The sequence below is a fragment of the Electrona antarctica genome, assembly GCF_951216825.1.
Source record: "Electrona antarctica genome assembly, chromosome: 7".
In the NCBI taxonomy this organism is placed as follows: Eukaryota; Metazoa; Chordata; class Actinopteri; order Myctophiformes; family Myctophidae; genus Electrona; species Electrona antarctica.
Genome location: NC_136812.1, coordinates 24,843,028 through 24,914,909, shown reverse-complemented (window position 1 = coordinate 24,914,909; position 71,882 = coordinate 24,843,028). Strand labels below are relative to the sequence as shown.

General features: G+C 42.4%; 4 protein-coding genes across 8 annotated transcripts in view; 3 read left to right on the top strand and 1 right to left on the bottom strand.

Annotated features, from left to right (window-relative positions):
• Window positions 1-4,785, bottom strand: part of kifap3a (kinesin-associated protein 3a) — a 35,967-nt gene extending 31,182 nt beyond the window's left edge. The window contains exons 1-4 of the mRNA XM_079505781.1: window positions 4,644-4,785; window positions 3,467-3,598; window positions 1,165-1,310; window positions 375-433 (exon numbers count right to left, since the gene is read on the bottom strand). Of these exons, the coding sequence (XP_079361907.1) occupies window positions 375-433; window positions 1,165-1,310; window positions 3,467-3,598; window positions 4,644-4,693 (387 nt within the window). The 5' untranslated portion in view covers window positions 4,694-4,785. The remainder of the gene's footprint in view (window positions 1-374; window positions 434-1,164; window positions 1,311-3,466; window positions 3,599-4,643) is intronic.
• A 436-nt stretch (window positions 4,786-5,221) lies between these two features.
• On the top strand, window positions 5,222-23,719 carry ntmt2 (N-terminal Xaa-Pro-Lys N-methyltransferase). 3 transcript variants are annotated; one of them, XM_079505009.1, is made up of 5 exons: window positions 5,222-5,348; window positions 13,507-14,057; window positions 17,364-17,533; window positions 20,776-21,031; window positions 22,202-23,719. In XM_079505009.1, exons 2-5 carry the CDS (start codon window positions 13,826-13,828, stop codon window positions 22,486-22,488), a joined length of 945 nt encoding a protein of 314 aa, XP_079361135.1. In that variant the 5' UTR covers window positions 5,222-5,348; window positions 13,507-13,825; the 3' UTR covers window positions 22,489-23,719. The 3 variants fall into 3 exon arrangements, with proteins under 3 accessions (XP_079361135.1, XP_079361134.1, XP_079361136.1); XM_079505008.1 differs by having other exon boundaries at window positions 17,364-17,536; XM_079505010.1 differs by having other exon boundaries at window positions 5,240-5,348; window positions 13,910-14,057; window positions 17,364-17,536.
• Window positions 23,720-46,864: 23,145 nt separating this feature from the next.
• On the top strand, window positions 46,865-51,628 carry gorab (golgin, rab6-interacting). 2 transcript variants are annotated; one of them, XM_079505703.1, is made up of 5 exons: window positions 46,865-47,105; window positions 47,380-47,558; window positions 47,920-48,021; window positions 48,169-48,309; window positions 50,232-51,628. In XM_079505703.1, the coding sequence occupies exons 1-5, from the start codon at window positions 47,103-47,105 to the stop codon at window positions 50,686-50,688; spliced, it is 882 nt and encodes a 293-aa protein (XP_079361829.1). In that variant the 5' UTR covers window positions 46,865-47,102; the 3' UTR covers window positions 50,689-51,628. The 2 variants fall into 2 exon arrangements, with proteins under 2 accessions (XP_079361829.1, XP_079361828.1); XM_079505702.1 differs by having other exon boundaries at window positions 47,237-47,558.
• Window positions 51,629-57,179: 5,551 nt separating this feature from the next.
• Window positions 57,180-70,018, top strand: prrx1b (paired related homeobox 1b). Of its 2 annotated transcripts, XM_079506404.1 has the most exons (5): window positions 57,180-57,945; window positions 61,736-61,911; window positions 66,324-66,505; window positions 67,869-67,916; window positions 68,897-68,996. In XM_079506404.1, exons 1-4 carry the CDS (start codon window positions 57,699-57,701, stop codon window positions 67,885-67,887), a joined length of 624 nt encoding a protein of 207 aa, XP_079362530.1. In that variant the 5' UTR covers window positions 57,180-57,698; the 3' UTR covers window positions 67,888-67,916; window positions 68,897-68,996. The 2 variants fall into 2 exon arrangements, with proteins under 2 accessions (XP_079362530.1, XP_079362529.1); XM_079506403.1 differs by lacking the exon at window positions 67,869-67,916 and having other exon boundaries at window positions 68,897-70,018.
• Window positions 70,019-71,882: the final 1,864 nt, after the last annotated feature.

The window sequence follows — 71,882 nt, the reverse complement described above, 5'->3', positions numbered from 1 at the left end:
GTACATTTAAAAACTGTGTACATTGGTGACTATAACTATAATCTAACTGATCTTGAGGCCTACAAAAACGGGGGGGGGGGGAACAATTTTTTCTTATCAACTATAGTCAACTAGTAGGCTACCAACAAGGTCGACTAGTTGAATAGTCGACTAGTTGCTTAAAGCCCTAATGCCACATCATGATATTATGATATCCAAAATCCCTGACAATATCTACAGTAGTCTCATGATATCACAATATAATATTTATATATTGCCCAGCCCTATGTACAGTACTGCACTGTACTGTAAGCAGTCATAACGTGTACACATGTACTGTTACTGTATATGACGCACACACACATCCATTGATTTGATCTTGCTCTAGTACCTACCTCCATTCCTGCATATGTTGTGAGGTCTCTAGATGAGATCTGTTGCTTCTCTTGCTTGTCTATGAAAAGCACACATTTAAAAGGCATTAAAGTTAACAATACTATCTCCATAGCAATTAATTGTCAACAAACAGTCAAATCAGTCAGAACCTGTATTTATGCGAGGAGTGCATTAACCAATTCGATGCTCGAGGGGTACTACCCGGAAGACTTCATGAGCAACTTCCATTGAAATTAATAGTGGGAGGCGGGGCTGTCGCTCCAGGTCCGCTCTCTATCCTTTATAACTCTATGGTCTACTCTAGGGCATTCACTTCTAGTCATTTTTACTAGTTGACTAGTTGCCTAGTCGACTAGTTGTTTAACTACCTATTATGTAAAAAAAAAAAAAAAAAAAAAAAAAAAGAGAGAGAGGAAAAAAAAACATTTAAAAACTGTGTACATTGGTGACTATAACTATAATCTACCTGATTTTGAGGCCTACAAAATCGGGGGGGAAAAAACTAGTCAACTAGTACCAACAAGGTCGACTAGTGGATTTACTAGTCGACTAGTAAACTAGTCGACTAGTTGCTTAATGCCCTAGTCTACTCTATACAATATTTTGCCCTCTATACACAAACAGTCTTTGCTTACAGTTGCTGACCTACAAGTTCACATGTGTTGCGTTGCAAAGCGCTGTGAACTTGTGGATCTGCTATTTTCATTGAATGTCGTAACTGCAATGTTTTCTGTCAAAGGGCATAATACTGAAGTGCATCAGTAGTATTTTAAGCGTTGTAAACATTACCATGTGTGTGTTTGCGGTTCTGCAGGTAGAACAGAAGCTGCTCCACCTCAGGGAGTTTAGATGGGTGGATGAGCCTACATTCCTCCACCACCTTCCGGGCCAGTGAGGCTACATCCGTGCTGGCATGTAAGCTTTTCAGCCGAATGCTGAGAACAGTGTGCAGAAACAAAATAACAATAATAAAAATATTTGTACAAGGCAACATATCATCATCATCCATGCAGTACAGATGAACCAGAACCAACAACAATAGCCTATGCGCGTGACATCATCATTCATCATACCCGGAAGTTACGCATGAACGCCTACTGAGTGGCAAACTAGAAAAAGTGCTCTTCTGGGCACAGGTCTTCACTAGGAGGATAGGAGTGTGTGTGATGTTTGGCAAAATGCACTTAAGTAATATAAACATGTTTTTGTGTTGGTTTGTTTTTTGCAACAATTTTCTTCATTTTGTTGAGGAAATGCAGATCCAGATCACTCATATAGCATCTCTGAGGATAGAATTCTGGATGAGCAGGACATTTGCAGCATTTTGTACGAAACGGGCCACTCCTGAAAACTTGGGAAGGCAATTTTAGCCAATCAGTGTAAAATCAGAGAAATCCAACAGACTCGTCGTGATCACATGACTACAGAGATCATGTGTACCGATTTGCGTGAGATTTGGATGAAATCTGTGCGAATAGTATAAACAAATGTGTTTTGCAGAAATCGGCCTCATGGTGGTGCTATAACTGGGAGATGTGGAAAATGCAGGGGAGATGTTTTACCATGGCCTCTAGGGAGTGTGCATACAAAGTTGTACACATATCAATGCAGTTATACTGTAGGTAAAAACAGGAATTGCCCTGTTATAGCACCACCGTTAGGCTGATTTTGAAAAACAATTGTGGCATGTCATCCTCGGCCTAGTGGAAATGTACGTGTATAATTTCACGGAAATTGCACATTGTGTTTGTGATGTGACATTTTGTTCGAAACGGACCAATCATGCAAGCTTTGGAAGCCAATCTTAGCCAATCAGGATGGAATATGGGAAATGGTGCAGAGCCATGTTGATCACATGTCTATGGAGATAGTGTATACCGAATTGCGTAATGTATGGATAAAATGTGTACGAGTAATGTACAGAAATGTGTTTTGTCTAAATCGGATTCATGGTGGCGCTATAACAGGCCATTGTGGAAAATGTGGGGCAGAGGTTTGTCGTTGGCATCCAGGGAGTGTGTGTGCAAAATTTGGCATCGACCGGATTAACGGTGCCAGAGATTAGCAGGTAACGGACGGACGGACACACGGACGGACGGACGGAGTGCAAAACATACTCTCTCCCATGCCTTCGGCCTGGTGGAGACAAAACGACTTTCTGGCCTTGACAGCCCATACATCCAAACAGAAAAGTCCTTTCTGATTGCATTGAATGATAATGTGTGTGTGTGTGTGTGTGTGTGTGTGTGTGTGTGTGTGTGTGTGTGTGTGTGTGTGTGTGTGTGTGTGTGTGTGTGTGTGTGTGTGTGTGTGTGTGTGGTGTGTGTGTGTGTGTTCATGGCTGTCATGTTGGATACAGCAGTAAATCAAGTTGCGCAGCAGGTGCTCCGAGGCTTTGATTAGACAGCGGTCTGTTATAGAGCGGAGCGATTGACCAATCAGAATCAAGCATTCAACCAAGCCGTGTAATAATGTAAAATAATAATTGCTATAATACAGTACATCTATAAATGCACCAAGTCGTGTGTGTGTACGTCTGTAATCCACGTAACTCGAGAACCATTCGCCCCACCAACTTCAAATTTGACACACACGTTCCACACCACCACAGGGAGTGCTGTGCCCGGTGTCGAGTCTGTTAGATAGCCAGTTGTCCAGAACCAGCACAAAAGCCTCTGCCTGGGCTCTGGACCTGATCACCCTCTATATCTCCATATATGGAGCTGGCCTGTTCGTATTTGGGTATGCCTGACACAGAACTCCATATATAGGAATAAAGGGACACAGAGAGACAGATACATAAATCTCCATACAGTATATGGGCATAAAAGGGACAGATGGGCGGAACGGGTACTCTGACACGGGTATTGCATAGCCAGGTGGGGCATGGATCTCCAACTACCATCGTTACCGACTCTGTGCTCTACAGCCGGGCACCAGTCTAGCAATAATAGTAATAATGTATAATAATCTGCTATACAGTACATAATGTACGTAATAACTGTCTGGTATAGCAATACGGCCAGACTTTAATTTGCAACAATATCTTTTGTATATTTATAAATATTTGTATATATATATTTTCACAAACATTTTCTGACACTCCTTGCGCTCTCCGATCATGGGATCCCCCAGTTCTCCCAGGATAGTTGCTTCCACCTCATAGTGAACGACCAGAGCTCTCTCTGTCGGGTGGACGTCCAGGCTGCCTCCCTTCACCTTCCTGTAGATTAGTTCAGTCAGACATTATATTAAAATAATACAGCATATGTGTGACGCCCACTGTTGTGTGGTCACAACAAGTGGTGTATTTCATAGAGTAAAAAACGAACTTGTGATTGTGAACTTGTGAACTGATGTAGAGTGCTATAGGGATTAGCTTTAAGACTCTTTCCAGTTGTATGGTTGGGTTTAACTGGGTCCAGCATTAAAACAATTCATTCATACTATAACGGTTTAGTATATTATTTTGGTGCAGTCTCAAGGAAGCATAAGTCCTTTTGGTATAGTAGTGTGATTATACAAAAAAGTATTATTGTATTTAATTTATTGTTGTCGTGTGCCTATAAGATTAACCAGCATTAATCAGCAGGGTTTTATTAAGAAAGCTGTAGCAACTCATAATGTAATAACATTATGAGTTGCTACAAAGCTATTCCAAAGACATGTGTTAATGTGTATATTTGAGAAGGAGTAAACTAAGATGCATTGCATTGACAGGTTGGTGTTTATTGTTGTCATTAGGATGTGTGGGATTGTGAAAGATGGACATTCTAAAGAAATTTCATTTCTACATTACTATCAAATGGAAAATGTACATAATCATAGCAGGGCTGCAGAAATGTGTTTAATAAACTGATGTATTATTGTTTACAGAGAACTGAAAGAAAGCAACCATGCGTCTGAATGGTTACACATGGGTCACCTCATTGGGACCTGTTAGCTACAGTCGGTATACCGATTCATTAATGAAGATACTTTTCTGAACTGTGCTTTGCTCAAACTGTGCTTACTCTGTCTACAAACTGGTAATAACATTACATTGAACGGATGAGATGACCAGTCAGTGCCACACTGCTACAGTGGTGGATCCTCGCCTCGCCTGCCTCTGACTGAGACATAGCCTATCATGATTCAGCCCGTTCATTTCAATGGCCTGCTGCCAACAGCTGGGAACATTATCACATCAACAACAGCATCTCTCGACTCTCATCACAAACACCCGTCATTATTAGCCTACAGCTTTACACAACAACAGCGATCATTACCTTTTCAGATAGCGCGCCTCTTCCGCCTGTAATTTCTCCATATTAGACATGTAATAAAGCGCACATTGATGTTTTTAATGTCATCAAGACGCTGGATGTGCGGTACGTATAGCGGATCGTTTCTACTGTGCTGTTGCAGGGTTGCCAGGGCTGCGAGGATGACAGGATCCCAGCATGCAATATCAGCAAACAAACGGACAGGGGGAGACCTACTGCCATCTGTGGGCGTGGAGGTAAGAATATTGTCTAAATTAAAGCGTTATTGTGCCTTATCTTTATTTTAACTGCTACAGTATTCATTTGTGTATTTCAGGGCTAGGCAACTGGCACAGGGGGAGGGTGATCACTGGCACACTGACTGTAGCTCTGTCCCTGAGATGGGTATTTTGTAATATTTTATTTATTGCTTACCTTTCTGAAAATATGAATATTGTGAATGTATTTTAGTTTTTGGGTAACAAACTGTATTTTATTTGTATTTATTTTGTATGGTGTATAGCGCCATCTACAGTTCTGTGCTTTCATGAGACCCTAATGATCATCATTACAATCACCTGTTGGTTTTGGTCATGCCTTGTCTTGTCAAGTTGTCAGAACACAAACAGAGGCTGAGCTCTTCTGCCTCTCAACAAAATACAAAATCTAAGTTAAAAAGGAACAAAAACATCACTACTCCTAAAAGATTCTGTGCAGACGGCGTACACGGTATGTTTCCTGTAATTTTGTTTGTACGGTACAGTTATTGTCATTGCACTGTGTATTTGTGTTTATGTGGACATTTTAAAATGACAGCTTGACTGACAACAAGGACTTTCATGAATCATGACATATCAATTAATTGTTTTGAAAAAATATTATTTGTTTTGTGTTGCAGTTTTTCACATTGTCTGTCTAGTCTTGGGTATAAATAATAATTGGGCCCTTGTGATATCAGTTGGATGGTCTTATTCTGCCTCAGATGAAGACAGTTTAGGAGCGATTACACTGTCTGACTGACAGGTGTGAGAGTATAAGTTAAATTAAGTCCATTCACATCCTGCAAACTGAACTGTCTGAGGAGGGAGTCTGGGAGATAGGTAGCTCCTTTCGGAACCCTACGTTAAAGTTTCTGACATTTTGATGACTTTACGTAGGGTTCCTTATCATCGACTTCAAGCGACATGGGATGCAATCTGATTTACCCTGACTTACCCCTGTGCTGCGGTGTGGGTGTCACGCTGACATATTCCAAAAGAAGCATATGAACGCTATAGGAGACAACGAACCTTCTGACCCCCCCCGCGAACGGCTCAGAAGCCGTTAAGTATTTTTAATGTTTGTACGACCGTTTTGGCAGCTCTGAAATTCTCTCTTGTTGACATCCCATTGTACCGCCTCCAGCATCTCGGTTGGCTAGCTGCGCCTCCCTACGCGCCTCGTAGGCGCAGCTAGCCAACCGAGATGTCAACAAGGAGGGACCGAAGAGAGAATTTCAGAGCTGCCAAAACGGTCGTACAAACATTAAAAATACTTAACGGCTTCTGAGCCGTTCGCGGGGGGGGTCAGAAGGTTCGTTGTCTCCTATAGCGTTCATATGCTTCTTTTGGAATATGTCAGCGTGACACCCACACCGCAGCACAGGGGTAAATCAGGGTAAATCAGATTGCATCCCATGTCGCTTGAAGCCGGTGATTACTGAGCACTGTACTATCCAAAAATAATTTGCAGTTACACATAAAGCGTTAATTGGTTCAGATTTTTGGATTTATAAAGCTGTATAGGAAATTGTTGCCACTTCCACCACAGGCAATCAATGAATACCTTTAACCACTATATTAAAGGCACATATTTGCAACCACAATTTTAATGGCAAGTATATTTCAGCTTTAAGTCTAAAAATCTGAACTAACCCTTTAAGCAGGAAACCTGCAGGTTAAAATCCAGGGTAGAAGAGGAAAGTTCCATGCGGGCCTATAGTGCTGCTTTAAGTTATCAGACACGCCTGGATGTTATTGTAATGTGAATGTACTAGATGGTGTGCTGGTGGAGAGGGAGATCATCTGGATGTTATTGTAATGTGAATGTACTAGATGGTGTGCTGGTGGAGAGGGAGATCATCTGAAGTGGTAATATAAACATCTTCCGGAATTCCTTTCACAGTGTGAAGTCTGTGAACTGTAGTGAACTCGTACACAAATTCTGAACATTCGCCTGAAAAAGGTCTGATAAGAGTCTATTATATAATAGAGCTGTTTAATATACTTTTTTTGTTTGTTTTGTTTTTGGGTTTTTTACAAAGCAGATATTGCCAGACAACTGTTCAGCCTCTTTTAGCTTGCTGTGGTGCCACAGATTATTATGATGGATGTCCTGACTGCAAGGGTTAGTCACAGAGGTCATGAGGTTGTGTCAGTCAGTGCTGTCAGGGCCGTGTTACTATTGGAGTCTGGAAATGAATATGTTAACTGGGGTCTTCAGTTCACCTATTTGCATTGCATTACGCAAAGGATTGCAGGATTCAATTTCCTGTTTACACCTACTCTGATGGCAAATTACATAACTAAGTTTGATTACATAAATGTAGACTCGGTCTGTAATTTCAGCAGCTTGGATTTTCAGTAACTTTCCTTTTTTAACTTTAATAAAGTGTTCCATGTTATGTTCATATGGGTTGAATGTTAATGCTGCACTATTTAACTTTACTCTTCTTTGAACCCGGTTTTTCAGTGTAGAACTTGAATGTCTGAGCATATTTTAATGATCTAGTTATCAAAATGTATGTATTCGTCACACTGATTAAAGGGAAGAGTTGAATTTCCACTCTTTATGTATGTTATCGTCTCGTGTGGCCAGACTGTTGCCTCCCACAATTTTCGGACATTCGGATATTGTGGAATATAGTTGTCTGGCCACGCGAGACATCCTAAAAACACATATGTACCACTCTTAGAAGGAAATAAGGAGTATAAATGCAATAATAATAGTAATAGAATATGCTTAGTAGAGGTGCTGGGTTCAAAAGCAGATCTCCTAGATGCGCACTTCAGAAGCAGAGGCTATCCATATGAATGGCTAAAAAAGGCACGTGACAGATTTAGTGACTGTACACAGGAGGAAGTCCTACAATCAAAACTGGATGCCCCCTCAAGTAACGGTCCAACGGTTGCATTGTGCAATATTCAGCCCTTTGTAAGGAATTTGAGCGTGCTATAAAAACATTGGTACATCCTCAGCAGCGACCCCAAATTGGCAAGTACTTTTAAAGAAATGCCCAGGGTTGTTTACAAATGTCCTCCTAATATCAGACAAACTGTTGTTAAATCAGATCTCACTCCTATTTTGCCAGAATCCTCTTTTTTTTTTTACTCAAATCCCATTGGCAATTATAAATGCGGCCGTTGCACACAATGCAACTTCACCACAAAGAGCCACACCTTTACGCACTCACGGGTAAATACTTACATGGCACTATAACATGCACAACCAAAAATGTTATATCTGCTAAAATGCCCATGCGGTCTAGGATATGTTGGCAAGACCAACAGGGCGCTAAAGACACGCATTTCCAAGCATAGAAGCAGCATTCGCAACCAAGATCCTTAGAGCCCTGTTGCAATGCACTTCTTGTCTGCTACTGTGGCCACTCTCAGATATCAGCCTGGGACATGTGAAATGTCCCAGGCTGAGATCTGAATAGATTGCTGCTACAGCGTGAATCCTTTTGGATTTACACCTTAAACACGTCCCCAAAAGGAATGAACGGGACTTTCCCATCAGCCACGTTTTATTATTTATTTATTGTAACTATGATTTATCTTTGAATTATTGCCTAAGTAATAATACCTAATTATTTGAATCACTGTTTTATATAGATTCTAATAATTTCCATTTATGCTTATTCCACTGTTGTGGATTTGAAAAATGTGAAACACTGTATTTAATTGATTTGATGACCATGTTGTGTTGGTTCCACGCATTGACTTAAATGAGTGGATCACTCACATCTCGAGTTGGCTCGAAACGTTGTCAATAAAGTATAATGTTTGGAGCAGATGAGTGTGCAGGTTCTTTTCTCTCTTTTTCTGAGAACATAATTGGCTCACATGTTTTGATTACATTGCCTGTGCATGAGTTTGGCCCTGCTCCTGCAGAAACCATATAAGAGTACATCAGATGAAACATGGCTGTTTATCTTCTTGACCACATCATCACAGAGTGTGATTCCCAGCTGTCTAGTGCCAGGAAGGTGTAAGAGCAGACATCTTCATTGGAAATGACTAATCCTGATCTGCTATTACCAGCGATGACTGAACAGGAGTCATAGGAAGAAAGAAATGCCAAGCTTTCTCAAGAAGTGTGAACAATTGATGTGACTACAGTATGACAGGCCCCTAGTGGTTGTGGCCCTAAGCAACTCCTTATGCCAGCTAGTGGTTGGCCCTGAGTTAGTGTACATACCGTGGTGTATACAGGGCTAATTGGATAGCATTTTGGGACACTAAATCCTGTGTGTGTGTGTGTGTGTTGTGTGTAGCTGACTATCATCACCTATCATCGACACTGACCTCATCAAACCCTGGATAGTCATACATGGTTTGACATATCTGCATATATGGAGCCGGCCAGCAACACTACATCCGACGGTTTTGACCTCACTGAAACCAGATTAATAGTTTAACTCCTGCTTCTCAACTGTGCCGTATTAAGAAACTGTTGTTTCAGCGTGACCTCACCCTTTATTTTATTTATTTTTTAAGATTTGTTTTTGGCTTTTCTGCCTTTATTGACAGCCACAAGTATCAAGTGAAGATGGACAGGAAAGAGGGGGAGAGAGAAGGGGAGAGACATGCAGCAAATGTCATGAACGGTACTCGAACACGCGACAAGCTGTCAGGCCAAAGCCTATATGTGGCATGCGCCTGGACCACTTGGCCAGCGGGTGCCCCGACCTCACCCTTTAGGGCCACTTTAATGCCAAATTAAATCTACTTTTAACATGCGACAGTACCCTGATTTTGCCACTTTAGGCTCAAATGATTTAAAACAATTAATGATTTCAATTAAATTAGCCATTATTGTCTCAGAGGAGAAATTTGTCTTGGGCACCAAGCAAGAGACAGCGACATACATACATACATACATACATACATACAGTTCATAGTACACAAAATAATTATCCTAACCACAGTGTGCCAATATATCAAGAGGTTCAAGTATTACAGTATTGCACTCTCCCTTCATAAGGTCGTCCCCTTTTCCCCCCAATAGTTAGTTATCTGTTATTGAGTGCTTTGATTGACAGTGGAACAAAGGAGAATTTATATCTGTTGAGCTTACAGTATGGTGACCTGTACCGTCTGCCAGACGGCAGCAACTCATATTCTTTATGGAGCAGAGATTAAAATAGGGTGCATTTTGCATCCCAAAACGCAGTTTATAGTTATGGGACGCAATAAAACAACGACTTCTGCATCCACGGGATGCACTACAGTACTACTGTACTGTCTTCTTCTGTTTTCTGCATGAATATAACCACATTATAACCATATGAAATGGGAGTTAAATGCTGCAATTTGTAAAAATGGCAAAATATGACTCCTAATGTTGTTGAAGTGGGACTCATCTAAAAGACCATCCCTGCATCCCGGGACTCATTACATTAAAAACCTATTTACATCACTGATGGAGGATGTGGTTTTTAGAATTTGTGTTGTCTTTAATTATCAGTCAACCTGTACACAACCATTTATTTTGATCCAACTGGCATTCAAAAGTTGAAAACTATGTTCTGAACATTTGTATATTCAATGTGGTGTTGCACCTTGGTGTTCCCTTTCTGGAGGGTTTAAAACTATGTTCTGAACATTTGTATATTCAATGTGGGGTTGCACCTTGGTGTTCCCTTTCTGGAGGGTTTAAAACTATGTTCTGAACATGTGTATATTCAATGTGGGGTTGCACCTTGGTGTTCCCTTTCTGGAGGGTTTAAAACTATGTTCTGAACATTTGTATATTCAATGTGGGGTTGCACCTTGGGGTTCCCTTTCTGGAGGGTTTAAAAAATTACAAGCAGACTGGACAACGTCTTGTTTAGTGGGTCACACAAATCAATCATCTTTGTGTTACTGTTGAGTGTTCTCTCGTGTTTTATGTATGCTCCAGCGTACAACGGTGTTGCATGCCATAAATAGGTCAGCTATTTTTGGCCCTATATACTTAAAATGCGGTGTTGCCCCATTGTACAGTGTGCCACCCCCACGGTGGACCACCCCCAGTCACAACAGGTGTGACTCATCACCCTAAAAGTGAACTACAGTAAACAATACACATGCCATTGAAAACATTTTTTAAATGTTGTATGTTTGTATCAACATTTTAGTGTTTTACCGGTATATAAAATTGGTACCACTGGAAGAATTTGTTTTGCACTGTGATAATTTACTTATACATGTAGCTACTTTATACATGACCCTTTACACCACTTGAGCAAACTTCTACCATAGTCCAGCAGCCAGGGGCGTGGAGTGGGAAATTTGATATATATATATAGTTTTTTTATTGGCCTAAAACTATTGTCTATATACATTCATGAATCCACCTGCTGACCGGCTGTCATCATTGAGCAATTACTTTTATAGGGGGTTATATGTGACCATACCATTAACAACCACTTGCCCAATCTGCCCAAATGTGCTGACCTCATCACATTTGCATCACATTTGTGATGACGGCTATGTTTTTTGTACAAAACTAATGCTTGGAATGGATTCAGAATCATAAACTCCCTACACATGCTACTTAAAGCATAATGAAAAATTTGCCTTATATAGGTTGTTAATAGAGCGTCGCAGTCCCGCCCCCTACCATGGACCAGGAAATGAATCCCAATGCATTTTTCCCATAGACATTTCAGAAAGTATTTATTTAAAGACGGTTACGCCACGGACAAAGCCAACTCGAGTCGTGACAACTCATGACAACACAAACAATATTTTGGACCAAACAAATAATTACAAAGAAGAAAAACAACAAAAAAAGTGCTGTAACCTGCCGTTTGCTTCTTCTTTCTAATTATTTTTTTGGCCCCAAAAATTGTGTTTGTTGTCATGATTTGTCACGACTCGAGTTTGCTTTGTCCGCGGCGTAAACGTCTTTAAATAAATACTTTCTGAAATGTCTATGAGGAAAATGAACGGAGAATCATTTCCTGGTCCATGGTAGAGGGCGGGACTGCGACGCTCTATAGTATGGTCACATACCATTATATAGGCTGGTATGGTCACATATATCCCCCTATAAAGGAAATTGCGGACTACAAGATGGACATCCTGTGAGTGCAGCCCACAAGCAGCACTTGTGAGCTTCAGACAGCAGGGTTGCAGCACAACATAGGGAGACCACCTCCCTCCAACCACTATGCTAGTTACATTGTATTTAATGTATTAACATGCTATCGCCTACCATACAGATTGGTTAAAATAGCGTTTTATTCAGTAAAATAAGTTTCAGCTTTAAATGTCTTGGATCAATAGCTTCGCCAGTGGCAGATAGCTGATGTGAGTCCTAGAAAAATGTTTTTAAACTTGACCATGTATCAATTCCACCTAAGTCTTGTACAGGTAAGCGTTACGGAGGTAAATTCTGTAAAAAGAGTAGAGATTTACCACTTAAACCCAATTTTATAATTTGTCCTACTCCTACCATGGTGTCACAAAATATTTGTCAATAGGCTACAAGCTCACAGTGAATGTGTCTTGACGCGACACGTTGTGTGTTTGTAAATCCATCTTAAATACCCAATGTCCCAAAACATCGGGTCAAAAATGGTTTAAAAAAGCTAATTTGCAGGTTGAAAAGCTATTTCAACCTGCAAATTGTGAAATTTGACTCCAGAGAGTATCTGCTTGTGTAAGCACCATACAGTTCACCAAGTGATGTGTGACGTCACCGCTCTAAATTTACACCATGACTTGTTGAGAATACAATTTCAGTTGAGCGACAGAAATATAAGTCTTTGTGGTGATTGATTGAAAGAGAACTGACACTACATGCTCACGAGTTATATCTGAGGTCTGTCGTCCAGAAGTTAGTATCTTTGTTACAGAAATGCGAGTCTCGTGCATGCCATCTTCATTCTTCTGCTTAAAAAAGATTCTCCAACCCAAAGAGGTCAAGGCGATCATGCCTGGTATGTACAGTATGACCATGAACTGACAGATGAACAAAACGAACTGAATGAACTAGACCAAAAACTAAAAGCCGTGTGCAAATGTTAAACCAGTATTTATGGGTCAAATGTAAACACAATCAATCATTGTTGGAGAATAATGTGTGATATGCATTTTGCTGTGGACCCATATAGACAAGATTTGGTGCCAGGGACGCCCATACAATAATATAATGAAAATAATAAATAAAATAGGTATGTGTTTAAACTGTTTGCTGGGGGGACCCCCGCCTAGAATGACCCCTCGCTTTGAGATCCAGTGTTCTTATATATTCATTATCACAGTCGTTGCTAAGGCTAATCTGTCTTGGGTACTTATTCTGCCTAGTAACAGTAGAAACTAAACCTTAAGTTATGTTGAGCGAGCTTGCATGGGCATCCTTACTATAGATTCCTTGGAATGCATATCTTGCCTATAGAGAACAGCATGGCTGTAGCAGTATGTATACAAACATGATATCATGATGATGTTAATTATAGCAACGCTGTTTACGTAAATGCTGGAGGTCAGATGTATGGTTCTTACTGTATACGCTGCTGGTATTTGTGCATGGCCTAAAGCTCAGATGCCACACTGCATGCCTTTGTCTTAAAGGAGCTGACTAGTCACCCTTTCAATTGATTTTTTTTTACTCTCTCTCTTTCTGACTACCAAAGGCTACCTCAACCTACTATACTGGTTGAGGGGTGAAAAGCTTCCTCTCTTTCACCCCTCCCCAAGTCAACATCCCTGGCAGTGGCAGGTGATGTGAAAATGGGACCTTCTCAGCACCACCCAAAGTAAAGAATCTTTGCCTGATCGCCTTTCGTCAAGACTGCCAGTGACTTCTGAACAGGACACAGATAGCAACAGCTGGTGCAATAGGGTCCCACACAGACACACCGTCTGCTGCATGCTGTGGCTGAGTCACACACACTCTTAGTGTGGATAACTTCAGCTACTAAGCCAAAGGAGCCGCAAGGCCATATAGTCAATATGGAAGCTGCAGAGGTTTCAAATCCAGACAATAGCTCTGTGGAGTCTGAATACGTTGAAAAACCAGCCAACCTTTTGTTACAGGCTCAGCAAGCTCACCAAGTCATGAAAGACCGCTGGAAAGGGGCCGACGCTGAGATGGGTAAACACAGCATGTCCTTCCATCTGCAACACACGCTGAGGAATGAGTTCTTTGCCAGCTACCTTTACCTCTTGGAGAAGACTCCCATTGGTAAGAAGATGCATGGGCCAGTGTTTCACTTTATAATGTAAAAAAATCAAATTGTGGGGGTCAGTGGAAGCACTAGAATAACTGCATGGAAAGTTGTAGGATGTGTTGTCTTACAGTACCTGCTGTAAAGAAAGGCAAATCCACACAACAAGGAATGTTGTGTGGTAGCACACAGGCTAGATATTTTTGTTATTGTTGTTACCAATGGCAGTGGGAAATGCAACTCCATGATCATCATACATGTAGTCGAGTAGACTATCAGTATAGGTCCTGCCGCGTAAATATATTATGTCAATCATGTGTAGTGTAAATGTTACAGTATGTTTAATGTATAAGTATTGGAATTCTGCTAAATTAAGCTGCTTTAATGCAGCTAATTGTGTATCTATTGTGAAAATGAACTGTGCCTTGACATGCAGTAGATGGATACATAACAAGTGTAATGCTTAATCATGGTGTCGTCCACAGTATTGACTTGTGCTTTCGTTTGAAATGTACCCATTCTACTGTGAAATAAACATTTCAATGAATCAATCAATCACATCTCTGCAGGAAATAAATTATACTGAATGTTGATGGTGCATAGACTGATATCTTGATCACATATGACTCCAGAGATTATGTATACTGGTTAAATTTTTTGGACAACATTTGCAGGGGTTGTTTCAAAAGTGTGTTTTGAAGAAAACGCAAAATGAGAGAAAATCTTGTCTGGAAGTGGGCTATTATAGCACCACCATCTGGCCGGTTTGAAAAATGTGGGGTGGTGGTTCGTCCTTGGCCTACTGGGAGTGTGCGCTGTGCGTACAGAGTTTGACAGGTATCGGATGCGTGGCGCTGCACTCATGGTTTGTGTGACTTCATGCAAAACGGATCTCTCCCGCAAACTTTGAACCTGAATCATGGGAACATTTTGTATTTTGTACGACCTACAGTTTAAGAGTTATCTGCCAAACGGTGTATTGTCCTGTTAGAGCGCCACCATGAGGCCGATTGATGAATTTGGGGTGGAGATTCTACCTTGGCCTACTACAATGTGCATGCAAAGTGTCATGTTGATTGATCCAGCAATGCCAGAGTTTAGTTGCTCACAGAGACACTAGCTGATACATGTGACAACACACACACATGGACGGATATGAGCAAAAATACTGTATATGGTATAGTCTCCAATCTTCAGAGGTCCGGCCTGGTGAAGAGCAATCACTTTCGGACCATATAGATAGGTGTACTTGACATTGCCTATTTCACTTACAGTATTATGTAGAATTCAATTAATCTTTTATGTCTTCATGAGTGTTCAACCAGACATTGATGTAACCATTATGTTACTGGCAGATATAACACACATTGCAACTATACCCCTACAAACTGTTCAGATTTTTTTAACTTAAAGGACAACTTTAGTTTTTTTCAACCAAGGTTCATGTTTTAGGTTTTTATTAGAAAGTAAAAGATGAGTGTTAATTTCTTTTCATTTGCTGCTTGCTTTCGTTTTAGGGATTTTAGCTGTTTTTGACAGGGGGGCGGGGGCATTCGAGCATGGGGCTAAATATGTATTCTTTTACAAAATTTTATAGCGATTTTTTTTTTATTATTTACTATAGTCCTACTAGATCCCAAGAAATTGCATCTGGCCACAAAACATCAAGGGATCTACTGAATGTGTCAAACTGACATATTGAGCCTATGACAGTGTGGCTTCCCCCCAGTAGGCTACCTTCACATTCAGTAGATCCTGTGATCTTTTGTGGCAGGACTATAGTAAATAATAAAAAAAGAAATCGCTGTATGAAATACTTGTCATTAATATAGTGGTTGCAACTGTATTAATTGATTGCCCGAGTCCCGTGGTGGGAGTTCTGCTCTGGTTTTGGTTAAATATTAAGTAGTTCCGGTCATTTTGTGGGGGGAACAGGGGGCCACGCATTAAAAGTAAATTAATTCACGTAATTTGTATTGTTGACCTATTTCTAAAATATTAGTGCAACTTTCGTTCATTTCTTACCCCTCTATCACACAGAACTATGTTTTTTGTGTCCATATCACTACGCCCAAAAAATAGTTCCATGTGATAGAGGGGTCAAAGTTGAACGAAAGTTGTGCAAATATTTATATAGGTCATATAGGTCAACAATACAAATTACGTTAGTTTTGTGAATTAATTTACTTCTACTGCGTGGCCCCAGTGCTCTCCACAAAATGACTGGAACTACTTAATATTGACCAAAACCAGAACAGAACATCCACCACGGGACTCGGGCAATCAATTAATACAGTTGCAACCACTATATTAAACTAGTATTTCATAAAGTTTAAGTTAAAAAAATCTGAACTATCCCTTTAATGAACAATAGGAGCAAACAATATTTGTTAGAGTTTATTCTTTAATTGGACATCACAAAGTAATCTTGTTCAAACAGAAGGTCAGAAGTCAATCTCGCCAACCCATGCAGCTTCGAGAGGTTAAAGGGATAGTGTCATCATCACATCTTTGGCAAAGAAGTGCCAGACACACACTCTCACACGTTTCCCTGCTTCGTGGTCTTTCTCTGCGCTTCTATATTTAGCAAGGCTCTCCCTCTGAGAGCCCTGCTATGAGGTCACACGACTGCAGTCCCTCTAGTGCCTATCTTGTATCAAAATCTACTCTCTGTGCCAAAAGACACCTTGAGATATTTCATGATGAGGGGGCTGAAATGGAAAATGCTTTAATACTTGATTGCCTGGAGGCGTCAAAATCCCCTTCTTGTATTTTTGCCTTGTCCATTATGTTTATAGAGCTGAGGAGCCATGGTTAAAATGAATGCATTCCGTCATGGATTCTGCCACTGCACATCCTTGACGAGCAAACACATGTTCCCTGTGACACCCTGTCTCCTTACACACACACACACTTCATAAGAGTATGGATCATAGCATCTTGTCAACTTCACAATAAATATAACCTTTTCTCTGCAGTGACCTAAACAGGAATGGTCAACAGTGAGGATGAATATCACTAGCTGCCTTCCGTCATAACAGCTGATCAGAGGGTTAGAATGACAAAATACTCCCTTATCTGCAAGTTGATATGTCATTATCATTCTACATCTCTGATGAGATGGTAAACACTGATCATAACTTCATAACTATGGCACCCCAGTGCCATAAAATAATATGAATGTTGTTCAAGGCCTGGGGAAGGTTATTTTCAACATGCACAGATGATTCATTACTGTTACCCTACACCCCCACAATCATGTTCTGTATACATTTGTCTCCTCTTCTTCCTAACAATTAAACTGTCTGTCTTTCTGCCAACAGTCAAGCTGTTTCCAGTCACCTGCGAGTACATCAAGGGTGAGAAACAGTTCTACTACCGCGCTCAGAAGTTCTACGAGGATGTGCCTGCCTCAGAGGAGGGCATGATGGGAGATTTTGTGGAGATCTCCCACGTTGATCTGGAAGGGTCCAGGCAGTTTCTGAGCAGGTTTGTGGTGAGTTTAAAGCAGGGGTAACATTCCTAAAAGAATGTTTTCAATGCATCAAAGCACTAAAATACAATAAGAGAGTGTCTCCCTCTTTCCTCATGCACACGTGCTGCTGTGGCATTTCACTACTCTACTGTATATCCATATCAATGTCCACTGTATCATTCAACACAAAGATCAAATATCATCTGCATGGAGGCCTCAATATAGCTCTGCCAGTAGCATGTCTGCAGGGTTATATAGAGAAGGTTAGTGTTGTAGGTCATAGATGCAAAATGAAGAAAAAGCTCTTTCCTAAACAAATTGGAACTGAAACACTATAACACTTAAACCTAAATGGGCACTCGCTCCTGATTGGCTGAAATTGGCAACCCACCTGAAAATGTATTTTCTGTCTTATTAAAGAGCTGGAGATATGGGGAGACCCCCTGAACAAACACTCTATAGCAATGATTACTATCAGAATAGTGCTAAACCTTTTAACCAAAAAGATATCACTTACACTTAAGTAATTTTGATCATGTTCACCACAACGTGGGTATTATTAACATAACATTCTGTATCCATTTATTATAGCAATAAGACATAAGAGATACCTGTTGGAAATGTAGCCAATTACCGCTCGTAATTCCAATGGCGCATTAGTCCAACAATGTGGTGTGCGGTTAGGGTTAAATGACGCTGACCATACTTGTGGGGGGATTTCTAGGGGGATATAGTTCCAATGAGTAATAATCTTGTATTCTGTGGAATACGGAGACACCCATGCATTCTCTGTGATTAAGCGAGCATGAGCGCACATTATTTTATATAAAAAACATTCAGTAATGTACGTCATAGCTAACTACAACAGTTTTATAACGTGTGTGTGCGGCGTCGTGCATCTGTGTGTGGTGGCGGTGCATATGCTTGTGTGTGAATGTAGGTTACTGGGCATTATGGGAATCATGCCAATTCAGAATGTGTTTTGGCCTAGACAGCAGGTTATTTATAGGGTCACTCACTTCTATGAGACACCTAATTATAAGCTACTAGCATCTGGATGTTAAAAGGAAAGGAAATGCATGTTGTTGTGCTGTGTCTGGTGCGAAGCCTAGCCTCTAATGCTAATGTAAACACAAGCAGACCAAATTTAAAACTGTTCCAATGACAAAATATCGGGAGTATCGTGTTCACAATCCACATGCCCAGTGCCTGGAGATTGGCACCTCTCTGTCCTGAAATACTGTTGCATCTGTCCATCATTGTGACCTTGACACAAGTTGACAGCTTCAGACACTAATTAGAACCATACATGCACGCTCGTTGCAGCACACATGTTACAACAGAGAACCTTGCAAGGCCTTCTGTAATCCCATTCCAGTCAAGGGGTTTCTAGTTTGTGGATATTCGTCCCAGTCATCAGCATATCATCTGACATGTCAAACAACAACATACAATCTTGATGAGATGATCCTTTGAAATGGTACACAGTGTTGCACTACAAGGTTTGAGTTGTCTCCCCAGGCACAGGTCCACCTGTTTTCTAGAGACATCATGTCCTCATCGTGTGTGTGTGTGTGTGTGTGTGTGTGTGTGTGTGTGTGTGTGTGTGTGTGTGTGTGCGTGTCTGTGTCCGCTGCTGGGGTATGTGTATACGATGTATTAATTCTTTCTCTGCCGCTAGCTGTTAGCATAAATTAAGTTAGCCTATGCCACCATCCGCGTTCACTTTAAGAGAAGGAGTTTGACACGGATCATGTGTGGCATTGCGGCAAAGTAAAAACATGCATATTGTTGGATGCATGCACTTGCATATAGTAAACATTGTGTGGGTGAAATGCCTGCATGTCATGGTAGGATTGCGTTAATTAAAATCTATACTCGGCGTCGGCGTATATGTGTTGATAATGTGTTTTTAGATGAGGTGTTGTAATACTGGAGCTGTTGGCCTATAGACCAGATTAACACAGTGTGGCGCCCTTCAATGACTACACTTTATGTAACCTCGCATCACTATAGGCTGTAAGGCCGGTATTTATTTAAAAACTGAGCGGTGTGATCTGGTTTAGAAAAAGGTGTGGTGTGTTCCGGTTGGCATTGCATTGTTTTTGTTCCCCACATAATGTAAATCAATTATTTTAGTCTCGCTAGTCAAGCTACGAGTTAGCAAACAATTATTATACCAAAATACCAAACTAAGAAGAAATATTAAAAGGGGCATTCCCCTAGTTCAATTTTTTGACTGCGGTTTAAAGACCATAGATTTACAAACGTATAGCTTAAGGACAGGCTCACCACACACAGTGTCCCAAACCGGGTAATGCGACAAAACGAGAGTCCACATACGATCTGCCCCACTCGACCAATCACTTTCCGGATTGCCATCACAAACGAGTACTGTATACAGTACACTACAACATAGCTAGACTATGCTGTATTGTGGGCTAGTTGCACACCATAGTCTTGCAGACATTATGTGTATGTGTGCGTTTGTGGTTGTATGAGTGGGCGCAGTGGTGCATGTGGATACGCTGAAGTGCAGTACAGTATACCAAAAACATGCAGAGAATCCACAAATCATGAAATCCTTCTTCATCAGAAAGTAGTCAACTACATATCGTGTTCTACAAACTTCACCATGGCTGCCTTCTATTGGTTCCTAGCTCCTTAACCTGACATCTCCATTAAAAATGAGCACGGTGGGGAGATTTAGAGTGCATCCAGGTTAAACTGAAGTACATGCGCACGGCGCAATATGGCAGTAATTCACCCAAACCAGGAAGCCACCTCTAACAAGCATAGAGTTCCTCAGGGCCCCATCTTTCATACAATCACACAATGGGGCCCCTGACCCCCCCCCCCCCCCCCCCCCCCTTACTCCAGGGGGGATGAAGTGAAGTCAGAATACAAAATGAAGAGGGAGTAAAAGCAATGTGATTCAAGTTATGCATCTTTTTGTTCTCTCATGTTAAAGTTCACGGTTCCTTGCCCTGAGGTAGTGTAGGCGTGCCTGTTGGTGCTCTGCTCTTTGAACTACGGGAGGTCAGACATCTGGCAAGATAGAAAATAAAGAATCAGGCCTTTTGATAACTTACAGTTATTGTAATAACATGCAGCATGAAAATTGACATTTCAATGTACTTTTCATGTGGGCACCATATACGTGTACACATGGTATATGGTATTTATCCTTGGAAATGTTTTATCTCCAGCACTTTTGAATGTGTAACATACAGCCCCCTTCTGTTCCTGGACTCCTATAGGCTCCTATTGGTAAGGCAGGCACACACTGCGCCCTGGACTGCGGCTGTGGCATCGGCCGCGTGTCAAAAGGTGTCCTCCTGCCTGTGTTCGAGAAAATGGAGATGGCGGACATGATGGAGCACTTCCTGCTCCATGCACACGAGGAGTACCTCGGCGATGACGCCGACCGCATCGAGAGCTACTACTGCTACAGTCTGCAGGAGTGGACGCCGCCTAAAAAGAGATACGACGTCATTTGGATTCAGTGGGTCGCATGTAAGTCTGTGAAGCATTTGTTATGTCAAGTACAGCGTCTTCGTGTGCACATTTTTCATTGTGCCGATGACGTGCATTTGAACCTCTGAGAAAGAGAGCACAATAAGTGTACACACGTGTGCCTGAGTGCCTGAGGGGGCGACTGTGGCTCAAGAGGTAGAGCAAGAAGTCGTCCAATGATCCATGGGTCGGCGGTTCGAATCCCGGCTCCTCTGTCTACATGTCGAAGTGTCCTTGGGCAAGACACTGAACCCCAAATTGCTCCCGATGTGCTGGTTGGTACCTTGCATGGCTTCCGCCGCAATCGGTGTATGAATGTGTGTGTGAATGGGTGAATGTAATGCACATTGCACAATCTATGTAAAGCACCTTATAAATATGCACTATATAAATGCACCATTTACCATTATTTATGAGTGCATTTTAGATACAGTATACTGTACATCTTTCCAATGTTTACATATAATTTCAGCTCAGAGGTGGTCTTTTTCTATGAGGGCATATATTTATATACAGGTGAGTGTGGAACTACGGAACTATACATTGCAGCTATATGATATAGCTTCAAGCCTACTGAACCTCAGAGTTGCTGCCAGCAGTCGATGCCAATGTGAAAGGGTGGAAGACTGGAAGTCCTGACTTACTGCCCGAACCCACATGTCTTATTTTAGACGATACTAGCATTTATTTCTCCTTTTCCTGAAATGAATGAGTGCTCAGAGGCAGGATATTCCAGGTAGTGCCTTTCTTGCCTCATTTGACTTCATCCTAACCCTCCGCCTCCATCCCCTCTCTTCATTTCCTCCTCCTCTCCTCTCAGACAGTCACATGCCCCTCATTTCACAGAGTGAACCCTGTCACACTTTCACCAAGCAAAAGAAAACCTGGGCATACAGTACTTTATTAAAAAGGCACATACTGTGTATCACCATGACATATTTTACAAAGCCTGCTGCTACAGTTCAGATCTGATTATTAGTTATAATATAACTATGAATTATTATAACTATTATTATTGTGAATAATAATTCACAAGTTGTGAAGGTTTTCTTGTTGGGGTTTATGTGCTATAGCTAGATTGTGATTTCCTTTAGTTACATTGTGATTTTGTTTTTAATTCATTTTTAATTTGTTTGGCTAGTTGGTCATGCTTTGACCCTGTCTCCCCAGGCCACCTAACTGATAAGGACCTGATGAACTTCCTGTTCCGCTGCAAGAAGAGCCTGCGTCCCAACGGTGTCATCATCCTTAAGGACAACATGGCCCGACAGGGCTGCAAACTGGACTCTGTTGATAGCAGCATCATCCGTCACCTGGACATCATGCGGAGCATCATCGCCAAGGCCGGCCTGGAGGTGCTGGCCGTCGAGAGGCAGTTGGGCTTACCGGAAGTCATGGTTCCCGTCTGGATGATCGCCATGGTGCCGGTGCCGGAGAAGGAGAAGGAGAAGAAGTGAAGGAGATCATCAAGTCAGGAGTTATAGGATATTGCACTGTAGAAATATAATAGTAGGTCATCATTGGCTCCAACTGAAGGCAATTAAAAGGGAAATTCACACTAAAACAGATTTTACATTTTATACCGTTAAAGCCTAAGATGCCATACCGTACCATACCATATGATATCATGCCATATTATGTTATTACTATTAGAGTGGGCAGCATACTTCTTGCGGAAACAAGAGACATGATTGCGGAGAAAACGAACACACGGATTCCCTCGCCGAATATTTCTTTCTTGCGAAAACCACATTGAGTATAAAACGATTTTGTCCGCAGAGAACTTCTTCGGTATCGGCATGCCAAAAAAGATTTGACTTCTTTTGAAGTATACTGCCCAGATTATTGATGTCAGAGAACAGACAAAGCCTGGACTGCCTGAGTTATTTCTTTTTTCTTTTTTACTCTGAGAGGCCATTGTTCATGGTTTCAGAATAGTACTGAAGTGTACCATTCTGGCTTAAGTACGATTTCCTCTTTAAACTAAATATTTTCTTTTAGTTTTTAAGTAAAACCAAAATGTTTTACTGTGAATAACAGATCATTTATAATTTATGTATATTTTTGTATTCTCATTACATAACAAATCCTTCTGTGCATTTAATTTCATATAAATCAATAAGAATCATGTTAGATGCACGTAAAACCTTGTTACTTATATTGCTGACTTTGTTTTTTGGAGGGGGTGTACACACTATTTTGTGTGTGTAGCCTCGGGTACTTTATGTGTACTTTGCATGTATTATTTTTGCATTCATTGAGTGACTGTTATAACAGAAATAGTTAATTTACAAGCTCACGTCAAGCTTGTGCTATTTTCATTAGGTGACATTGGCGCACAACTAAGTATAAATCGAGCTTCGCTTCTAGTTGGTCAGCTGTACATAATCATGTTTTACATAAGCACAGTATGTATTATATCTTTGCCTGTAAAATTGCAAATTCATAGACATAGTCCTTTTTATATTATCTGTACTTAATGTGTGGTACAGTTTTAGATGACAAGATTTTAATCAGCTGATACGCAAAGATGTCGTATAGGCTATGTTGCAGTATTTCTCAACTGTAGAAACTCCCGATATTTTTTTGTAAACCAGAAAGGCTTTGGAGCACGAGTCGTTGGAACAATGACAGTACAATTTGGTGGATGATATATTTGATTTAATTAAATTCAACTGAAGAAGTCTCTCTTAACTGGTGACATTGTCTTTCAATTTCAAGGCTTGGCTCACAACGAATGAGGCTCTACAAAATGTCTTGCCAACTCAGCAAGCATATGGATCTAGTTTTATGATTTTTGAAATGTTCTTTCATAGATGATGTTTCTCATCTTGTGTTCCAAACAAAGGCTAATAGGATTTAAGATGGGTAATCACCATTGGCCATTATAATCAAGGCAGGAACATAAATACTGACCACTTTTCTCCAAATATTCCTACAGTTCGGCCCATCCACATCCCTGACGACTACTACACTGCAATCGTCCACAGAGAGAACTAAAAAACATAAGATAATTGAGATCCTCTCAAATGGTTATGATAATTGTCCTAAGTATTATTATTTTCTTCAAACTAACAGTAGAAGCAGCACATTGTTTAGGTTAATGACTTTCAGCTGGGCCCCTGAGGTGGATGGGAGGTGATTATTTCCTGGTTTTGACAGACAGTGCCTGCTTTCATATCTGCCTTGGCTCCAGTTCAGGCCTGTCAGATGTTGTCTGCATAAAACACATCCAGGAGTCGCCTCAAATATTCAGCATTTGCGTGCGTAAGCGCTCGACGGGAATGGTGGGCCCGGACCCTAGGAGAGTGGAGCGCAGTTGTTCCTCCCTGAGCTTTTATGAAAGGATAGTTTGTCAATGAGTGGCCTCTGAAAAAGTACAAAATCATCAAAGTGCTGAAGGCACGATGGCGTGAGATGATCTCTGCGGCACGTTGCTCTCGTCAGAATGAGTCTTTTGAGATGTGAATGGACCATACACATTTTCCACATCCCGTATGAATTAAAGATCAAAATGGCCCAAACTTAAACTTGTAGGTATTTTTTTCTCCTTTGGTAAATAGCAGCCAAATGTGCTGTCACCTTTTCAGGAGTGGTTAGCGTCGCTGACAGTCAAGGCTATCATTTCTAATACTTCTCAATGTCCTCCACAGCGGCCCAGCAGCAGTTTGAATATATTAGCTGAACTAACACTAATTTGTCCAGTCACGTCAGCAGTGCAGAGCTATGGGCCTGGCTCCAGACACGGTATATCTTACACAGCCAGCACAGACAGGAGAAAGACTGTGAACACTGGACGACATAGTGACCAACAACATGTTCAGGGCAGACTTTGTAACCCAAACACACAAAGCCCTGCTGGAAATGATTGAAGTCACAGCCAGAGAACCAGTTGTGGAGGAAAATAGTGAAATGGGTAATGGCAGGGAATTGCTTTTCTTCAGGAAATCTTAAGAAAGCTCATTGTAATGATGGTGCACGGGGCTCACGGCAGAATGTTAGTAAGCCTAGAGCCTCTATCATCATCATCATCATCATCTTCATGTGAAGCAACAAGTGGGTCGTTTTCCAGACCAGGGCCCATGAGGCCAGACAGCCTGGGCTTTGATCCTGAATAGAGTAAGCCTTTGTGGGATGTATAGTTAAGAGAAACCTCAGTCATTCTCTGGAGCCAGGATGGTTTCAACCAGAGAGAGAGAAAGAGAAGTTAGCCTGCCCTCCTATCCCTGGGAGAATTCAGACAAGAGGAATGTGCTTTCTATTCATCCACAGTTCTCATAGTAAATCATGTCGCAGAAAAGAAGAAGGAAAAAAAAACTGGGCCTGATGATTTTGGGGCTGCTGGCTCTTCCTCAAGTTGACAAAGCACCCCCGTTCAGGCTATTAACGCCCACAGCCTGTCGTCTTGTGTCTGAGGGTGGTTTCATCTCACTCGCAGCTCTCCACGGGGCTGGAAAGGGCAGGGATTGGTTACCCAAACTTTTTATAGCCCCCCTGGACATTTGATATGTCATTCTGCACCGTGGGCTGCGAGCCTGTATCAGGTGCTGCTGACTTTAGAGGGTTTTAACCCCCAAGTGACACAAACGATGACAAATGACAGCATCCTGAATGACTCAAAGCCCACCGTCTCTAGTGCAGTATATGCCCTGAATTTACCTCGACCTCTTTGCATTTGACAAGATGAAGCGGAAGCAAATAATCAATGGAATGCAACACTCTTCCTGAAATGTTTGACCTTGCTGGTGAGTACATTTATGGAAAGTATTGCTCACAACAAAACAAGGGAATTACTTCCCATCTGGTGTGAATGGGCTAGAGAGCTACGTGCTCTCTCTCTGTGTGTGTGTGTGTGTGTGTGTGTGTGTGTGTGTGTGTGTGTGTGTGTGTGTGTGTGTGTGTGTGTGTGTGTGTGTGTACATGCGTTGTTGAGTGATTCACCATGACTATGGTGGAGTCACGGAGAGCCAGTGTGTTCTTGGCTATACTATATGTGCAAAACCATAGTGAGTATATACTTACAGTATACAGTACTGGCAGGCCTAACCTCCCGTCTCCAATATGTGATCCATATAGTGTGCATGCATGTATGTGTGTGGGCATGTTAAATAAATAAGAACATCAACCCCCAAAAAGTCACACATCTTTTTCAGCATCAATAGAGCTCTTTTTTCTCAAATTCAGCATTCGTTCTGTGCAACAAATTTGGTACACATGTGACCGTACGTTCACATGCTTTCATGTGTATGCACGTAAACAAATGTGTTTATGCCTTACCCAAGAATAAACAAAATGCAGACTTTCACCCCACCCAGCATATTACAGGCACAGCTGGAAGCCAAGAACTTGAGCAATGCTATGTGGTATTTAGCACTGTGTGTGCGTGAGTGTGCTGTGTGGTGGGAATAAATTACACGTGCAAGTGCAGCAATTGATTTGCCCTAATTTGGTATCACAAACACCTAATTTCATGAGGCTGTGTGAGGTTTGACGTTGAAGCCAGATTTGTACTTAGTCCCCCTTGTGTGTCCTTCTGGTAGTCTGTTGTCAGAGAACATGTGGAGGTTCCTTCTCGGGCCCTCTCAGTGCTCTCGCTGCCCCTGGAAGTGCCATGCCTCATGCTGGATTCAATTCCATAACCTTTCAGATCACAGCATAATGAGTCAAAATGGCTCACACATGCACATTATGCCCCAACGAATCATTTTTCCACCGAGCCAATTTACTCCCATGATTAAATCTTTTTTTCCACCATGACTCAGTGAGGGGAGCCAGCGCGCGTGTGTGTGTGTGTGTGTGTGTGTGTGTGTGTGTGTGTGTGTGTGTGTGTGTGTGTGTGTGTGTGTGTGCGTGCGTGCGTGCGTGCGTGCGTGCGTGCGTGCGTGCGTGCGTGTGCTATGCGTACAGCACGCTTGTTTGCAAATTGAGTGTACTGTGCATGTATATGGTCGGGGTGGAGCAATTGCACGTGCATATGTGTGTGTGTGTGTGTGTGTGTGTGTGTGTGTGTGTGTGTGTGTGTGTGTGTGTGTGTGTGTGTGTGTGTGTGTGTGTGTGTGTGTGTGTGTGTGTGTGTGCGTGCGTGCACATGTGAGTGTGTGTTTAGCCTGGTTCTGAGCGGCGTTCCAGGCGTGTGTTCTGATGTATTCATGAGAAAGAGGCCAGAATAACAGGCCCTGATGCTGGAGCCATTAGCTGCTCTAGTAAATCTCCCGGGACCTGAGAAAGACGGGACTTTAACGCCAGGTATTTCCTGTCTCTTGATCTTGGGAGGCAGAGCTCATTTCTGCCGGTGGGGGTTCAGCCTTCATAATAAGTTGCGGTTTGATGCCAACAGTTTATTATTGTGACTGGGTGTGTGTGTGTGTGTGTGTGTGTGTGTGTGTGTGTGTGTGTGTGTGTGTGTGTGTGTGTGTGTGTGTGTGTGTGTGTGTGTGTGTGTGTGTGTGTGTGTGTGTGTGTGTGTGTGTGTGTGTGTGTGTGTTGGGTTTGTGGTGAGGTGGTGCATGGGGCACCCTATGTAAAACTATGAGTATGTTTACCGGTATACAGTATACTAGTACAGTATATAGTAACAGTATTAACTATATGAACAAGCAGTTGTAAAACACAATTGCCTCCAGCCAGTAGTGTGAGGTGAGAGAGAGAGAGAGAGAGAGAGAGAGAGAGAGAGAGGGTTTTCTGGATGGAGAGACAGTGTCAGCTAAATACACGCTCAATGTTCAGCCTAATTTATTCGGTGTCACAGGATGAAAATAACTGTTTTTCAGGCCAATAATGTGGCGTGCGCTGCAGTATGTTCTCCCCTCCCTCCCCCCTCCTCCCCCCTCCCTCTCCCCTCCTCCCCCTCCCTCCCCCTCCCTCTCCCCTCCTCCCCCCTCCCTCCCCTCCTCCCCCCTCCCTCCCCCCTCCCTCCTCCCCCCTCCCTCCCCCCGCCCCCCTCCCCCCTCCACCCCCCCCCTCCCCCCTCCTCCCCCCTCCCTCTCCCCTCCCTCCCCCTCCCTCTCCCCTCCTCCCCCCTCCCTCCCCTCCTCCCCCCTCCCTCCCCCCTCCCTCCTCCCCCCTCCCTCCCCCCGCCCCCCTCCCCCCTCCTCCCCCCTCCCTCCCCCCGCCTCCCACACAGGGCGACGGTCAAACTGTCTGTATAAGCATCTCGGGTTTGTGTTGTGTGTTTTTCCCCCTCGCTCTCCTGCTTTTAAGCCAATCAGAGCTCTTTAAGCTCAAGCAGGGAGTTTGCATTTTGAGGAAAACAGGATGTGAGCTTTTAAGACCACACTAAAGGAGTTTATGATGGAGGGGACATTGTTCAGACATGTTCCTAGCCGAGTATACAAGGGGAACATTGAAACACCCCAGTGGGTAAGATGTGAGGGGGAAAATTTATTGGACTCACATGGGCGACATTTTTTTTGTCAAACCTAATAGTAATTTGCCCCTCATTTAGGCCAACTGCTTTTAGGCAGGAGGATAGTTAGGAGTAATTTAGGTACGCCATGGTAGGCAGGACACAGCATTCAGGGTTACGGCTATCACTGCAGAGTAATACAGAGTAAGACCTATTAAAAGGCCTCTCTTGGTAGGTAATAGAATAGAATAGAATAGAATAGAATAGAATATGCAGCCCAAGCCATGGTCTTGATCAGAGCAGTAGTGAGGACCAAATAATGAAGATACTGTTGAAAAGTGCTCCTAATAGTTTATTATTTCATTTGGATATAGAGGGTATGTGCATGCATCAAGTGAGTGGCAAAGTTAGTTTAACGTTGTTTAAAGTGGTTAAATGTAATCAGATAGGACTTTTCTGTTTGGATGTATGTGTCAAGGCCAGAAAGTAGGTTTGCCATTCAGTAGGCGTTCCCACATAACTTCCGGGTACGATGATGATGTCACCCTATATTGCCGACTCGTCTGTGCAGTCCTTTGTGAAACGTGGGCCTGTAAAGCATTTTGAGACTGTGATTAAGGGCTAAACGAATAAATGTGACTTGACTTAATCTGTTGGTATGGTTTTGCTTGAGGCAGCTGTGAAACAATTCCTTGTAAAAATAATAATAATAATATTCTTCAAGCACTGTGTTAACATCTTGACCACCCAGGCCTTCTTAGAAAGCAGTTTGAAATAGATGTGCTATAACCCCTATAGCACATGCCCTGTAACCAAAGCCTGCACAGCTGGGCCAGCATGGTACATCGTACATGGTAAGCCTATATCTGTGCATGCAAAGCCGTCTCAGTCACACTTACAATCTCAATCACCACAGTATTTATGGTGTGAGGAAATTCTCTGTCATGTGTACAGAAGCCAAGACTAAAACTTGAACCCGATGTAAGCCATATTGCAAGTAATCCTGACCGGCACACATAAGGGCTGTGGCGGCCCAGCCCATAGCCCAAACTGTGTGAAATCCACCACTCACCCATCATTCTCTTTTGCTCTCTGATGCTTTTCAGCTAGGGGGAGCCAAGCAGCGGGGCAATCCTGCTAATTTGAAGCAAGTCGAGCGATTTTATGAACTAAGCCATGAAATATGACTTTAATAATGGTTGCAAATGGCGGAGCAGGGGCGTCTGGAATGGCATGGGAGGGAGAGCAATACAGCAGGAAGAAAGTGTGGAAAATGAAGAAGTCAAATTCCAACACTGCAGGGCCCCACTGCTGCTGCAGCAGCACCACACCACTGTGGCCTCCGCCGCCACCTTGGCAAAGCCTGTTAATGAAATGTGAAAATAGTTGTGGGGACGGCGGCCATGGGCACAACGAAATCCAGCTCCATAAACTGACGATTAAATCTCTGTCCCTGTGGCGAGCGCCTAATTCCATAAAGACGCTCCGTGATGCTTTGGCTGCTGCGGGGTGAGGCATCAACCACGTCGGAGAGGAGCAGACGGAGAGACAACCGCGTCTGACGAGAGCTTTAACGGGTGCCACAGTACAGTTTAACAGGGCACCGTGGCACCATGGCAGGGCCCACCCTCACTTAAGACCCCTGTTGCCCTAGCCCTGCGGTTGGAGTTTTCAATATTTAAAACACGACCACATTGTTTTGAGTTTGGATTCTTTTATTTTATTGTCTCAACCTATATTTAGAAAGCCTTAATGAGACAGAAAATGCTAACTAAATTGCAGTTACGGTTGTGCCGAGACGTGTTTAAATCAAAGATATTTGTGATGTTGAGGACTGGGTAACGCAAGCGACTCATCAAACTGGTATTAAAGAGATAGCTGACTGCCAACATAAGAAGCACATGTTGGGAAAGTCCCCCTTTCAGTGTAGCCTCATGAGCCCTCTTCCTGTGGACAGGCCTGCTGTCTGTGTACACAAACACACAATGCCTGCCACATTTGGTCCTAGATTGAAAACATGCACGCTGCACACATTTCCCAATGAGAAATGAGAATTTAATGACTGTACCACCACCGGCCGCTTGAATCGACAGCGCGATCCTGGGAAAGAGTTAAGGGATGTTGTTCATTGTCACATGACATTAGGAGTACCGACGAGAACCTGATAGGCCTCTTTCTTCCCTCCTCTTCTCCCCTCTTCTTCCAAACCGCCTCCTCCCTCCATTCAGCCCCTTAAACTCCCCCCCAAAGCCCCAATCACACATCTTGCCTGCAGATGTGGTGAAACCACAAACACTTCAAAGTGCCTCCCCTCAGACCAGCAGCGTACCCTGACGCCAACTGTAAATGTCCTGGACACAGTGCACGGAAAATATTAAACCCCCCCTCACTTGCAACGAACGGCCATCCTGGGCAGGCAGGCAGGCGGCTACTCAGGCAGGCAGGAACAGCAGACATCTAAAAAGGCCCCTAAAATGCTTAATGACTCATCATTCTGCTGTGCAACAACATGAGGAGAGTCATCTCCGCTGTCTGTCCGCCTGTCTGCCAGAGAGGCAGGCCAAGCTGCATCTACAGCTGCTGCTGTTGCTGCTGCTGCGGCTGCCGGACACATGTGCAGAAGACCACTCACATGTCACATGATTACCTGGCCTGGGAGAGTCACTGGGTTAACAACTCCTTGTCCAAAGGAATGAGAATAGGAACAGAATGACGAAGAGGTTGGAGAATGACTAGTGATGATGATGAATGAAGAGTGAACAGAGAAGAATGAAGAATGAACAGAGAAGAATGAAGAGTGAACAGAGGAGAATGAAGAGTGAACAGAGGAGAATGAAGAGTGAACAGAGGAGAATGAAGAGTGAACTATGGATAATGAAGAGTGAACAGAGGAGAATGAAGAGTGAACAGAGGAGAAAGAAGAGTGAACTATGGATAATGAAGAGTGAACAGAGGAGAATGAAAAGTGAACTATGGAGAATGAAGAGTGAACTATGGAGAATGAAGAGTGAACAGAGGAGAATGAAGAGTGAACAGAGGAGAATGAAGAGTGAACTATGGAGAATGAAGAGTGAACTATGGAGAATGAAGAGTGAACTATGGAGAATGAAGAGTGAACTATGGAGAATGAAGAGTGAACAGAGGAGAATGAAGAGTGAACAGAGGAGAATGAAGAGTGAACAGAGGAGAATGAAGAGTGAACTATGGAGAATGAAGAGTGAACTATGGAGAATGAAGAGTGAACAGAGGAGAATGAAGAGTGAACAGAGGAGAATGAAGAGTGAACTATGGAGAATGAAGAGTGAACAGAGGAGAATGAAGAGTGAACAGAGGAGAATGAAGAGTGAACTATGGAGAATGAAGAGTGAACAGAGGAGAATGAAGAGTGAACAGAGGAGAATGAAGAGTGAACTATGGAGAATGAAGAGTGAACTATGGAGATTGAAAAGTGAATAGTGAAGAATGAAAAGTGAATAGTGAAGAATGAAGAGTGAATAGAGGAGAATGAAGAGTGAACTATGGAGAATGAAGAGTGAATAGTGGAGATTGAAAAGTGGAGATTGAAGAGTGAATAGAGGATGGAAAGACACATGAATTGTGTCTCTTTCTGGTGGCAATATATGTATACTATGTGATTGTATTTGGAAAGGAGGTCTCAATGTCTCTCCTATACAGCTCCTCCCATGAGGTTAAATAATTATATATTAGGCCCATGGGTCCACGGCCCCTAAACACAGAAAAGCAAAAGCAAGATGCTTTGTGCATGTGTGTGTGTGTGTGTGTGTGTGTGTGTGTGTGTGTGTGTGTGTGTGTGTGTGTGTGTGTGTGTGTGTGTGTGTGTGTGTGTGTGTGTGTGTGTTCAACACACTGTGTTGCATTGCATGTGTATGCATGCAACGTATTGCATGCATCCAATACAACAACAAGGACAAAATATGCTGGCTTGTGTATATGAGTATGTATTCCCGTAAGTGCTATTTGTACGTGCGTGGTGGCCCCCGACTGTGCAGCTCATTGCTGTTTCTCATGGAAGATGAAATGTGCTGCTTTCTCTCCCACAGGGGCCGCTGGGAAGCTGGGGGAAAAACGAAAGAGAACGCGCAAGAGAGGAACATGGCAACGTCTCCTCTGATTCCACATCCCAGGGAACTTTGACCTCCAGCAGAGAAACCAAAATAAAAAATCCCCCCTCTCACCGCCAAGCCAGCACAACAGGAAGATGGGGTCGGCGAGGAGAGATGGAAGGAGAACAATGAGCCTCTCTCTTCCCCTCCAGATGGGTGCGTTTCTTTGACAGCTCAAAGCTTTTGTTCCGTGAAAATAAGGGGGCATTACTGCACTTTACAAGGTTGCCAGACATTGTATAATCCCTCGTAGATGCTGTTTCTCTCATAGATGATCCTCTGTATTGAGGTTTAATATAACAGGGTACGATCCTTCACCCCTGGGGAGATGTGGTGAGGGAAATATCTCCCCTCAGTGTGATGCATTATTACCAGTCCAAGCACACATATTTTATTCTCACGCATTGCACCCACTGGGACAAGCATGCAAACACATGTACACACAAGCATCCATACAGAGAACAACTGGTTCACCTTGGGTGGACTGCGCGCGATGGGTGGATGCGAGCGTGTATGCGTGTTTCAATGTGTTCAACGCATATTACAGTGTGTGGTATGCATGTCTGTGACTGCGTGTGCATGTGTCCTTTTATCTACAAAAGTGTGTGTGTGTGTGTGTGTGTGTGTGCGTGCGTGCGTGCGTGCGTGCGTGCGTGCGTGCGTGCGTGCGTGCGTGCGTGCGTGCGTGCGTGGCATTCCTCTAGGACTTGGATGGATGAGGTGTGATGCTGGTATTATCCCCCCGCGACTGAGGACCAGCCAAGGGAGCAGGGCAGGGACCCTCATGTCTCCCTCTCACACCATTCCTCATGCTGACTGACTGAGCGGAGGAGGCAAACGGTGACTTAACCTCATTACGACTACAAAAATAGAACAAAAAAAGGGCCATGATTTGTTTTCAATTACAGTCTCATTCAACTCTCCCCACTCAATCTACAATTTATTCTTATTGGATAAGAAATGTCCGCCTCTGCAATCGTAAATGTTTTATGGTACAAATGTGAATCAAATTTGACTTGATTATGGGCCCGGCCGTGTGTGTGTGTGTGTGTGTATGTGTGCGTGCGTGCTTGCGTGTGTGCGTGCGTGTGTTTGCATGCGCAACAGAGAGACTGAGACCTTGAACACTGCTAAGCCAATAGATCCTCCATTTATAAATCAAAGTGGATGCACATGTTCTTGTTTTCCTCGTCCTCATAAAGCATATCACACGTTTGACTCCGGGAGGATGCTGTAATCTCCGTGCAAGTCATTCTTCCTGTGACGGCTTAATGTTTGTATGTCTGTTTTCACTAAGCTAAATGCTTGTAATAATGTGCCTGCTGCAGGGCCAGGGGTTAGTGAAGTTGTTGTAGAAAGGCTGGTGGTGGATGGGAGGGAGGGGGAGGCTCATTTCTCTGCACCATAATTCAGGCCATGCACACACACACACACACACACACACACACACACACACACACACACACACACACACACACACACACACACACACACACACACACACACACACACACACACACACACACACACACACACACGGACACACACACATGCACACACACACACACAGTAACAGACGTGAATGTTAACAGGTGTCGTAGTAGTTAGGTCTAATCATTATTTCAATCACTGAAGACCTTGTGCGTGCCTATTGACCTAGTGTCTGTGTATGTTAAACAAAGTGCCTGCATGTGCGTGTGTGCGTGTGCGTGTGCGTGTGTGCATGTGTGCGTATTTGGGAAATTATTTAATGTGGTGTGGTGTGCTTGCACACACACACACACACACACACACACACACACACACACACACACACACACACACACACTTTCTCTCTCTCTCTCTCTCTGTCACCTTCTCTCTCCCTCCCTCTCATGCACGCACAGCAGGTCATCGGCCATATCTATTTCCAACACTCCAAGCAGGCATTAGATTTTCAACAGAATGACAGTATGTGTAATGACAGCATTAAAGCTTGTTCTGCATATATAGAGTTTCAAGGAAAATGAAGACAGATGCCTATACACGTCCTTCACTGGCCTTACACGTCAACAGAAATAAGGCAAAAAACACATTCCTGGTGGCTGCGCTAGCCATGTCTGTGTGTGTGTTCTGCCTCAGCACTCCAAGGGCCTAAATAACAGGCGATGGTGGATGCCTGACTCTGCACCGAGGTTCCTTGCCATCGTCAGTCGGTAATGTGAGTAATGAGCTTTGTCAGACGCTGGCGGATGACTGACGTTTTCCACCGCAGACGAACCTCCCTTAGTGCTGACGGCTACATGCTAACGACAGCTCCATGCAAATGGTAGCATATCTGACATGGCCCCTGAAGAGGAAGGTGATGAGATGATTGGCTGTGATAGGTGTGATACACCCACTTTCTCAGCTCATGGTCAGGGCCTGTTGGAATATCGATATGGTACTGTTATGGTTTACTGTATGTTTATAGCATGATTACAGTGGGAAGGGCCATGCACCATACCTTGAAGCCTGAATGCGCTGTGAATTTTTGTAATTGATCATTTGAATTGGGTTGTGCACACACAGCCCTGAAGGTGATGATGATCGAGCTGCAGTATACTACAACCTACTTTCCCAGGCCAATATTCGTATGATGAAATCAACACCTCAATTTGATGCTTGAAAAATAAAAGCTTTTGGCTTTGAATTTCTGTAACGGTTTTGAAAGGCTGAAATTAATATCCGACGGAGATGCGAGTACAAATCCATACCCACAGAGATTCTCCGTGGGCATGAATTTGTACTCGCATTAAAGTGAAGAAGAATACAGCATCCATTTTGTGACACTAGCTGCCATGTATGCAAGTATTGAAGTAAAATGAAACATAACATAGGCCTACTGGGTGATAACAAGGGAATATTGGTTAAATTATGGTTGAATATTTAACCCCAAAATGTAGTGTACAGGGATTTTTTTCTGTGTGTTTGTGTGCGTTGAATATGGTCATTAATTTTCTGTTGACTATGCTCATAGGGGGGGCAGCATTTCAAAAAGAATGTTTGGTGGAGGTTTGTCAAAGAGACTCTTTTAAGGCCAATACTTAACCAGAATCAGAACTTGTTAAACCACTGAGTAGTTTGACCGAAGAACTTTGTGAAGGGGAAGAAAGGAAGTTTGGTCTAAGCTCTGAATCCATTCAGAGCTTTTGGACAAAGGGGAACCTGTGGCATCCTGATTCTTGACATAAAGGTTGGGTGAGGAATAGTTCTATATTTTTTTGCTTTTCATTCATTGCCTTTTTATTTCATACATTCATGGATTACTTGATTTTCAGAAAATATAGAAGATAGAAGAGTGATTATTTTGTACAAGTTTAAATCAGATAAAGAACATTGTTATAAATTAATTTCAAAGGCAATTCAATTGGTAGGTGGATGGATGAATGGACAGAGAGACGGACGGAATAATAGTAGGCCTACATATCATCCATATGTGACTTATAATCGCAGCCCACCAAAAATAGGAGTTGGACTAAACAAAAGAAATCAGTGCACATGTTCGTCATGTCGTATATGTTCATATGTTGACCTTTTATCATAGTTCCTCAATGATAACCAACAATTTCATGTGTAGTTGGTGTCTTCCAGTCTTTGAGTATACCATAGTTTGAATGTGTGAAGGGACAATTAACCTTAGCCTCCCTATTCTGGACTATTTCGATTCCACGGAAATAGTTGAATATTTGAACGGAAATAACAACTTGTCTTTCACTTATATGACTTTCTTTTCCTTGTTTCTTTTCTCTTTTTTTCTCTTTTTTTATTCTCCACGATTAAAACATTGGGAGCTTTTACACAAAATAATTTCACCCACTTTTTGACACCTATAAACTTCTGATGTGACAATAAACTGGTTGTTCCCGAGTGGAGGCTGAAGACAAAAGGTGTTTCACATTCTGTGAAAATAGCAGATCTACAACGCATTAAATTGTGACGCATTGTAGGGATGAAGTAGACATGGGGGACCGCAGTCAATCAAGTAAATAGGGTTTAAGTGGTCAAATGCCATCTTGGCAAATAGTTTTATCGAAAGGACCTTCCATAGTAACAATTAACAATTTTCAAATGTTATTGTTTGATTCCGTCAGTGTTTTCATTTCTCACTGCACTTTAGATTGTATACATGTTATTGTGTCTTTATTCTGTTGCTGATTTAAATCAATAACTACAACTGATATGGGTTGCTGTAAACGTGGTTGTTTGAGATTATAGAAGACAGCTAAAATTGCTCAGCATTTTCTGGGATCCAAATTACAAATTTTATCCCTCACCACACTGTGTTCTAGCCTGATGAAAACATATATTATTATTTCTATGCTCGTCATGTGGTGAGCCATCAGACATGCGCCCATTAGTCCGTTATTGTTGGGTATGATCCACAAGAAACTCTGACACGAAAACAGTTTAACAGAGACTTATCCACACCCCATGAGATTTTGTCTCTTAAACTAATTAAGTTTCAGCCTGAGTGACAACTCGGGCGTTGTGCATCTAGAAAATTAAATAGGCTAGTGTAAATGTTTTCCTATTTGTTTTTATGGTGAGTGATTGTTTCCTTCATTGGGCTGATTGAGTGGAAATATAAAGGGAACAAGCCAAACAAACAAAAACAGCATTAAAGTGCTGTGTTTTAAAGAACACACCCTCCGTGTTCCTGACACATTAAGGAAACCTTGCGGCGACTCGTAAAATAAAACATCTTTTTCTCTTGGTCATAAAATAAAACAACTTTGGCTCCCTTTGCCAAAAAAGATGAAACACACACACACACACACACACACACACACACACACACACACACACACACACACACACACACACACACACACACACACACATAGGCAGCACTTTTTCCCCTGTTTTTCTCTAAAAAGAATGATTGTAAATGTGTAATTAGATTAATAAAATAGTCCTGGATTGTAAATCATTGCCCCTGTGGAAGCCTGATTGTATTGTGCGTGCGTGTTATGTATGTGCGTACTATATGATTTAGAATATTACAAAAATGGTAACAAAGGCTGAATGTTTCCTAAACCTCAGGGTATGGCTCTGAGAGCATTACCTCTCGACGTGATTACTTAGCTAGCAGGGGTTGGGGTGGGGTGTTGCTGTATTCAGGCTATGGTGTATTGTGCGGTGCCAGATTCTGCTGTAATAAAGGCATTAAAAGCTCCTCATTAAACTATTTTGGGCACAGGGGTTGGTGTGGTGGGGTATGAGGGGTTTGGAGGGGGCATAAACATTAAGATGCTGCTGCCAATGGTTCTGTGCCAGGGCACCTCTATGTCGCTGGTGCCTACAGGGATGTAATTGTTAACACATGTCTATTAATCTGACTTTAGGAGACCTGTACAGTCAATGGATTAGAGAGGGAGAGTAGGGAAAGACTGAAAGAATTACCTTGTAGATTGTAATTTTCAAATACATTTGTAAAACCAAGGGTTGATGTACAGTGTGACCCTATATACTTAACTACCTTGCATTTATAGTGTTTAACACCCTGAGAGTAAGAACAATAGGCATTTTCTTCCACAGTTATGTGAAGTGGGACTTTTTAGGGCAATTTAACTAAATCAATCATGTTAGTACCTGCATTAAAAACTTTTTTTTCATTAGCTGTCAGTCATAAGAGCAATTCTTGAATTTGAACTAATTTAAGAAATGTTATCTTGGAGATATGAGTGACATAAGTAATGACTACTGTAAGTCATGGGTATCTCTGTGCAGTGGAAACAGATAGATTGTGTAACATCTGAGACGGCAGCTGATAATGATGATGATGGGGAAAAAGAGCTGGCACGGAATGGGCATCCTTGCCAGGCTCCCCATGGCAACCCCTCATGTTTATGTTAAATGTGGGATAATGTAGCAGCGCCAGAGCTCTGATGTGGTGTGATGGTAATTATGTCACTGCACTGAAAAACGGTTTCTGTGCTGGGGGAAAGACGTGTGTGTGTGTGTGTGTGTGTGTGTGTGTGTGTGTGTGTGTGTGTGTGTGTGTGTGTGTGTGTGTGTGTGAGAGAGAGACGGAGAGACAGCGAGGCGAAAGACAGGAGAAAGACAGGGATAAAGAGAGGGAGGCTCTTTGAGATCAACAGCAACAAACTCTCTGATGAAAGGGCTTGGCCACGGTCTGAAATGCCTCATTTGATGAATAGATTTAGACGGGCGTTATAAGAAAAACTCCTGCGGTGGCGACAGCAGATATATTTTATGAGGTTGTAACTCAAATTAGATAAACAAATGGCAGAAATCAAATTACTGGCCTGCCTTTGGCACTGGACTGGCATTCAATTCAACAAGGTCAATTTAACCATGGTGAGATTTTCAGTGTCTACAATACATGCCTCAAAGTGCGAAGCCAACAGCTAATTATCATCAAGCATCTACCCTTTTTCTCTCTCAAACGATAATTAAAGCTGAATAGAGATAATATAACACAACTGCTGTAACTCTCATGCAATTGAATGTCTCGTTGCTTATCTGCTCTGTTACAGTTTACAGTAAAAGGCAAATGATTGTTTGTCATTTTCTCACAGGGGCACAACAGGGTCAAAAAGGATTTATTGCTGCCTGCATGCAAGACATGAAGTTGGAGCGCTGGTGGCTTCTTCTGTATGAACTCAACATGAAGCTCTTATGAACTCAACATGGAGTCCTACATCAGTTATAAATATTCATTGTCATTTATATTATTATATTATTATATTACTCATGTCCTATAAATAAACAAATCGTAATAGGGATCCAGTGGAATTTAATAGATCAAGATGTTCACCAATAATATGAATGAAACAGCTCCCTGCAATGCAATACGTTCCGTGTGTGTGTGTGTGTGTGTGTGTGTGCGTGCGTGTGCGACTGTATTCCTGTAAGATTTATTTTAGGCTTTTTGCCTTTATTGATAGATATATAGCTTGACAAGAAACGGGGAGAGAGAGACACAGCAAAGTTCGTCAGGATCGGGACTCGAACCCACAACACAACACACTGTCATGCTGGATTACCAGCCAAGGTGCCTGGCCCTGGACCGCTAAGCCGGCCCAGGCCTGTATCCCTGTTCTTCTGTGTTGTACGCGTATCCCTGTATACAACTACTGATTAATAACGTCGTCTGTGGGTGTCTATTTAAGTGTGTGAGAGACTCACATCTAGAGTTTGAGCAGATGAAGAGCCTTGGCTCGAAACGTTAATAAATTATATTGGAGCAGATGAGTGTGCAGGTTTATTCTACTTTTCTGATATCCCTTCACAACAAAATGTGTATTTTCTGTGTGTGCGTGATCGCGCATGTACCGTTATGTGTGTACTAAGGCCCCATTTAGACTGCAGTCACATCCAGTCAAATCTGATTCAAATCTGATTTACTGTATTTCTCAAATCTGATCTTTTGGCCCGATCATTCACACTGCATGACCAGATCGGATCTGTCACAATGTGTGTTCAGACTGGCAGCCAAATCCTAGCCTGGCTAATAAGCCAGACTCAAATCACACTGTTGTGTGGTATTTGAGTCTGGAGATGCTGTGTATGGATCTTGTTTCCCGGGGGGCGGGTTCAAACATTTTTTCTTTGATGCAATTGGTCAGAGCTACTGTCAGTCAAAGGTCTCAAGCATTGAACGTCACTGTACCAAAGCCCGCCCATATTGCATACCGTGTCCCGATTGGCCACACCAGTTCTCTGGTGTAGGAAATGGGCGTACAATTGAGCCTCTCCAGACCGTAATCTGCCGGCAGGCAATTTTTATTTTGCCAACGGCTGATTCGGTCTGGCTTATTAGCCAGGCTAGCCAAATCCAGTCTGCTGTGCCACATCCAGATTGGAATCCGATTTGTTTAAATATCTGTCTAAACACAAACAAGTCACATGCAAATCCAATATAGATCAGGTTACTCATGCATTCAGACTGAGACAGATCTCCTGAAATCAAATTATAAACCACCCCTGAATGTGGCTCAAGTCGCATTTGTAAAAATTGGATTCCATGTGAATTATTTGTGTTTAGACTTATTTAAACAAATCAGATTCCAATCTGGATGTGGCACAGCTCTGATTCAGACTGGATTTGGCTGCCAGTGTATAACTGGGGCCTAAGTGCGTGAGATTAATTTGGAGGGGACAGGTCATGAAAATATGTTATGTAGCCTACAGCATTCTTTATAAACTTGAGGCCAAGTCATAAAGTCAACCTGTGTCCTGTGTCCTGCGTGCGTGCGTGCGTGCGTGCGTGAGTGAGTGTGTGTGTGTGTGTGTGGGGGGGGGGGGGGGGGGGGGGGTTGTGGTTGAGGGAGGGTTATGCCTGTATTTGTGTCTGCGTTCATGGCTGCATGTGTGTTTCTGATCTGAGAAATGGTTCCCATGATATCAGACCACCATGTTCCCAGCCCCCCGGTATCAGCTGGCCTGTTGTGGCTTGATGAGCCAGCACAGGAATCTGTCACCCAGAGCATAATGCTTCATGATGTTTATAATCAGCTCTACAAAATATGGACTCGGTTTTTGAGGGGAATAGTTTGGCGACATCGTCCCTGGATCTCATTAACTTTGTATTTGTATGAGGATATGTGTGTTCATATAGTGTGCGTGCGTGCGTGCGTGCGTGCGTGCGTGCGTGCGTGCGTGCGTGCGTGCGTTTTTTACAATGTGGCCCCTCTATATCCCTTAATTGGCTTGTACAATGCATTCAAAATCTACGTAAATTAAATTGTCCCGTACATAATTGTCAGTGTCTGTTTTGTCCTACAAGTGTGTATGATGTGTGTGGGAGGGGGGCATACTCATTTATTCTGTACAGTCATTAATTCCATACTTCCAAATTATAATGCCATTCACTCCTTATAGTTAATCACTTAATACGGCATCATCTGACTACGACGGTGCGTCCGCTAATCATTATGAGCCATTAAGCTCATTCAAAAGATTTCAAACAGCTGGTTCTCTGAATTAGAAATAAAGGGCAGATAAATACCACCAAAAGTCACAACAGATGTTGAAAAAGACAAAACAACATCAGATGTCTTTTACAATCGACTGCTACTTTTATGCTAGGCTTGTTTACATGAATGCTTTCTATTAATCGTTTTGGAGTCATCTGAAAGTGTATGACCCCTCATTTCAACCCATATTTGTATTGTTTTATATCCACAACCAACAGTCTCCAATAAAACTTTTTTTAAAGAACTAATCAAATCAGTTTGATGTAATTGTTTATGAACATCATAAAAAAGGTCTAACTTGGAGACGGTCATAAATTAGTGTGATTATTACAAGCTTTGTGTTTGGAACAATGAGCCATTTTGCTCTGCATATCCACAAACACAAGGCATACTTCATATTTAATTAAATTATCCTGGTGCAGTGTGGGTTCAGCTGCGCTAGGCATTTTGGGACCATAAATCTCTATTTTCTACTCTCAGCAGGGGCTCCTCACCCCCAAGGCTGCCAACAACCCAAATCCATGACTCCTGTTCATTTTGTTCCCCTTGTTTAGCATCTAATTAAATCAGGTAATAAGGGTGTGGCGAATGGGCTGGGATAGAGAGCTCATACACAATACTACCAGTAACTCCAGGGGAGATGAAGCACTGCTGTACACTGTACACTGATGCCAAAGTGAGAGACTGCTAATAGGCATTCTTTCACTCTTTCTCTCTCGCTCTCTCTCTCTCTCTCTCTCTCTCTCTCTCTCTCTCTCTCTGTTGTCCTTGATTGGGAGCAGATGTGTATGTATCTGTGTGTACTGTGTATGCAGCCGTGTGTGTGTGTGTGTGTGTGTGTGTGTGTGTGTGTGTGTGTGTGTGTGTGTGTGTGTGTGTGTGTGTGTGTGTGTGTGTGTGTGTGTGTGTGTGTGTGTGTGTGTGTGTGTTATATACTCTGGGAAATGACTGATACACAGAGACACTGAGGCTGCCAGAGCCACAGTAAATTCATGGAAGGGCTAATGAATGAAACAACACCAGATTAAATGTGCCACAGCTAAAAATAATTTGATTAAATTTGTGATCCAAGGGCCAAACTGTAGGGCCCAAGCTTGAGGCAGCTGCATCTTTATTTGAGCTCTGGTGTATTATACTGTATTTCTTACTCTTAACACGCCTCTGTGAGACTTCAATCTAGGCCTATTTAGGTTTTTTTTACTTTCTGTGCAAAGCATATGGTCTATTAATCAGTTGTCATCACATGCGATTGCCATTTTAAGAGACCCAGCTCTAGCTTTATTTTGGCTGCAATTAAGTTCAGTCTGGGTTGATATGAACTCACAATATTCCTTGTAGTACTTGGCCAATCACCTCTCTTTAGTGAGTGTCTATCCAACTCCTTGTCAATTATTCACTAATTGTCTACTATCTCTGCATCTTGTCTTTAAATTCTAGGCATATTGTTCTGGAGTTATTCTCCTCTCTCCCTTTCAGTGTGTCACTCCCATTTATCTGTTGTGAAAGTGATAGGGCGATTCTTCCCATATAGTTTCTCAATGAACTACCTTTCTCGCTCTTGGGTCTAGAGTTAGTTCTTGGCTAGCCTGGTCTGTGCCACAGGGTAACAGAGACCTGGATGTCAGAGTCTGGGCTCTGGGGGCATGAGTGCAGGGATGGATGTGGGTTTGCTGGGGCTGTTGAAGTCCTGTTGAAACCCATCGAAAGCCTGGGTGCGGTCCAAGGAGCTCACTACTAGTGTGTACAAAACCGCCGCACATGGAGTGAGCTGCCAGGGGAAATAGAGCTAGGAGGCAGGTGAGACAGGGAGCTATTGTTTCTCTACGTTTCTCCCCATACAGGTGGGACTCCTCAAAGCTGGGAGCACAGACCTCTGTTCAGATGGACGAGGGACACTCTCCAAGAACATTAAGAGGGTTTGGCATGAGGTTGACAGGGCAGAGACAAGGAGCCAAGTCTGGAGGAAATGGTAATGATGGAGGAGGGACTGTAGTGCAGTAGTCACTCTGAGAGATGATAGCCCTGCTCTCTCAGGTCTCCGAACATATTGCTGCACACAGAGAAACAGCTGTGTTGAAATGACATGACAGCCGTAGCAATATTTATATGGTTCAATAATCACTACAGCTCAATGCTGACCTACTGGAGAGAGAGAGAGAGTGCTGGGTGTTTAAAAGGGAAATGTCAAGAGGCAAATGATGATGTAGATAATTTAATCAAAACTCCATCATCTTCGTTACTAATGTTGAGGGTGGAGAAATGTAAAGGAAAGGCAAAAAGCAAGTGCGAGGAAGACACTGGGGGATGAGAAGGGAGCGTGTATGAGCGATAAAAAGAAACAGTGTGCGTGATGTCAAGCCGCTGGTTAGTGCTGCAAACTGACTGCAGATGGCAGGACGAGAGGTCAGGGATGGAAATTAAAGAACAAATTCAGAACAGCAGCAGGGGAAGACATGCTCTGGCCGAGACGGGGAAGAAGGGCTGAGGGGTCGACGCAGACCAAGCATATGGGCTTTTTAAACAGCAATTAGACGCGGCCCCAGCTTCTAGCCCAGAGCCACGGGGACGGGTTGACCCCTAATCATCCTCAATTTCTCCGGACCCCTCTGACTCTCTGATATGCGTCTCCTCAGATTGGCTGTTTATTTTTCACAGCACTTCCTGTTTGACTGAGCATGCGCTGCACGTCTATATGGATAACAGGGAGGGCAAAGGTGACGCACACACTTGCTACATGCAATAAAGCAGCCCTCCCTCCCATCTATTAGCCAATCTCTCGTATTCAAAACTTAAGTTGCCCAATTCTTACATTGCAAGAAGGCGTACATAATTGTTAATGCCTGTTACTGTTTTTCCAGGTTTCTTTTCATATACAATACTCATTACTCAATACTCATTATATCATGTTTTGTAGAAGGTCATCACCGAAAACTGTATTTCTCTTTAATTAAGTTGATCACAAGTGACTTTAGATTGATGTCCAGTTACTGTAGGACGTTTGACCAAACGGAGTGTGAGGGAACTTTCCATGGGACTTATGGGACACACCCCAGCAGCACGCGTGGGCGGCAAATCTGACATGTTGAACTCCTGAACTGAGCGCAGTCATCGGAACTCTACCCCCACTTACACCAACCCTTCTTAAAGGAGAGTTATAGTTCTCCCACCTCTAACCCTTATGTATCCCTGAAGGTCCTCTCAATAATGAGGCCTTTGGTCCTTGGCAATCAGGGACCCAAGGCTGTCCCATCCTGGCCTGCCCTTGTCTGACACTGCAGCAAACATGCTTTAAATGGCCAGCCAGCCAGCCAGTCTCTCACTGCCATCTGGCCCGCATGCCTGGTCCTGTCTCCACTCTGCCCTGGATTTATGCCCTTCTGAGGTGTTTCGCCTTTTAACTCACATATAATTGGCCCCCAGATGCGAAAAAGATGTGGAGGCCAGTTTTTATTAGTTGCCAAGCAGGGGTCATTGTTTTTGCATTGCTTTGACTCCTCAGTGCTGCCAGGGTTATACATTGACCAGTTTCATCAATCCATTGTAAAACTTTGAGGAGCACTATCAAAGTTGCAGATAGTTGCAGGGCACGATAGAATGCAGCAAGCTGTATTGTAATGATTTTTTTTGTAGGAAGTTGTTTGTATGGTAAAGAGAGCTGTAAAATGAAAGCGTTTGGATTCTGCACTTTCCAGCAGAGTCCTAAAACACCTCTTCTGTCTTGTTTCCTGACCATAGACCACCACGAACCACCATCATGGATAACCAGACATGACCTGCCACCTGTCAATTTGTGTGAGTTAATAGGCGATATTCATAAGAAAATAGCACAAAACACACCCATGTCTTTCTGTTGAGGAAAGCTAAATAGTATTTCTCTTGGCATTCGGTGCGGTTGAATAAGACTTCTGAACTTATTTCAAAGTTATAACCTGTATTAAATTGTGGAACACGGAATGTATTGAAAGAAGTACAAAATAAATACTGTAAAAAATAGACACCCATAGAAATTAAATAAAAGTGTATGGCAAAAGAACATTTAAAAGTTTAAAACATTTATAATGTTAAAATGTATGCCTCCAATTTATCTTTCCTCATATTTCTACAATAACACAAATGCATTACCAAGCATAAATACACCAATTATGCCACAAACCTACTTTTCAAATACTAAGTGGGCTTTCTACTGCAATGTTTATGGGGCTAATGCTCTGCCTTAGTAACTTAGTAACCACTTAAGCCTTTACAGTGCATGCTTTTCCATGCCTCCTCGTAGCATGAATCTACTTTCCCTCAAAATATTGGTAGTCTAGTACAGGGACTCCACTTTTCTTCTGTGTGAAGAACAAGGACATGCATCACACCAGGTCCAGGAACCCCTATTAGAAACGATTTCCGTCGAGAACTCCCCACGGGCCCCACCTAAAACGATTTTAGTCAGCATTATTAGCGTGGTTCCTTTTTACCAACCTCAACAAATTAAATAATGGTGAAAAAACATTCACAGATCACTGGGATCCCTCTTTGGGAAAATACTGTAGATGTTAATTTAGAGTCTTGTCACTTAAATTAAGTGTCTATTCTGAATGACTTTTCTTGTCAGACATTTGAATGGTGAAAGCTAAGATTTTTGTTTTGTTTTGCAAAACTAATCCTTAGAGTTATGAGTAATGAAGTGAGTAGTGATCTTTGACATCTATTTATCCCTCTACTTTGCTGAGCCGTCATTTAAATTTCATGCTTCTTTAACAGAGAGCGGTTCATTAATTAACCTCTGACCCTTATGACCCCCAGGAAATCCCTGCCAATGAGGCAAGATCTGGATAAGATGTCAGGGGGAAACAGGAAAATATATACATTTTAACATAACATTTCACATTTTGTTTAGTTATTTTCAACAGAAACATATATTATTTCTAAACAACATATTTGTACTATCTTTGCCTTATGCTTAGAATAATCCAGGCAATGATGAAAGAATGAAAGAATGAAAGAATGAATGAATGAATGAAAGAAATTCAGTGTTTTTGTCTGAAATCAAAATTAAATCACTTATTAAAATGCTCAAATTATTACTGTTTTATAATGCTGTGCAGATTGGGCATTTGTTGTAGGCTATTAAAGAGTACAGAAATATATAGTCAGGAGCTAGGACTCGGAGCTATAAATCTACTACTCTATCAGGACGTCAGGAGAGGGTCATTTTTTAGACCGTGCTGATAAATATGCCTATAACATCGTCATGCATGTCTCCAGAATGTATGTAAAAGGTACCTAAATTAAATATTTTAGGACATATTTCGGCCCCCTTTGATGTTAATATTTGTACTGACACGGGAAAATCATGTTAGATTTTGCCCATGTTTTATTTTATTTTATTCAGGCGTCATATGTGACTTCACCGGTCTTTCACTGGGGTCCTTGACGTGGCACCGATAAACAAAGATGGCGACCATGAGAAGCGTTTGGGTGAAATAAGCCGACTACGTGGATAAATATGATGATTTGTATTCGAATCGACAAGTGAACTAACACAGATATACATTGTTTTGCGTTGACAATCCACGGTGATTACCCCAAGGATTTTACGATGGCTGGATGGGCAGGTTTTTCCGAAGACGAGCTCCGAAAGATTCAGCAGAATGGTAAGAATGTTCTCTAACTAGAGTTAAGTAAAGTACTACTACTTGTCAAACAAGTTATAAAAAAGATTATGTCGACGGTAAGTCTGGTCAATTCACTCGTCTTTGACGATGCATATCTCTGTTTGAAACAGACCAGGCGGTGCCAGCAGCGTTAGGTCGTGGTCGGAAATCTGCTCCCACAAACCGGAGTCGGCTGCAGCGGGAGAGAGCCATGCAGTTAGCTGCCGCGCAGAAGACTGGTACCGACTCACCTGTACTACTTTCACCCGGACAGCAGCTCGCCAAGCCGCCGCCGCCCCCACAGCCCGCTGTACCTGCTGGTGCTGGAGATGTTGAAGTAGCTGTTGCCTCAAAGCCGTTGGTGGAGAAGATGATCCAAGAGCCTGTCAATCATGTTTCTGCTGCAAAGGACGACTCTGCACCTGTTGAATTGGAAAAACAGGAGGTGGAATTGTTAGTAAGTTTTCGGTATTAAACACTAGCTATTATGATATTATCAAGTATCAACTGTCCCCATTGGATTTGTGGGCTATAAAAGCACAAAACTTGATTTTCTGACACAATGATAGCATCGGTAACACGGCAGAGACACCATGGGATAATAATTATCACCATAGATGCATTTTGAATTTTGTTCATTTGCATACACACCTCACACTATTGTTATAATACCCCAAATTCCAGTCTTGATCAATCCCATTTTTTTTAATTTTCGTTTTGTTTTGCTAATAATTAACGTATGAAATACAATAACTCATTAATATTATTATAATTAAAATAGTTTGAAATAACTATCTTTGTTCTTCCATCATAGACGAGAAAAGACTCGAATAGAGCAGCTCCAGGAAGAGCAGAAAACGATGGAAGAGAAGAACAGACGTAAAAAGGCTCTTATTACAAAAACTATAGCCGAAAAGTAAGTACGGGTTTCATTACATGCTTATTATTGGAACTCATATTTAAACACGAACGATGTCATTGCTTAAACTTCACTGATGTCACCGATATAATAATGTTTCTGAGTTTAGAAAATTGCTAGCAACGGTTGATGCTTTGTTCTCAGGTCCAAGCAGACTCGGGCAGAGGCTGTGAAGCTGCAGAGAATCCAAAAGGAGCTCCAGACTCTTGATGACATGGTGTCCAATGACATCGGCATCCTACGAGGCAGAATAGAGCAAGCCAGTTGGGACTACAGCACTGCTAGGTACAGTATACAGCTTGAATAAGGAGATAAAGTGCACTTTATTAAGATTGATTGATTGCAACCTTTATTTATTCTCAAGAGCATTGAGGTTCACCCTCGTTTGCAGTCAAGACATATACAGGTATAAAACACAGAAATGGCTAAATAAAACATAACAGAAAATCAATACGTTAAAAACAATGACATAGGGGGCACGGTGGCGCAGTCGGCAGCGCTGTCGCCTCACAGCTAGAAGGTCCTGGGTTTGATTCCCGCTGTGGGCGTGTTCTCTCTGCATTATCAGTGCGTTGACGTGAGTCAACAGTCTGTCTCGAGAGACTATCAGTGCCCATACCCTATAGGTGGGGTTGGCAAAAGGGCCTTTCTGTGTATAGTTGGCATGTTCTCCCCGTGTCCCCTATAGTAGGTACCCTCACAAAAACATGCAGTAATCCTGGTCTCTATACTGCCACTGTCACCCCCACCTGATGGAGGGGAAAGGAACTGGTTGGAATAGCGTGTAACTTCCACGCGCTACATCCAACTGGGGAAACTCCACCCTGGCAGGTGAAAAGAAGCGACTTGGACTCCTCATGCATTGAAGGAAGCATGAGGTCAGTCCGTTGATCTCCCCAGGTTGGCTGCAGAGGGAGTGTAGCCCCCAGGATTACATTAGCCAATTGACAATGGGTGAAAATCATGGGTTACAAAATTGTGGGATAAAAAAACAATTGCATAGTGAGGAATCACCAATTAGAATGATCTAAGTGCAGATCCTTCTTTCCGATCCTTATCTTTCAATTAATTGCCTTGTGAAGGCCAAATCATTATTTGCGTATTTTGTCGGTTGCTGGCATTCTCTGAAATGCATGCTGTAAGAAGCGTCTGCATTGTCTGTAAATCTTCCACTTTCAAACTCTGGAAACACTGCCCCCTGCAGTGGGTTTTGAGTACTCAAGCAACCTGTTTTACACACAGCACACTTGTAATGCACGTGTTGTCAAATGCTTTCACTATACACTTTCATGTCCCTTCCAGATGTTCTTGGAATTTTCTTTATTTCTTTATTTTTTTCTCCCCCCCATACTTTGTCTTTACCCTACAAGGAATTATAAATGCTTTATATCTAAGTGATAATACTGTTTATTCTGCTAATTAGTACTAATGCATATTAGCCATAGATATTATCCTTGATGATTTTGGTAATAGGATAATAATATTGCATGTTTATGTATGTTGAATGAACAAGTTTCTCTATTCCTATGATGAATGACTAATAACAGTAGCAACAATCTCTGAATCAACGTGATGCTGTTTTCACTTTTATTGTAATCCTTATTCACACATTCACATTGCGGTGATTGTGGGAGCTTAATAGAGAGGGAGACCCAATGAAACGCCCCCAAATCTGGCGTCGGAATGAAACTTAACATGAGGGTTCCTCTTAACGGGTGGCTTAAGGTTAAGGTGGCTATAACTGAAAAGTTGCTGCTGTGCCATTGGGCTGTTTCCAAGTGACACAAGAAGATCTATTTTCAAAAATATCATTTCCATGTTCAGACATGGAATTAGGTTCTCTATCAAAACTCTGTCTAACCAGACTTTTATTTATCCCTAATTTTCTTTCCACCCTGAATATCCTGCTCAGCTCAGTGTCTCGCTCGCTCTCCTCTCAGACATGCTTAATGCTTGACTTACATGACATGAAATAGAATAGAGATGGAAAATCTGCTCACTGTGCTGTCAAATGAAACCCTGTAAAATGAAACATTGTTGGCAACACCAGCCTTTCATTGCTGACATTAAGATGAAGATATAACATGCCAGAGTGGGATGTTCTTCTTTTTTAACATTAGGCTATTGCTCATAGGTTTCACACCATTCTCCCTGACCCTCTTGTCCATTATCTTTTCTATCCTTGTCTCAATGTCTTCTGTGCACAGAAAGCGCTATGAGAAGGCGGAGGCTGAGTATGTGGTAGCTAAGCTGGACCTCCACAAGAAGACGGAGGTCAAGGAGCAGCTGACAGAGCACCTGTGCGCCATCATCCAGCAGAATGAGCTTCGCAAGGCCAACAAGCTGGAGGAGCTGATGCGGCAACTGCAGGTCCAGACCACCGAGGAGGAGGAGGAGGTGGTGGTGGTGGGGAGCCCAAAACAGGACGAGCAGAAGAATGGGAAGGGTGTCCAGAACCACGGGGAGACATTGGTATGTTCTAGCCCTGAACAGGCGTCCACATTGGAGGGACAGACTGCCAAGCAGGGGGTGGCAGATTCCACCATCCATCAAGACCGCCCCCCAGTGACTGAACCTACGGTTGGCGACCAGGACTGTAAGACGCTTGACAACTCCCCGAGTCTAGAGCAGAGTGAGAGCGAAGCTTCAGCTTCTGCCTCCTGATTGGTGCTCTGGAGAGGTGATTGTCATTTCTAGATTTTCAGTGTCCGTTGACGCCGTTTACATTCAGGGATTTGTCCCTTATTATTTAACACTAATGTATAGATATTGTTGCAATACATTTAACGGCCTTGTGTACTGTATCCTTAGAGACTTCAGAAGCAGTCATTCATTCACGCTGACAAGTCTGGCCGTTGCAAAGTGAATTACAATTGTATTTTGTTACCGTCTGTCTTGGTTATTTGGTTTTTATGTGGCTGCTTCTAAAAAATCTTTTCTCTCAAGCTCTTCAAACATGTGGCTTTACATCGTATGTGAATTATCTCTTCTCAAAGCAAAAGGTTGAACTCAAAGGGCGACTGTTTTCGATTGCTCTGTCTGTGTGACAAGAATGAAAGATGGCTCGTGTTTACTTCCCGGAAAAACCCATTTTCAGCGAGCAGATGGAGGGGAGGATTAATCTATTTATGTTATGAACATAAAGCCATGCATTTTATGTTGTAGATCAACGCGTTAGCTTGGGTTGGGGTAGTATTTCACAAAGCTAATTCAGTCGAGTTGAAGAGCAGTGTCTGCAACGGGCCTCCTAAAATGGTAAGGTGATCGCTTGTAATGTATGGATGGAGCTTGCATTGGCCCTCTGTATGGATTTCTACATTTACATATTTTTATGGCCTTCAGGGATTTTTATTCACTTGCTGCATATTGAATAATCTGTCCAAACGAATATGACAATCTAACATGAATATTCAGCATTATATGCTGTGTCTTAAAGATGATAGTTTATTTTGTTAAACTTTCTATTTTAACTACAGAGTGATTAATTCATTGGAGAGTGAGAATGGTGTTATCTATAAATGGGGAAATATACTGTATATTTTTAAAGATTATTGTTTTGTTATACTCCATAATGCATGTCTATTTAATAAAAAAAACAAATCGACTTAAGAACATGTTTTATTTGCCAGTGCCATTCACAATACACATTTATATTAAGAAAAATGAACGAAATAATGTAATCATGTGAGCATGCCTTTGAAGCTTTGTTTGTAACTATATAGGTATCTTGGTGAAACGGATTCCCTGAAGCTTGTGGTCCTTGAAGGAATTTACTGAGAATACTTCACAAACTCCCATCGCTTTTTCAAGCCATTTTAAAGTGCAGTGAGTGTTTCTGTAAACCGCTTTGAGATTTTACAGCGTTCTGGTCACATCTGGCCGTCTGAATGAGAGCCCATAAAACGAGCTCTTTTAATTAGTGAGGGAGTAGTGACTGACCACCGCATGTCCCAGGCACCTCCAAGGTCAAGCTTTAAGTGCGTTTGATATCCTGCCTATAACTGATGTGAATATTTCAGTGAATTCAGCCATATAGGCCTTTGGTGGACATTATCGAAATACAGGCCTATTATGCGGTAGATAAGTCTTGCCGTCTTTTAGCCTCAGAATTCGGTTTTGATGATGGGAAGAATCATCGTCACGGGCCCTTGGGATAATTCAGCTCTCCAGGGGGCCTCCTTGTGAAAAGAAATATGCTCTTGATTATCTCAGAAAAGATACAGACGCAGTGGAGATTATGCATCTATACGGACTTAAACGGCATGAATTGGTTACTTTGAAAATACATTTCCATTTATGTTTCTGCGAGGCACTGGGCCCAACTTCAGAGAGCGGTGGGTTTTTAAAGCACGCGTGATTTATGTGGCGCTAGCGTCCCTCGACAGGTCGAGAAAGGCCCTGTAACCTGAGAACCCAAGACCGAAAAAACTATAAGATCAACTTTTACTGAAAATCTTACACATCTGGTATGCTTACGTTTACGTTATTAAATATTGACCATGTCAACTAACTGGCCACACTTGTGAACAAAGCAAACTGCGGCCCAAATTGCCCAATTGCAATTAATCGAGTCGGTTTAAATTCGTATGTGTTTACCGTATAGACTAATCTGTAATTAGGCCTATGTATCCCATTATAAGTGTTGAGCAGCTATATAGGGCGATATGTAGGCATATAGGATAATTTGGATTTCTTTCGTCTGAATTGCCTGTCGTGACTTGTCGTCAGTCTTATAAGAAAAACAAATATTTCCAATCCAATTAAAATGTTGAGTGGAAACTCGCATAACTTTAGGCTATATTATCAATTTATTCGATTAGGCCTACATTATGTTTTATAACTGAATACGTGCTTATCCGTAAATATGTAAAGGACTGGCGTGATAACTTTCGTTGGAAGATATAGAAACCAGAATCCGGTTAACTCCAAGTCATCGTTCCCAGATGTTAATTTCTTTATTTCGAAGATGACTGATATCTTCTAAGTTCTTCAGAGAATAAATTGTATTGTAAACATTCGTAACGGGACTGTCGGGACTCGGGACATAATTATGTCCCATTAGCCATTTACAGTAAGCGTCCCTATCCCAAGTGATCAACATAAAAATCGCTCAAATCTACAAATGGTCTTAATTCATTGTCTAATTAAATGCCCCTATGCCAAATGCGCAGGGAAGTCAAAAATCGGCGCATTTAATGGGAACTCTAAGTTGAAGCTAATGTGTTTTCTTTCTGTGTTGATTCAGTGGGTGTATTAGCTCAGTCCTCGTCTTGCCCCAGGGTTGATCACTAACGCCGCCGTGTGTCCCGCCTGCAGAGCCGCTGTCCAGTGACCCTTGGTGCTGATTGGGGTAGCACGTTGGCCCCTGTCCTGTTTTATTTCCCTAATTGGGAGTAAATGGCCTCCTTGTTGACTCTTTACATCCTGTGCAGGAAACCATATGTTGCCGACACACTCCCCCCATTCCTCCTGATTGCAGCGACCATGGGGAATTCTCATCGTACGACCTGTTGAGCTGCAAATCTTTCGCACGGACTCAGGGCTGATTACAACTTTCAATAGGGGTCTTCAGTCTTCTGTCAAAGTAAAATAGCAAATCAGAGGCTATTTTCGTCAAGCAAAAAAAAACGTCAATACTCCACATTTGACATTTGTGTTTTTACAGTTATTTGGCATATTGATGCAATATAAGGTTGTCTACAGCAAATGTGCAAAATAATGTTCCACTTAGTAGCCTAGCCGGCGGGTTGCGTGGATTGATGGCCATGTCGATGCTTTATGAGTGCCACTCTGTCCCTTCTTCAATATGGTTTATGGCTCCTTTTTTGATAGTCTGCTTGGGCTGTTGCCTGCACGTCTATTGTTGCAGTGCTCAACACAGAGTTGAACGCTAATTGTAAACGGGCTGTGGTGTTCCGAACATAAAAAGCAATCTGCTCCTGATTAAACAACACGCAGAGTTTACAAAGCAGTGCGCGTGTGAAATTAATTCAGCTCCGCTGATTCTGATTAGAAACCTAACCGCTGCTTTTGCTTTCACAGGGGAAATGGGGACAGTAATATCATTGGTGTACACTACACTACAGTATACTGACTGACTATAGCAACCACTTTCTCTAAGCTTGAGTGCAGGGGCGGTGGATAGATCATATATAATTAGTCGTGTATAGCTGGCCTGGCATGCATATTTAGACATGAACAGAGGTGTGAGCTGCAGGTCTCATCAGAGCACCCCCCCCCCCCCCCCCACCCAATTTCATATTTTTTTTCTTCTTTTTTTGTAGCCTGTTTCTTTTCATTATAATAGGCCCTATATATGATGTGTCAAAGTTGAGAAATCTGTCTGTTAGTCTAGTGAGTGACACTATTAATTCGTTATCCATAATTATAACAGTCAATACTGTAATTTCCCATTAAACATTTGCTGTTATCATGATCAGTTATTTCAGTTTATGGCATAAAGAACCGTAAAAACAACAGCAAAAACAACAATAATAATATCTACTCACATAAAAATAAAATAAACAAACAGTAGCCAATTTTGATTTTGAATGAATGAAACATGTAATTGGTGTCTGGCAGGTTTCTAATTTAGCATGCTCGTATACACTTTATAATGTCTGCATATGGCTGCATGCATGATAGATGTAAAACATAAATCCAACACCAACACCATTAGGATTATTTACATCGTAATATTTTTCTTACACATGATCTATAACATTTTATTATCAAACTAGTAACGACTATAGGCTTGCTAACTGTATACCAATCAGCTGTGGGGTCAACGCATTTCTGTTATGGCACTAAAGGAGGTGGTCATGATGCTGTTTTGTATAGCAAACCTTGTGGGAATGTGGGACTATACTAAAACTCTGAAATCAATATGATCAAAAAGGTATTACTGGCCCATTAAGCTTTAACCACAAAACGGTGTATATAAGCGTATATAGGCCTATACCTTTCAGTTGCTGTAAACAATGTCTATATAAAAAAATGCAGTGAACTTTTGTTTTTCAGTGCTTACGTGCTTTTACTTTTAGGCCTGCATGGCGTGCATGCATGAATGCAGATGTGCTGTATAATAGCCATAGCCCGCTGCCCACCGCGTTAAATGTGTTGCTGGCTTCAAAAAATGCAGTGAAATGCAGCACAATTGTTCAATATCTATTATTCTATAGCCTATACTTATAGCAGTATAGCTTTATGATTGGGCGCGCGGGGCATTTGATTACTCGCGTGCAGGGTTTTGCAACGCACAGTGATTACAGACGTGAAACGTTGGTGACACTTCACTGTGACAGCATTTGACTTTTGACAGCGTCTTTTGTGCAGCTGTCTTGTGAACTAAAACATTTGAACATGGCCGTTATGTTTCATGTTGTCAACCCAAACAAACCCTATGAAGCTAGATTATATAATTGCTACTGCATGAGACTGGGACTGTCATGGGTTGTTTCGGTCGTGAATCGTCGCCATAATCGGCCGTCCCACATAGCCCACTTCGTTTCGCTGCATTTTAAATCCCAGTGTTGCTGTTATAGAATATAACCGAATAAAATCGGAAAAGAAAATAACTTACTTTAGGCTGATTAAATTAACTAAATTCAAACCTTAAATCAAGAAAAGCCTGCGACAATCTAGGGCCTGGTCTGGATTTTAGGCTCTATCTCTGCACGGGGGACACACGAGCACGAGCCTGTCTGGCTATATCTCTGCACGGGGGACACACGAGCACGAGCCTGTCTGGCTATATCTCTGCACGGGGGACACACGAGCACGACTCTATATAGTTTTGGGTCCAACTCTAAGTCTTTCCTTGTTTTTTACGCTCCTCGTGAATAACGCTTCAAGACATATTGACTCCACCAAAGGTCAGGTCAAATGCAGCATGACACTTTGCATGTGGACTAGCTTTGACATTCCCATGCGACACGGACAACATTTTTGCACGCAGTCGGTGCAAATAGGTCACTTTCCTATCGAGTTCTGCACAAAGAATAGTGGGGCCTGCCGTCTGCACAAGACTTTGAGGCTGAGACTTGGGGAGGCTTTTTGCCCTGGCACCGGAATGGGCTTGTAGGCAGGAAAAGAGAATCTGGGGGGAAACTAATGATGAAAAAGTCTACTCTATCCCTGCGCCTTCATTAAATACATGGAAAGAACGAGAGAAGCACATCTGGATTCAATCCGCGTCCCTTTGATGGCATCAAGTGTTCTTTTCCCAGATCAGGGGCTGGAAGCTACGGGATGTCTATGGCAGCTTGGAGCCGAAAGTCTACTCTTGCCATCTGAACACATGGACCCCCTCCCGCTCCCTTCACCCTCCCTCCATGCCTCCATTCCTTCATCCCGCCCCCCTGCCTATCCCCCCCGTAAAGACGCACTATGATTGCGCACGAGAAGACGGTCCAGCTAAACCCCACGCCTTAAATCCGGCCGTGTGTCAAAGTGTTAGTGTACCTATCTATCATATCAGGAACATGTCATCAAATGGGTTGATTAAAACAAGAAATCATCTCGTCACCTTTTTGTTTACAGCACAGACTGCTCTTTTTGAAATGCGGTTACAATTATTAGGCTATAGGCTAAAAACCCATGCTATACGCATAGCTATATGCGCCTATTTATGCATGCCACATTTCGCCGATATTATTATTTAGTCCACCCCCAGGACACTTAAACTCTCCTTATTGGAATCATTAACAACAGTGATAATTACAACTCTTATGGCCTCTTATGGCAGACTGACTGCTTGCTATTTCCTAGAGAGATTCAGTAGGTTAGGGGGAGAAAAAAATACCCCTAATCAGGGTGTTGATGTTGGTGATGGCGTTGGGTCTGTTTAAGGGGAGGGGAGGGGAGGGGAGGGGGGGACTAGCTTGAGAGGATTGTAGCGCGGGGCCTGTGAAACGTCAGACACAGCACAAAGACATTGCCACGTAATTACGGGGCTCCTATTAGAGTCTGTCCGTCCACCCTCCCAGGGGTTGCGAAGTTTCATTTGCTCCCCGGCTGGGCTGGTGCATGAATCCGTAGCCTGCCAACGTGTGCCGCAGTTTGAAGTGCGAGAGAGGGAGAGGAGAGGGAGAGTGGGGGAAGAGGGGAGGAAGAGAGAGGAAGAGAGAGAGAGAGAGAGAGAGAGAGAGAGAGAGAGAGAGAGAGACTATAGTACCTTTCGAGGCGGTGGTTCGGTCCTGCCTCCCAGCGCCTAGCTGCCGCTGAGCCAGCTTTACGCGCACATGAGCTGTGCGCATCTGTTCGGCATCAGCAGCAGCTCTTGCTAAGCTCAGTCAGTTGCGATCGTGACTCAACCAGAGTGGGAACTGGGAAGTGAGAAGGGAACTCTTTTTTTAGGAGACTTCTTTGAAAACGCACACAGGACGAGGGTGTTTTACGGTGATATTTTTTGTTAACGCGCACGATTGAATGGATTGGCTAGGCTTTTGATCGGGAAAAGCAGACAAGGAGACATCTTTGTTTCCCCCCTGTCTGTAGAAGTTTGTTTACCGCTCCAGCAGTCTGGATGTGAGCAGATCTTCTTTTTTTCTTCTGGGGGAAAAGCAAGATTTTCTTCGGCTGGTTTGGATGCGCTGTTCGTGCGCTCTGTATGCAAGGATATATTTGGCTCACTTATTATTGCCCCATTTCCCCCACTGTATCCTATTTGCGTCATGACTTCCAGCTATGCACATGTAATGGACAGGCAAGCAACGCTATCAAATCGCCTGGAGAGTCCGATTACATCTAATCTGGAAAACCTGCAAGCCAAAAAGAACTTCTCGGTCAGCCACCTGTTGGACCTCGAGGAGGCCGGGGAAATGGTTGGGACCCAGGCGGACGAGAGCGTCGGGGAGGCGGGGAGGAGTATGCTGGAATCCCCGGGGCTGACCAGTGGGAGCGACACAAATCAACAGGAGAGTAAGTGAGAATATATAGCAGTGAGACCATGCAGAGTTGAGAGCAATGTTTTTGTTTAAGTCCACTGATATAATCAAAATTATGATTTCATATCAATAAAATCAATATGTAATAGGCTACTCATTCAAATGTCTTTGCTATTCATGCATGTTTGGGCCTCACTGAAAAAGCTCTTGGTTATCAGTGAAAATACGCCTGACCTCTGAAGACAGACAGAAATAGGCCTACAATGACAGAGTAAACACTAAACTCATTAATTTTCATGATGTTTTGGCCCGTCTCCTCCGACCTGTAGACTGGCGCGCTGTTGAAACTGCGGCGCGCGTGGAAGGAATCCTTCCTGAGTGTATGGCAATGCATCATTCCTGACGGCTTCCCTAAAAATGGCCATTAATTTACCATTAACACTTTGATGTCAGTGAGGTATGGCCATGTTGGTCGATATGGTCAGTAAAGTAACCTACAAGTGAACTTGGGGCAGTGATAAATCTAAACGCTGCCCATGAGACATCCACTTTGCATCGGTGTCACATGATGGGTAGACTAAATGTGAAATGTGTTTGTTTAGCGTTGAACTTTATTAGAAAATGTGAAAGAATGGACTGAAGTTAACTTGGATACACCCCAGTAAAAGCAAAAGAACACCGCTTGCCCACTCAAGGCGCGCCATTGAGAGAGTAAATAAACCCGTCAACTCCCGAGCGATACGCCCTCCTTCTCCTACTCAAAGAGCCATTTGGAGAGGTTGACAGAAACGTTATAGGCTTTAATGAGTGTTATTGTTATTTTACGGGTAAGATCGGGCCGGTGTGAGAAATATGCAGGAGGAAGTGGCGAGGTCACGTCGTTAATTCACGGTTATTTCGCTTGTCAAACAGTTTCAGAATATTTACGCATAATCATTTGTCATAATTAGCCGTGTCTCATAGGTCTAACAATTAAGGAATCAAATAACAACACGTCAGTAGATATTTTTGTCGGGAGTGGAGTTACAGACCACGGGCCCATTAATCATTCCATTGAAGAAAATAAACAAATAAATAAATTAGGGCACAACATATTTAGCATTTTTAAGCTGATGCTCTATGCGGCCGGCAATAATATCAGAATATTTCAGAACGATCTTCTGTTTTATAGTTATGCTGTAGCCTAACTTATACATATTTTTGTTGTTCAATATCACGGCTGTTTTTATTTGAGGAATAGCAAGTGTGGTGCAACCATAAGTCTATTATTCAGGCTATTATTGATATTTATTTTAAAATTGAATAATGAAAAAGAATAAAACTCATCAATCAATTCTCGCAGAATTTCATCATGTTTGGGGCCAAAGATATATATAACTGCATGCAGGGCTGCATTTAGTTTAAGCCTAACTTGAACTTTCACTGACAGTTTGTAATGAAGTACGCCTAATTACACCAGCTGGCAACACTTCAAGTTCGAGGATGGGAATGGCTTTGATTTGCAGTTTTATATCTCACCCTAGGCCTAATTAAAAGGTTTACATCATTACATCATTACATCAATGTAAGGCAATTAAAAGAACTATAGGCCTAGAGACTACAGTATATGGTTTACAAATTAAGGCAGTTTTACTTCATAGCAGCGAGATTTTTGTTTCATTTATGATTTGTTTACCACTGGAAGATCAACTTAATTAATACTTTACATTAATGAAAAGGCAGACTATTATTGCATTCTGGATTATTTGAACTGATATTTTATTTTAGAACTTTTATTTAAAAAAACTAATAACCAATAACCAAATGTTATGTCATTCAGTTTAATTAATCATCACAAATAAAATATAAAAACATGGGATATTTTTTAAATACCGTATCGTATAGTCAATCAAATTTTTAACACATTGAGCTTTAAGTATTATTTTTTACAAAGGTGCATTTTCTTGCACTCAGACTTAAAGTATATTTATTTAAATTTAATGCAGATTAATTTATAGTTCTCAAAATTATATTTAGCATCTGTAACCTTTTTCCCAATTTAGACACACTATATCCATCTCTAAAATTCTAAAATAATGTTTGTTCTCTCTCTCTCTCTCTCTCTCTCTCTCTCTCTCTCTCTCTCTCTCTCTCTCTCTCTCTCTCTCTCTCTCTTTCTCTCACTCACACACATAGTTTTTGTTATTAATTTAAGTAGTTTTATTAGTTTGTCTCTAATGGTAGGACTCGAGACTCCGGTTAAAAGCCTCATCTTCCTCACCATAAATGTGTCACTGGTGTGTGTGTGTGTGTGTGTGTGTGTGTGTGTGTGTGTGTGTGTGTGTGTGTGTGTGTGTGTGTGTGTGTGTGTGTGTGTGTGTGTGTGTGTGTGTGTGTGTGTGTGTTGTGTTGTGTTGTGTGTTGTTTCCTTCATGCCTTCTCCGAAGAACGTGATGTTTATAAACAACGCCTTCCATTTTCTTACTGTATCAAGATGCAATGTACTATGACTAGGAAATTACTTGTGTGATATTTGAATTTTACCTAAAATTTTATAGATATTCTGTGTATACTGCTTTTGGTTTGCATGCCCACTGTAGGCATGCGTTTTTGCATAAATTACCATGCATAAAGTCTCAGTACACCGTCGGAATGCTAAAACTCTTGCCACTAGAAAAGCCATCAAGTGAGCCCAAGGCGTTTGGTATAACTTTTAAAGCCGATTCACAACAATCGCTGTCTCTTGTTGCTCCCCGCGGTGGTGTTGAGTAACTCCACACAACACAGACAGCCACTTTCAGCGGGCATCCTGTGACAGATAAAGCAGAGAATGATGGTGACAGACAAGAGTGGGCCCCTCTTTCATTAAAGCTACATGGTGACAACAAACAGGCCCATGTTGACACATGAGAGGATAACACAATGAACAGTGGATGCAGATGATGACAGTAGAGCATGAGTAAGATACTGAAGAAAAGGCGCGAGGTAGAAAGAAGAAAATAAATGGACCCCCTATGGGTTCAATTTTTACTTACTTCTTACTTTGCCGTGCATATACACAAACAAGTAAATTTCTATTTATGTGCGCCATGTTTATATCGGTGTCATACTGCTTGCATGCGCACATATGCCTGCGTGTATGTTTCATATGTGTGACACATGTATGCCTGTGTGTCTGTGTCTCTGTTATTACACACACAGGCACACACAGGCAAGGTCTCCATTTTCCATGTGAATAGAAACTATTATCTTGTGGTTTTGTGCAGCCCAACGGGGAAAGCATGGCACCAACGCTAGTGCCAGTTAGGAATCTGATTCCTGTACTGGGGCCACACATTTGAAAAAGTACACCGTATGGTACAGTAAGCGTCCACCCAAAACATCATTATCTTATGGACATCTCACAGCAGTATACCGTTTACTGTATAGACTTGCTAGACTTGCTATATTTTATATGACAACAACAAAGAAAAGTCCTATGTCTTTTGTGTAAGCTTCTAGGGTGCTCCTGGCAATGTTCTTTTTCTCCCTCCCCTCTGTTTTCCATCAAAGAATAAAGAATAACAAATGCCTTTAATCCACAGAGCTTTTTATTATTATTAGAAATTGATGCATTTTGACACGGTGCCCATCATGGTCTGAAAGCTTCAGAATTTCGCATGTGAACAAAATCTCTCCTTTGCGATCTGCTTAATCCCTGTGCAAAATATTTGGATGTGCGTTTGAGAGACCGAACTGTTACCTCGTTCACCTTGCGGCCGGCGGGCTGATGTTTGGATTCCGGAGATCCTGTTATAAAATCCATGTCACTCACAAGGCCTTCACTTTGTTCCTCCTCTCCGTAGATGAACAGATGAACACAGAGGAGAAGAAAAAGAGGAAGCAGCGAAGGAACCGGACTACCTTCAACAGTAGCCAGCTACAGGCTCTGGAGAGGGTCTTTGAGAGGACACACTACCCCGATGCCTTTGTCAGAGAGGACCTGGCCCGCAGGGTCAACCTCACCGAGGCCAGAGTGCAGGTACGTGTAGTGCAGGTAGCCTATACTCATTAAAGACATTCAAACCGTGAAAGCACCTGTGTCATTTTAGATTTGAGCTATATACTGTATAGCAACATACCTTTTCTTCAGAAAACTCTTAAGGATTTAGAACAAGCTCACTGCACGGCACAAAGTCTGCTATTTTTGCACATCTTTGAGAAATATTGAAATATTGAAAATTAATTTGAAAGACAAAATTTCTCTTCTGGCACAAAACAAAATCAGATGGGGGCCCGCGACCAAATATATATCAATTTAGGGGGTCCTTGGCACGAAAAAGTTAAAATTCTACTGATTTATAATGCATTTGTTGAATCGGACTCAGGTCTTAATGGGTTAAGCGCAATTGTGGATGTTGTGCAATGAAAACACCCTGCTAATCTCTCTTTTACTCTTTTGTTTTTATTATCTTGTTTATCTCACATGTATTTTCACTGAGCTTTATACATCATTAAATCCATTAATTCCGTAATCATTACGTTAAAATGTACCCACATGGAGCCCTTACGGGACTAAATTTGTTAATCGAGTTGAAGCATCATCCTGTGGAATGAAATCCAAACATAGGCCTACTAAAAGATTGACATTTTAGGGCAGGGGTGTCCAAACCTTTTTCAAAGGGGCCATATTAGAAAATATTAAAACACCAAAGGGCCAACTACATAATGTACCTTCGGATTTAAACGATTCTATTTAATTATCATCATCAATATTTAATATCAATGGTCTTTTGTCAGGTGTGTGCTGTGAACAAAAAGTGTATCTCGGCCTTTTTTCAGCATTATGTCACATTACCAAATTAAATCAAGCTAGCAAGGTAAAGAATATATATATAATAATAAAAAATACAAGGAACACTGACAAATTATACTCTGGGAAATTACCAGGTTAAAAAAAATGTAATGTAAAAATATGCCATACTGTTGGTCGGGCCGTTCATAATACAATTCAGGTATGAAGCTGCGGGCCGTATAAAATTCACCCCAGGGCCGCATTTGGCCCGCAGGCCGCACTTTAGACACAGCTGTTTTAGGGTTTTCAGGTATCCCTGCACAAAGAAATGTGTTAAAAAATGGAATAGCTTCAGTAACAAAAGGTACAATGGTTTAGATCTGAGAGAGTAACCAGTAAACTCCAAGAGCATGTAAAGTGAGCAAGGAGAGAGCCATTAGCATTATACTGTAGGTTCTCTCAAACTCTCTCACTCCAGAGAGGTATACTAAATACACATGTGGCCGAAGGCAGATATAGTTTTGTTGCACACTGCCAAATAGATGAATCGGATAAATAATAGCAAATAAAATAAAAATAAGATTGGAACACAATTCATAACAAATTGACATGACCTGACTGTTTATTTTACAGAGAGAGCACGAGAGACAGGCTATTTGTTTTTGCAATTTAAAGGAGAATTCCATAGTAGAAGGCTTTCTTACCTTTATTTGTAGTTGTTACGTCCCCATCAAAGAGGTCCAGGTGTTATTTTGTGCAAAAGCGCATTATTGGCTATTTCCCCTATAACATAAGCCCTCAATGAATTGCATTGAATTGAATGGGGCTATGGGGTGTTGTGCTAATTCGCTTATTTCCATCGCTCAAAAATCTTAATCATAATGTAAATAGTATCCCAAGCGGCACACTTTACTACTTATTTTGAAGGAAATAAGCGAATTAGCACAAAAACCCAACCCCCATTGAGGGCTTATGGTACGGGAAATAGCCGATAATGCACTTTCGCACAAAATAATACCTGGACCTCTTTGGTGGGGACATAACAACTACAAATAAAAGTAAGAAAGCCTTCTAGTATGGAATTCTCCTTTAATGAAAGTGTTGCGCTTCATAGCATGTACAGTATAATCCACAGTGTTCATTTGTTGTTCAGACTGTTTAAAACCCCCAGTCACCATATATCTCAGGATGCTTATACCAATAGATATTCTACCCAAGCAGCATGCATGTCAACATCGTTGTTCCACATCCTTGAACCTTGAAATCATATGCTAACATATTACATATATATTTTAAGCAGACAGCAGCACAGAGTGAGTTTGGTGGAGGCATTGATCTCAGCATATACAGTGCAAAAGGTGCTTTATTGTTTCGCCACGCGATACACCAAGTCAGGGTCAGACTTCGATAATACAATCTATACTGATCGGGACCCACATTTAATTTAATACAATTTTAAAATTGAAATTAAATTTTGTACCACCATCACTGATATATTTTAAGTCGCTTGTTATAACACACATGAGTTTGTTAGCCGTTTCCACACACACACACACACACACACACACACACACACACACACACACACACACACACACACACACACACACCGTGTGCGCAGCGCCACGCACAGTGACCAGATCAGACAGTGGATGTGAATTGTTTTAAATTAACCCTGTGGTATTCAGTACAGTGATGTAATCAGAATGCAGCTGATGGCCAATTCATGCCTATAGATTAAAACGGTAGGATTGATAATACGAAGAAACAACAAATACCAAAATTATGCTGCTTTCTCTCCCAAAATGCGATAAGCCAAACTGTAAACCGATCTGTTGTTTTAAGATTATGATGAAATTTATATTAGATTTGAAATGGCTTATAGATTTTTATTCTGCGCAACATTTATATTCGACTGGGTGAGGAATTCAGTCAGTCTATGAGGATTACCCATTATTTAAAACAACATTAAAGACTCGCAGTATTGCAACTCTGAAACTATTCAAATTAAATGAAAATGGACGGTTACGGGTCCATTTCATTACATTTTGTACACTCTCAGACTTAAATTAACACTCAGGTCTTTTCTGGATTGAGTTAAGTTTGTTTAACATTTCACTGCACTTTTACCATAGGTCATAATGAGGATATTCTTAACTGGGGGAGAGAGGCAAAGACAGAGAGGGAGAGAGTACGAGAAATGAAACAGAGATGGGGAGGAGTAAGAGAGAGGAAAAGAGAGGGATCGAGAATGGGAGCACATCTGTGATTAATGTGTACCAGAGAGCGATGCAGAAATCCTTTGATAAAAGAGACTTTAGGCTCATTCCTGAGGCTGTACGTAATCGGACACTGTGCCTCCCTGAGCCCCTGCGAGCCTGGAGCGTTTAATAATGGATTTGATTTCACAGCGAGGAACAACATTAGCACCCCCAGTCAGGGCCCTCATCATCTGTTTAGCCAGGAAACTGGAAAGTTATGTGTGGACGCATTGGGTTGGTGGGTTGAGGGGCTGATGAATATTAATATGTATTTTGCCGTGGACCCTCATCAGAAAATATTTTGTGTTGTTAAAATGTGTCAAAAACATTCCAATAGTTTTTTCAATAGCCTACCGGTATGTTTTGAAAACAGCAGATCTCCAAGCTCACAGCGTGCCGCATTGCACTGCACTATTTTCAAATAGCTATAATGTGTCAAGGTTTAAAATGGTTAAACCCATTTTGATGCTACTGTATATTAACTGATTTTACCTGGGGGGGGCTGAAAACCCCCTTCAAGGACCCCTGGGGGTCTCCGAACCCCACTTTGAGAATCACTCACATAGATAAATACATACATGTGTGTGTATGCATGTGTGATGTGTGTACTGTGCATGGATCACTATTGGGACAAGGCAGACCTTACAGAGGACATTTTTGTCTCTCCATGAGCTCAAGTCAATAAAAACGAGCACAATTTAACCACTTAAGCCCTATACATCATCGTACAACAAGTGAAAATAAGCTCACAACGATGTGTTGGGGGCTTGTAGATCTGCTATCTTCGCTATTTAGTTTTGATATGTTTTGAAAGAAATATACGTTTTTTTAAACATTTCCCAAAATAGGGATGCCAGAGTATACGTGGCTAAGCTTCAGAAAATTAATACTATATTATTGGACATTAAACTTTAACAAAAGTTAAAAAAAAAAAAACAATTCTCTCTTTTTATTATTAAATGTAATTCTTTCATTTGTGCAGTTCATCAGACACAATTATGGCTAAGATATCCTGAAAAGTTAGTATGCTTAACAGGTTTCTGTTTTTGTCTCATGACATGCACATGAGATGTGAATATCATCATGATTCTTTTTAAATGTATTTTTGTATAAATGTTATTATTATTTATTCCCTTTACTGTGTATCCCCAATGCAGGTTTGGGTTCAGACATGCACATGAGATGTGAACATAATTATGCATTTTTTAAAAAATGTACATGGACATGGACATTTGTTTTAAATAAATTATATTATTATTTATTCACTTTACTGTGTATCCCCATGCAGGTTTGGTTTTAAACACAAGATGTGAACATCATCATGCTTTTTCTTAAATGTATTTTTGTATTTAATTCTATTATTATTATTTATTCACTTTACCGTGTATCCCCACGCAGGTTTGGTTTCAGAACAGGAGAGCCAAGTTTCGCAGGAACGAACGTGCCATGCTGGCCAGCAAGAACGCCTCGCTCCTCAAATCGTACTCGGGCGACATGGTGGCGGTGGAGCAGCCCATCGTACCCCGGCCCGCACCCCGCCCCAACGACTACCTGTCCTGGGGCAGCGCCGCACCCTACAGGTGGGTGAGCCCCTCTCGTCCCGTCCCGTCCCGCCGCAGCACTTTAAACCTTTCATATACTGTCCACGCTGGCGCACCGTGTATAACCACACACACACACACACGCACACACACACACACACACACACACACACACACACTCTCTCTCTCTCTCTCTGGGACGTGTCACACAATCTGCCGTCAGGAAAACCCAGTCTCTCCACAATAACCATTAACCGTTATTAACCACTTATAATTAGTCGAAATTTGGACCGTCATTTTTTTTCCTTCTACACCAAATGTCTTTGCCGAGAATAGCTCAACTACAAGCTCAGATCTGCTGTTTTTGTCGAATGTTCGCCTATTTTCACTGAATAGACGCCTATTATGACATGCTCAGTGTAGGGACTTTAGGGTTCCAGTGGTTAAACCGAGTTTAATATCACCACCAATATTACCCCTAATCCTATAACCTCTACAAAACCGTGTGCCCATAGCCAGCTAGACACACTATTCCCATTTTTTAGATGCTTGCAGTGCTGCCGCTCCACCCTCCAGGGGAATTCCTGCTGCATTAATACGCTCTCTTCCTGGAAAATACGTCAGCTAATACAGGCTTGATACAGGGTGGAGGGGACATTGACAGTGGCTAGAACTACTATACTAATGCACAGTGTGTATCTACTCTTTCGTTGCTGTGCATGGCTCTTTCCTTTAATACTTGCTTTCTTCTAATATCAAACCTAATATCTGTCTCCATCAAAAAGGTTTGGTTTTCAGGCACAGGCTGACACCACAATAACCACACTTAACTCCAGCATAACATCACACCCCAACCTCAAGTGAGTTTGTTAGCCGTTTCCACACACACACACACACACACACACACACACACACACACACACACACACACACACACACACACACACACACACACACACACACACACACACACACACGCTTGCACGCACGCACATACTCATGCATGCACGCACTCATGCACGCACGCACAGTCACACACACATGCACGCACACACATGCACGCACGAAGCATGCACGTACACATGCACGCGCACGCACGCGCACGCACGTACGTACGCACGTGCACGCACGCGCACGCACGCACACACGCACGCACGCACGCACGCACGCACGCACACACGCACGCACACACGCACACGCACGCACACACGCACACACACACACACACACACACACACGCACACACACACACACACGCACACAAACACACCACCTTTCCCAGCTCTGACCCTGGTATGGCTCACTGTTATTGTTTCATTTCCTGTCCACACATCTGTCCAGCTCCTCTCCCTACCTGTGCATACTCGTCATATTCCCTCTAACCCCTCTTTATCTCACTCAGATCCACCTGGATTCAATGAAACTGTCACTGCCTCTGACCTTGGTTTTGGTAAGCAGGCAGTCAAGTCAGTTTACCCTCTGAAGTGTGTTTAAAGTCCATGTTCAGAGAGCGTGGCTTCGTTTGTTATGCTTGCAGCGGTTGCTTTCTAAAAGGTCGTCTTGGCCTTTCCCATCTCTCCGACTAATCGCATCTCCTTGACGCTACCCTCTAACCACGGCTGCCAACTGTGACAGACCTCTGTTTCTATAACTGCATGATGTAAAGGATGACCAGTAGTGTTTAAATTAGGGTTTTCTCGCTTCTTTTCTGTGAATGTCAGAGGGCTGGGGGGGGTGGGGGTGGGGGGCTGGGGTGTCCCGTGACCCTCCTGATGAGGTGATAATGTGAAAACAAACCATATTAAATCCACCGTCGACCTCTGTGACCCTCTTTGCTATACTATACCAGATAATGAACGCTTCAGAGCTACGGCGCTCCGCTGGGCAACATTCTTTTTTGTGACTCTGGTTACACTGGTCATGATTTACAGTAATCCTCCCGTATGAAACTCGGTATAAAATGTCCGACACAGCAGCCACGGCCAAAGGCTTCCCGTTGAACCTCAGCGAGAAAATGCTTTGGCTGCATGCTGTGCAGTGGGAAATCTCCTGACCAGAAATAATGCTATTTGGAGCATGCTAATGTGGTTCTAACACTTACACCGTCATTTACTGCCATTTGTATATTATTCTTAAGCTGGTATCCAGTGCCTGTGTGGGGTTTTAGTAAGCGCCACAGCAAAGACTGTAGAATGTTTTACTTGACTAATAGTCCCTTTTTGTTTTAGCAATTTTACATTATGAGTGCCTTAAAGTCAGATTTAGTCAAAATCCATCATTTCATATTGATGAATGGGTTCCTGCTTCAAATTTAAATGTTTCCCCTATTCGTATTTCCACAGCTGCAGCTCGTTCGTATAGAGCTTTTTGCAATGCAACGGCAACAGGTGATCTAACCTTTTCCCTCTTTACCATTCTCTTGTCCCTCAGCGCCATGGCCACTTACCCTCCCACCTGTTCCAACACCAATACATCCCAGGGAATGAACATGGCCAATAGCATCGCTAACCTGAGGCTCAAAGCCAAGGAGTACAGCTTGAACCAGGTGCCCACAGTCAACTGAGGAGGAAGTGGCGAGAGAGAGAGGCTGCGACCAGGGAGGGACAATGAGACTGGGGGGGCTTGCACAGGAAGGGAGGGGACCCTCTCCACTGCTGGACACCCGTATACACACACACACACACACACACACACGCCCACACACACGCAAGCATACTGTCTCCGGTGATGATGATCATCTCTAACTCCAACGATGGAATCTGACCCTGCAGTCTCCTCTCCACTTTGAAGCGGCATCACTAAAGCGATGGATGCCACATGTCCCAAAGTGCTTCTCATTGTATCTGATTTTGGACACCAAGAAACGGAAGGCATTCCACAAGGTCACCTCTCTCTCTCTCTCTCTTTCTCTCTCTCTCTCTCTCTCTCTCTCTACTGAGCATCACTGAGCTCATTTGTACCAAAGACATCTAGATTGGATGCTGTATCTGTGTAGCCGAGTAGTTTTATTTTTCGATTCTGGTGCAGACTGAAAAAAAGGGAGGGCACGTTCCCGAAGCCTTTTTGTCTACTGGAGAGCTTATTCTCATGCAACCTGACGCAGTCAGTGTGCCATACCACGAGTTTACATTCAACAGCACCATGCCTTGTTTGAGATAAGGAGACTCTTGTATGGACTACTTGGAATCCCCTATCTTCCGCTGGCTCTGGCAATGGATTGGGTGAAAACACCAAAACTGGGATTTTTTTGGAACAGTTTTTGTTTTTAAAAACAACAAAGAACAAAAACATCATGAACTTCATCGTCCATTGTACATTGGGGGTTTAAAACATTTATGCATTTTTTTCCAAGATAGTTTTTTTTTTCCTTTCAATTTTATACCACTGACAAGCAAACATTTTCAACACATTTTGTTTAATGTAATAGTCCAGTATAGAGGGAAGGCTAATGTATTTCTGAATACAAAAATCATAAAATTCTCTTAATTTCCTATGATATCCTTTATTTGTAACGGAAAAACTTGTATATTAATAAAATGCATTTCAAGCAAGGCCATGCCACTGTGTCCAATTCACACTGGTTGATGAGATCAACAAAGATTCATTTTCAGTAGTAGAGAATGTTCTTGATAATACTGAACACTGAAATGATTTAACTGATTTTTAGGAGAAGTTATGTTCTATGCATCTTGTTTTGAGTAAAACGTATTGTTGGAGAATATGCAGTCTATTACAAAAAGAATATACCCCTCTATGTAGCAGAGTCCAGTTTGACCTTAAATTATCCTCAAAGACTATATAAAAAAGTTACTTTATGGCAGGGACCATTTGGAGAGCAAAATGATCTTGGAAGTCGTACAAGCATCATAAAAGAGTGATTTACAACTCGAGGACAGATTCTCCTTCAGAGAAAGCAACTCTAGAAACCTCAAGTGGTTCCCGCACTGCGTTTTTCTGCTGATTACCACAAACTGAAATTTCCATCTTAAAAAACAGGATATTTATGAGTGGGGGGAAATCCTCTCCTTAATATGGAGGGGCCCGTGGGCCTCGTTTAGCTCTGCGGCTGTCACACAAGGTGTTTCTTCTCCGTGGCCCCTCATAACCTGCCATGAACAAACATATGTTGACATAGCCGTGGCACGGCACGCTCTGCCATTAAACTATGTCCGTTTGAAATTACAGAGACATTGTTCGTTGTTTTCTTAAGATGACGTCCGTGGTGCAGTGCATGTATAGTGCCATATTTTATGTTCTTTTTGTTGTTGGCTGTTCTGTGTAAGGCTGTAATGGTATAGTAGGACCAGCAAAATCTGGAGTGTTCATTTAACTGGAATAATACAGAACCAGTGCTGTGCAGGTATTTCTTTTTTTTCTGAGCTATTATGGTGACAAAGCATCGTGATTTCTAACAGATCACCGTTTGCCCACTTTTCACCCATTTTATTCCCTGCTGCTGCTTGTTTCCCTGATCACTGATCCATGACTATGGTATGTCCAGTGTCAGACCCCTGTCCCTCTCTCCCCTGCCAGGCGCCCGCTCTCACCTTTCACGGCCAGAGCCAGGCTGACCTGAAGTGATTCCAGATGTGGAGATCTCTTTGACCCCCGCCCTACGCCCCCAACCTCCCCCACCCTCCCGCCGTACCCCTCTCCACCCCCTCCCCGTCCCGCCTCCACCCCCTATAGCCCCGGGCCCTGGCCACTCCATCAGGGCTGACAGCGTCCCCTTGGACGGGCGTCTCTCCCCGCCTGAGCACATGACATACAAGGCAGCCTCCCCCCTCAGCAGCACATCTGGAGCTCATTACAGAGGAGACAGTAAGAGAGAGAGGGGGGGTGGGAGTCTGCATGCAGCGTGTGTATGTGTAAGAGAGCGGGAAAGAGAGTGTTTCTCAACTTGCCTCCTAAAACATCTACCTTTTCTCTCTCTGTCTTCTATCTATTTCGCCTTTGTCCTTCTCTGTGTCTTTAAAAAAAATTCCTACAGCTGTTTGCCGCTTTCCTTTGCTTTCTGCCCTTTCTTCTCATCAGCTCCTTCCCACGGCAGTGTTCTTTGTCCCGCTGTCAGTGCCACATGATCACAAATACTTTATTAATGAGTGGTTTTGGAAAGAGCTTTGCACAAAAATCTCTGCAGCGAGAGAGCAAGCGGTCTGAGTGAAATACTGCACAGCTGTTAACAGTGTGTGGTTTGGTTGAACAACCAAAAGAATGTCCCGAGATGTGGAGTTTCCACGCAAAGTCAAGTTGACTGAGAGGTTGCACTGTTTGTGTGATTAAGTCACTATTATTACACACTTTCATAAACACAGATGCGGCCCAAGAGTACAGTCACCATTGCATTGTAAAAAGAGAATATAATTAACTTCTAACTGCCATCTCATTCAGTCACATGGAGATCTTGCATCTCTAA

Excerpts from the sequence above, each read along its gene's own strand:
- ntmt2 (XM_079505008.1), top strand. The coding sequence starts at position 13,826 with ATGGAAGCTGCAGAGGTTTCAAATCCAGACAATAGCTCTGTGGAGTCT. Across the intron at positions 14,058-17,363 it reads CTTGGAGAAGACTCCCATTG|TCAAGCTGTTTCCAGTCACC; the intron begins GTAAGAAGATGC and ends TTCTGCCAACAG. Across the intron at positions 17,537-20,775 it reads AGTTTCTGAGCAGGTTTGTG|GCTCCTATTGGTAAGGCAGG; the intron begins GTGAGTTTAAAG and ends GGACTCCTATAG.
- gorab (XM_079505702.1), top strand. The coding sequence starts at position 47,051 with ATGGCTGGATGGGCAGGTTTTTCCGAAGACGAGCTCCGAAAGATTCAG. Across the intron at positions 47,106-47,236 it reads CCGAAAGATTCAGCAGAATG|ACCAGGCGGTGCCAGCAGCG; the intron begins GTAAGAATGTTC and ends TGTTTGAAACAG. Across the intron at positions 48,022-48,168 it reads ACAAAAACTATAGCCGAAAA|GTCCAAGCAGACTCGGGCAG; the intron begins GTAAGTACGGGT and ends CTTTGTTCTCAG.
- prrx1b (XM_079506403.1), top strand. The coding sequence starts at position 57,699 with ATGACTTCCAGCTATGCACATGTAATGGACAGGCAAGCAACGCTATCA. Across the intron at positions 61,912-66,323 it reads TCACCGAGGCCAGAGTGCAG|GTTTGGTTTCAGAACAGGAG; the intron begins GTACGTGTAGTG and ends ATCCCCACGCAG. Across the intron at positions 66,506-68,896 it reads GGCAGCGCCGCACCCTACAG|CGCCATGGCCACTTACCCTC; the intron begins GTGGGTGAGCCC and ends CTTGTCCCTCAG.